At 38.9% G+C, this 72,089-nt stretch overlaps 3 protein-coding genes and 1 long non-coding RNA gene across 6 annotated transcripts in view; 2 read left to right on the forward strand and 2 right to left on the reverse strand.

The window, feature by feature from the left end:
• LOC142169826 (uncharacterized) overlaps positions 1–2 on the reverse strand; it is a 651-nt gene extending 649 nt beyond the window's left edge. The window contains exon 1 of the mRNA XM_075231747.1: positions 1–2. This exon is cut by the window's left edge and continues 649 nt beyond it. Within this exon, the coding sequence (XP_075087848.1) occupies positions 1–2 (2 nt within the window).
• A 21,569-nt stretch (positions 3–21,571) lies between these two features.
• On the forward strand, positions 21,572–31,679 carry LOC107782878 (uncharacterized). 3 transcript variants are annotated; one of them, XR_012699429.1, is made up of 15 exons: positions 21,572–22,120; positions 26,142–26,538; positions 26,626–26,803; positions 26,909–27,048; positions 27,125–28,322; positions 28,423–28,523; positions 28,636–28,780; positions 29,222–29,290; positions 29,396–29,441; positions 29,536–29,897; positions 30,124–30,203; positions 30,315–30,450; positions 30,672–31,082; positions 31,189–31,271; positions 31,424–31,679. XR_012699429.1 is itself a non-coding variant. In XM_016603819.2 (15 exons), the coding sequence occupies exons 1-15, from the start codon at positions 22,009–22,011 to the stop codon at positions 31,556–31,558; spliced, it is 3,381 nt and encodes a 1,126-aa protein (XP_016459305.1). In that variant the 5' UTR covers positions 21,572–22,008; the 3' UTR covers positions 31,559–31,679. The 3 variants fall into 3 exon arrangements, 1 of the variants encoding a protein (XP_016459305.1); XM_016603819.2 differs by having other exon boundaries at positions 30,884–31,082; XR_001647339.2 differs by lacking the exon at positions 30,672–31,082.
• A 921-nt stretch (positions 31,680–32,600) lies between these two features.
• Positions 32,601–34,999, reverse strand: LOC107782879 (uncharacterized). Its single transcript, XR_001647340.2, has 4 exons — positions 34,767–34,999; positions 34,490–34,545; positions 32,977–33,018; positions 32,601–32,892 (listed from the first exon to the last, which is right to left on the reverse strand). It is a non-coding gene; the product is annotated as an uncharacterized LOC107782879 (long non-coding RNA).
• Positions 35,000–50,551: 15,552 nt separating this feature from the next.
• LOC142169827 (uncharacterized) lies at positions 50,552–51,696 on the forward strand. Its single transcript, XM_075231748.1, has 3 exons — positions 50,552–50,727; positions 50,845–51,395; positions 51,512–51,696. Exons 1-3 carry the CDS (start codon positions 50,552–50,554, stop codon positions 51,694–51,696), a joined length of 912 nt encoding a protein of 303 aa, XP_075087849.1.
• The last annotated feature ends 20,393 nt before the right edge of the window (positions 51,697–72,089 follow it).

Consider the following 72,089-nt stretch of genomic DNA (forward strand, 5'->3'; position numbering starts at 1 on the left):
ATAGGAGACTCAAACTGTGGGTGCTTAGGGTAAGAGTTTGGGGTAACAAGAGCGTTGTCTAGCTGAAATTACGGGACTTGAAAAGTGATAGCTGAAGGCTCGAAGCATGGCCTGGGAACTGTTGGTTATGCCGTAATAGAGACTGGTGGTGCGGTGAATAATGTAGAAGGTACCCCTGAAAACGGTGCCTGGGGGCGAACCTCAGAAGGCATACCAATGAAATTGGCCGATATAGCGGGGGTACCCAAACGGGATGAATGGGTTTGTTACGGGGATGGGGACATTAGAGATTCCACTCGTCCTAGGAAGCAGTTCAGGAAATCCGGGGATTATACTGGGCGGTTCTTTGCCATTAGACCAAGCGTCCCACATTTCTAACATGCGAACGTGCAGCCTCATATTTTTCTCAGTGGCCGCGGACTTTGACTATGGAATAGCCGATACAGGACTATCCTCACGCTCAATAATTGGTAGATGACTTTCAGAGGCCATAGGAACACTGCCTTTAGATCTCGTGAAGTAAGGATGAGAAGCCAGATTACCACAAAACCAACCATCTAAACAAGACCTTTGATATTTGCACACACAACAACCTGGTTAGTTTGAGATATTTAACAGATAAGGAATCGCATATTGGGGATACAATGCACTTGAATAATTAAATGTTTCTAAATGTCTTTGCAACGGCTGTATGTTTTATCCCGGTTTTACTATCTCTTTTCTCAAATTTTGAATCCTTATTTCTTTTTCCTTCCCTTATTGCTGTTTTTGCTCTTTTATTTTTCACTCTTTTTTCTTTCTTGTTCACTCAATTTTCCTTCTTTTTCTCTCTTTTTCTTTATTTTTCACTCAGATTATCTATAGCTACGATCGAATCCGATGGAGATTGCCTACGTATCATGACGCTGCATGAATCAGATCATTACGTAGTTCAGGAAATAAATGCAGAATAAAAGAAAAGAAAATTTTGGTTTTTGGTTTTTTTTCAACATTTCATTAAATAAAATCTTTTTGGGTTTTTCTATTAAAAAGATTTTGGAAATACTGATAATTAAACATACATACTCAAAAAAAAAAAAACAGACCCGAAAAGGTAAAAAATACAAACTCAAAGCCAAAAATAATAAATAAAAAAAATCAGGAATACATAAGAGCCTCTAATACTACTCCGGGGCCCCGTGGTACATCAGTCGGTCTCGACGTGGGCCTGCGTGCAATCTCTTCTTGAAGGTACTCTAAATCATCCATCACATGAAGGACAAAAGTCATCACAGAAGTAAAGAACATAGACCTGGTCATATCTTCGCATTCATGGCATTTCATTACGACGTAATCAATGATTTCTTTAATCCTCATTCTAATGACGCCCTTTTCTTGGAGCAAGCGTCCAATTTGCTGACACCGGGCCTCCAATACTTGTGTGGCCGTATGGTTTTGGTCTTGCAATTGTTGTATGACTTCTTTCAATCGGAAAATCGATTTATAGCAATGCTCTCTTTCAGCTTTGAAATCCTTTGTCTGTTGGACCATTTTATTTTCGAGATTAGTCAGCTTTTCCCTTAAGATCGCGACCCCTCTATCATAATTTTGCTTTAAATGCTGAACACACCTTGCCCGTTCTTCTGCATTATTCGCCAATTTTGCCTGAGCTTTTGCCAATTCATCCTCGGCCTTTGTCAAATCAAACCCATAATCATGAACTTTCCGTCTCAGATTGCTTATGAGTCTTTCATTTTTTTCCGGGTTTTCAACAACTATTTTCATTTTCTGAATCTGAGCTCGGAGGGCTTCATTTTCTCGGGCCAACCTTTTCTTTTCTCCTTCATCCTCAGCAGCCTGCAAACTACTGTTAAATTTGAGGTTTTTGATTTGATCCTCTAGCTTGCTTATGGTGGTCCGGTATTCCTTTTCTTTAGCTAACCAAACCCACTGTTCTCGCGCTCCATCAGTGAATTGTTGGACATGGGGTCTTTTGGCAAGATGTTCTATCTCTTGATCGACTCGAACTCTCTTACCATACCAGGCTGTGTAGTTAGATTCTACTTCACCCGAGGAACAATCCCGTACTTGAGTCTGTGGCTCCAGAAACCTACATTGGTGCCAAATCTGGCGAACCTTTTCTTCTGGGAATGCGGCTTTTGGGCATAGTTCAATAACCTGTGGACTCAAATCTTCATCATAAGGGACTGTTTGGTATCTTCCTAATTGGCGTAGGACTCGATGCGGAGCATATGGCTGAATACTCCGAAGTCCCATCAATAAAAGAAAGCACACTCCGGCAGACATGTAAATAACCTCATTGACCGTGAGCCAACTGAAAGTCCACTCAATTCGGTTTGCGGTCAAAAAACCCAAATACGTGAACCAAGCCTCAGTACCCTCCGGTAACTCATGACCGTTTACCCAATTTTCGTATTCTTCAATACAATCGAGTCCGGTCAGACCGTAGTTCATGTACCTCGGGCGATGGCAAAGATGTTCCACCAGCCACATTTGCAAAAGCAAGTTGCAACCCTCAAAAAACTTTGTCCCAGCTCGACAGGAAGTTAGAGCTCGATAGATTTCTGCGAGAATCATCGGTATAAGAGTGCCGTTGGCCTTTTTCACCATAAAGTCGGCCATTCCTGCAAGTCCTAGCTCTATATATCTGTCACTCATTGGGCATATCAGAGTGCCTAAAAAGGCAACTATGAAGGCTAAACCTCTGCGTGCTTCCCATTTATTTTTATTTCCCTGATACATCAAACTATTGTCCGGAGCCTCAAATCCTCGGGGATCCCCATACCGGCTGTATAAGAAGTGGAATATGCAAAATTCTTTGGCCAAATTTCCATCTTTAACCTGCCGGCTAATGCTCAGAAGGTCCAAAAACTTATGAGGAGTTACAGGTCTTGGTGCTACTGGATATTGGTGCCTGAGATTCCCGTCAAGACCAACATAACCTACCATCTCTTCTAGCAAAGGGGTCAACTCAAAATCAGAGAAATGGAAAACATTGTACGTCGGGTCCCAAAACGGTATCAAAGCTTCAATTATATCAACCCTTGTTTTAATTTTCAGAAGCCCGGTGAGCCCACCTAAAGCCTTTGTCACATAAAGCTTGCTGACCTCCCCCAGGTCATTCCACCACATGTGGAGTCCTAGTGGAATCTCATCTACGACCCGAAAAGGTACATTCTCAACGGTGCTCATTCTGCACACAAATTGAGGACAAAAATCAAAATCGACACATTTTCCAAAAACACAAAGTGGTTAATTTTAAAAATCCAAATCAGTAAATTTCGTAATTTTTTTTTGTTGTAAATACAACCCTTTCAGCACTTGAGGAAAGTTTTTAGGGTTGTTTCTGCCAACTGAGGTTGGTTATAGGAGAAAAGACTGACTTGGGTTTATATTGTGGCTATTCTTGTGAAAACAGCTTTTCGGCGCTCCAGGAGAATATTTTAAGGCTATTTTGACAAGAACGACCCCGGGTGATGATCATGTTTCAAAAGGTTCTTATTTTGGTTAGTTTTGAAAAAATGTGGTCGGACCTGATAGGGGTTGCCTACGTATCTCACATCCAGTGAGAATCAAACCCACGTAGTTCGGTAGGTTTTGGAGCAAGAGGAAAACACGACTTATTTTGAAAATGACTTTTTTTTCCAGAGTTTCAGTATTTTTCAAATACCTGGATTTTCAAAACGGGTAAAATTCTTTTTTATTTTTTTATTTTTTTACCTCACTCTTTGTTTTTTCTTGGTTCCATTTTCCTATTCTAGAAGCCGGTCAACATGCAAGCCGAAACAAACATATGCACAAATAGCACGTAAAATGCATCAAGATAGTCTAATATATTGGGTACACCTGTCCTAGACGGACCCAACCCCTATGTTGAGTTCCCAAAGTCAAATGCACGTGATGCAAATAAACGTTCCTACTAGGGATCCGGCATGAGGCTATGTTATTCTAGGTTTAGATCCTAGGTGTGTTGTTCTAGACCTGGCTTACCCGAGCAGACAACTCGAGCCGGGGGGGGGGGGAGGGCAGCGTACCGGGAATACAGAAGCTTCACCGGCTTTGCAACTTGTTCGAACCTCGTTCTAAAATTAGGGTACGACTCTAACAGAAAAGAAGCCACGCGAAGCGCACGCTTCCCAAAAGATTTAGAAGACTCAGAGAGAAAAGGGTTTCGTAACAGTTTATATATAGTTCAAGCAATATCAAAGCTGTAAAAAGGGGCATTTAGCACATTAGGCTCAAACACGTAAAAATCAGATAATAAATAAAAGCCAAGTATAACAACTATTCTAAGCTTGAATTCTGAACCTTAAACCAGAGATTCTAGGTTCTTATTCCCCAGCAGAGTCGCCAGAGCTGTCACACCTCCTTTTTTCCCGAGGGAATAGGGGATAGGGGAGTTTTTCTAATTTAAGTGACATTATTCGAAATGGGATTATTTATTTATTTAGAGTCGCCACGTGGAATAATTTATGGTGTCCCAAGTCACCGATTTATTTTAGAATCCCAAATCGAGGAAATTTGACTCTTATTTTTGGTCCGCGAATACAGAAGACCGGGTAAGGAATTCTGTTTATCTGGGAGAAGGTGTGAGGCACTCCCGAGTTCCATGGTTTTAGCACGGTCGCTTAACAATTAATACTTGGCGTAATTATCTGATTTATTATATGTTTTAAACCCATTGTACATTTTTGTCTTTTACCGCTTTTAATATTTATGGAATTTATTTGAACAAGTCGCGATGTCACACACTTATCGTTTTGGTACACATTGCGAACCGCGCCACGTGAAACGCACCCGCAATTTACAACATGTTTTTTTTTATATTATTTGAAGTTATGATCAAGTCACGTGAAACGCGCACTTGAATTGGGGTTTACGTATCATGACTATACCACAGGAACCGTACCCATAGTCACGGTGATTTATTATTAATCGCGCCTAAATCAAGCTACGGTGTTCGGATATTATTCAATTACTAATTTTGACATTATTGTAAGGTCATGAGGTATGTATATTATTATGGAGGAAATGAAGTAAATTAATTATGGAAAAAGTTGGCTAGCTTGTGAATGTTTATTTGTTTTTGGTCATGTGCAACAATTAGCCCATAAATACGCTAGGGAAGTCCAATTAAAGTCTTACACCAATCATGGCCCAACCTAATCTCTTATAATTTTACTGCTAACAAATATTTGAAACTAGACTAAATTTATGGTAGGAATATATAGATACAGGCAGGACCAATTTAGTTACTAAGATAGGAGATCAAAATGAAACTAAAGCATGCTAAAATGGAAAGCCATTACTTCATTGAATAAACAAGAAAAGTAACGAATTAATACATATTCATCAATAAAATTAACCATATGAACTACTAAAAAGGACAATAAATTAATCTTAACAAATACTCAACATGAGAACAAATTAATCTTAGCACACTCAGATGCAAACTCGATCATATCATACTCAAAGTTAAATTAAAACAGAGTGACCCAAAACATTAATGAGAAAAATAAAATAGAAAGAGAAGTGAACCTTTGTATTGATGATTGTGGATTTAAATTACAACCAACTCAATGATCGGATAGCTCTCAACTGGACCCTTCGGACCACGAAAAACTCGAGCTGTAAATCTCAATTTGCAACCTCAATCGACCTTGCAAAACTAACGATTTAGTGGTTATTTTTGGAAGCTTTTTTTTTTGGGGGGGGGGAGGGGGAGAGGGAGGGGTTAATGATGACTCAAAAGTGGTCAAGGGCTGGTGGTTTTGGGGTGGTGAAGCTGCTGGATTTTTCAAAAGAAAGCGGAAGAAAGAATGACACGAATAGAAATTTCCTTATCCTAGAAGAAGAAAAATATTTTTTTCTCAATCCCTTCCTCCCTATTTTTTCCTTTCTCTCCCTCTCTTTTTCATCACATTTCTCTTCTAATTAAAAAGAATTTTCACTTCCCATTTTTCTTATTTTTAAAAAAAAAAAAAAATAATTTCCCATTTTTCTTTACTTTTATTTTTTAATTTCTCACTTTTTTTTTACTTTTAATATATTTAAAATCCCACTTTTTTACTTTTCTTTTTTTATTTTCCACTTATTTTACTTTTTTTTTTAATTTTCCACTTACTTTTACTTTTTAAAAAATAAATAAATTAGATACCCTTACTTTTATTTTTTAATTCCAACTTTATTTTACTTTTTATTTTTTAAATTTTCACATTCTTTTACTTTTATTTTTTAAATTTTTCACTTTCTTTTACTTTTTTTATTAAACAATTTCTACCTACTTTTACTTTTACTTTTTAATTTTATATTTCTAATTTTTTTATTTTTTTATTCCCATCCGAAATTTGTTTTTTTAAAAAATAATAATTAATTTTTATTTATTTTCGGTTTTTAATTCATTTTATTTAAAAATAAAGATAAAAATAATACTAATAGTAATAATTGACCTTTTAAATTATTAATAATTTTTTCTATAATATATATATATATATATATATATATATGTGTGTATTTTACCATATATATATATAAGTGTAACAAAGCTAAAAAATATATATTAAATTTCTGAAAATATTTACATAGTAGAAGGTGATAAAAATTCAAATATAGTCAAAAATTAGGTGCTCACAATGTTTCATGTTTTTCCAAACCAAACTTCACCCAAAATAGATGTCCAAACACATTTTCATCTTCAAACCAAACTTCACCCAAATCAGATTTTTCAGAATAAATTTGGGAATCTATGGCCAAACGCTAGCTTAATATGGAACTCGTTATATTTTTAAAATTATGGGTTCATATCCACTCGTTATTATAATTTTAGTAAATTTTTACACGTAAATTTATGCATCACGTCAAAAATTATGGGTTCAATTAAATCCGTCGAAGTTACGTTACATCCGCCCCTCGGTCTGAGGAAGGGCGGTATTGCTTCTACGGTTTAAAATCATGACCCATAAGTTATACGGAGATAACTTTACTGTTGCTCTAAACTAAAAATAAAGGACACAATTTGGACGCATCTAAATTTTTGTATAAAATCAAGCACTGACTTCTTAATTCTTATTATTTAAATTTTTAATATTTAGAAGCTGGATGGAGAAATACTATTAACTACAAATTTTATTGTACAAATATTTTGAAGAGAGTCTAAAAAGTCATATACCAATGTGACCTCAACGATGAACTATTTGAGTTGATTATACAAATCTTTTACATTTATTTTGCTCTACTTGGACTTATTTTCATTCAAGAAAAATTAGAAGTTCTCTTTAGATAGAAAATTATTTAATTATCTAAATTGCAATAATTTCATTATGTTAGAACGGAGTGAATACTAGTTTTTGTTAGTATGTAACATCACCAGTGCGACAAGGTTTCTGTTTGTAAATTGGATATTCTTTTGATATTCTATGATTATCCATAGCTTTTCACCATAACTTTAATAGACCCCAAAACTTTTTTCTCTTATCAACTAAAACCAACAGTTTTTTGGTATATGCTAATCCACTGTTAGCCTAAGTGAAGTTTGTTTTGATGATTGACAAAAGAACTCAAGCATGAACCAAGTCCATACATAGTGTACACAGACACGGGCAGATTCAAGCACAAGGCATGCACGTGAAGGAGATAAACTTAAGTGATTATATCTTATATCTCCTGAACGAAAATGTTGCATAAGTGATAAGGAGAAGGACTCCTTACTTGAAAAAAACTCTATCCTAGATAACAGAGGAGTTAGAAGTTGAAGATAACTAGAACTCTTCCACCATGGAAGAGTATAGCATTAGAACTCTAGTTATTTCCTATTTTACTAACTCTATATATTGCAGGATGTTCTCATTGTACAGGTACGCACAAACGCTGAAGTTAAATGTGAGTTGAGAGCAAAATAGCAAGGTATTTTGCAAGTGATTCTTGTCTAATTCAAGTGTGCGAACTTGAAGCTACACGAACCAGATAGAAGAACCAGTTCCAAGTGTCTGTCTTTTATTCTAGTTTCATTATAGTAGGACTTTTGAGTTGTACCTTTCAGCTTTATCTAGAAGCAATTGTACTAGGTACTCTAAGTATTGTATTCAAGTTAGAGTTAACTTGAAGTTGTCGCAACAGCTAGAGGCTGGTTGCCACAAACAGTTAGAGGTAATCCTTAGGTTTACAAAGAGTTTTGTAAATGTTGTTAGTGATTTAGTGAAGTGTTGGGAAAAATCCTACTGGGTAGTAGGTCGTGGTTTTTTCACCTTTTGAGCCAGGTATTTTTTACGTAAAAATACTTGTGTTCTTTACTTTCTGCATTTATTATTCCGCAACAGTAGTATAAAGAACACATAGAAGAACCAGGTTCTTTAATAATTTGTGCACGCGAAAAATTGAACACCACACAAATCAACCCCTCTTGTGTGGTATTAAAGTACAAAACACCAATTGGTATCAGAGTGGATTATCCTTGAAGAGGCTAACACCTTAGGAGAAGATCAAGATGAGTGCACCACCTGTAAACTAGGAAGGACAATCCACTACTATGCCATCACTCTTTAATGGCCAATACTACTCTTGGTGGAAGAACAGATGAGAGATCACATTCAAGGAGAGGACTATGAGCTATGGAACATTGTCATTGATGGTTCACTCGCTACATTGAATAAAAATGCTGAAAAAGTAGATGTGCCAAAGACAAGAGTGGATTGCACTGTTGAGGACTTGAAGAAGTGGGAGAAGAATGCTAAAGCCAAGAAATGGCTTATTTGTGGACTTGGTCCAGATGAGTACAGTAGAATCCAAGGCTGTGCCACTGCTAATCAAATTTGGGACACACTATACAGGTGGCTCATGAAGGAACTACTCAAGTGAAGAGATCTAGAGGAACTCTACTGTACTCTCAGTATGTGAACTTTGCTATGAAGGACGGAGAAACCATTCAAGAGATGTACACAAGGTTCACTACACTGACAAATAAACTAAAATCTCTTGGAAGGAATATTCCTGAAGAAGAGAGGGTTGAGAAAATACTTACTAGGGTCTTGCCAATCACTTGGGAAAGTAAGATCACTGCCATCCAAGAGTCAAAGAACATTGCTACTCTCCCACTAGATGAATTGATTGGAAATCTCACTGCCTATGAACTTAGGAGACAAACCATGAAGATGGATATACCTAAGAAGGAAAGATGCTTGACACTCAGAATCAGTGAAGGTTCTGATCTGGAAGATGATAAAATGGCTATGATCACCAAAGACTTCAAGAAGTACCTAAGGAGAGAAAAGGGTTCTTCAAGAAGTGGAATCTACAGCAAGGCAAAAACTCTAGAGAAGCAAACCAATGATGGCTGCTGCAAGTGTGGAAAGCATGATCATCACATCAAAAATTGTCCTTTGTGGGAAATTGAATGGAAGAAGGAAATATTTGAATGAAGGAACAAGTTCAACACAAGAAAAGCAATAACAAAGGATCAACCAAGGCTATGGTCGCTGCTTAGGGAGAAAGCTCAGATGAAATCTCAGATGATGATGATGAGGATGAACAAGCACTTATGGCCATAGGAGAATCTGATGAAGAAACTACAGTAAGTGTCTTTCATCTCAAAGACAAGATTAAATTTTTGTCTAAAGAAAGGTTATCTGAGTTACTACTAGAGCTAATTGATGAATCTGAGGATGTAAATAACGAAAAGAAACATCTGTCTAAAGAATGTGTGATTTTGAAGGCTAAGTGCAAAAACCTGGAACTTAGGGTTAGTGAAACTGTAAGTGAAAATACAGTGTTAAAGAACCGGGTTCATGCACTTGACTCGACTGTCCTAGAGCTTAGATCTGAAAACCTAAAATTGAAACTAGGAACATGCAAAAAGACAGTTGCTCACACACAACTCACTTTAGAAGAAAATGTAGGAAAAATAAAATATGAGTTGTACAAGAAAGATGAACAGGTAAGAATCCCAAAGGAGGATCTAAGCAAGGCAAGCATGAGCTAGACAGAACTTGTAAATGGAACATCCTCTGATGCACTTTCATGGCACAAGAACACCATAGCAGCAACAGAAGAAGACTTGGCTTTGGGAACCCTGCACCTAAGTGGGATCCCAAAAGCAAGTATCTTACACTTCCTGAGAACCAGATTTGCACATACTGTGGTAACTTTGGTCACTATAAAAGTGAATGCACTACAAAAGAAAAGGCATGTCAAAAGAACAAAGATTTTGTTCAAGGGAAAAATAGGCTGCCAAGTTGGGCTAAAAAGAATTTGATTCATCCTTTTGCCTATATAAAGGGACCCAAACTAGTTTGGGTTCCTAAGACTAACCCCTGATTTCCTTTTGCAGGTCCAAGTAAAGGGGAGCATCCAAATATGATACATGGATAGTGGCTGCTCAAAGCATATGACAGGAAGTGAGAATTAATTTCTTTCACTTGAAGACCTTAAAGGAGGTAATGTCTCCTTTGGAAATGGGAAGAAAGGTGAGATCATTAGGGTTGGAAAGGTAGGTAAGACTGATTCTCACTCTATTGAGAATGTCTACTTGATAGATAGACTGAAGTACAATCTAATAAGTGTATCACAATTATGTGATAAAGGTAACATGATAACATTCACCTCTACAAAATGCTTTGTGATTAATCTTACCACTGACAAGATAGTTTTGCAAGAAAAAAAAGTGAACAAAATATATGTTGTAAATCTGTCCACACTTTCAGATAATGAACTCTCTTGATTAAGTGTGTTGGATAATGATCCCCTTCTTTGGCACAAGAGACTTGGACATGCCAGTCTAGTTAACTCAACAACCAAAAACTTGGTGATAGGGCTGCCTAACATTAAGTTCAAGGAAGATAAAATTTATGAGGCTTGTGCAAGGGGGAAGGAGGTAAGATCCTATTTCAAAAGCAAGAAAATGGTAAGCACCACCAGGACGATAAAACTGGTCCATATGGATCTTTGTGGACCAATGAGAACATTGAGTAGATGTGGTAAGAGATATGCTATGATGCTTGTTTGATGATTACTCTAGGTTTACTTGGACATTGTTTTTAACATCTAAAGATGAAGCATTTGACATGTTCACTTCTTTTGTTAGAAAAACTCAGAAACAACTAGGTAATCAACTTGCATCAATTAGGTCTGATCATTATACTGAATTTGAGAATGCTAAGTTTGCTGAATTTTGTGATGAGCATTGCATAAATCATAATTTTTCTGCTCCCAGGACTCCACAATAAAATGGAGTAGTTGAAAGAAAGAATAGGACATTGGAAGAAATGGCTAGAACTATATTTCTTTTTAGTAAACTGCCTCATAGTTTCTGGGCAGAAGCTGTGAACACTGTATGCCACATCATAAATAGGTGCATGACTATGAGTTACTTAAAGGGAGAAAGCCAAATAAATCCCATCTTAGGACATTTGGATGCAAGTGCTTTGTGCACAATAATGGTAAAGACTCCCTAGGTAAGTTTGATCCCAGAAGTGATGAGGGAGTATTCTTGGGATATTCTTCACATAGTAAAGCTTATAAGACTTATAACAAAAGAACTATGTCTGTAGAAGAAAGTGTACATGTGATTTTTGACGAAACTAACATTCTTTTTGAGAGGTAGGAACATGATGATGAAGCAATTGGGATGGTAAGAAACCCAAATGAAACCACAGCCCAGACTGAAGCTGCACCAGATGAAGGAATAGGTGATGGAACATGTCCTTCCACCCAGATCAACCTGGCGGAGGGAATTGAACTAAGAGGAACTGATCCTCAAACCTCGAGGGAATGTGTCATTGAACTTGTTCCTCAGCAACAAAACATTGAAGGAATATCTAAGGGAAACCAGCTGGTTGTAAAACCTTACAAATATCATAGTTCTCATCCCATTGAGAACATAATTACTTATCCAACCTCTGGAATCAAAACCAGATCTTCTTTGAAGAATCTTTGTACTTTTGATACTTTTTTATCTCTTATTGAACCTAAAAATATTGCTGAGGCTTTGCAGGATGCAGACTGAGTGAATGTAATGAAAGATGAACTCAACCAATTTTAGAGAAGTCAAGTTTGGCATCTGGTACCAAGACCCAAGGACAAATCAATAATTGGTACAAAATGAGTCTTTAGAAACAAACTTGACAAAGATGGAACAGTTACAAGGAACAAGGCAAGATTGGTGGTTCAAGGATATAGTCAAGATGAGGGCATAAACTATGATGAGACTTTTGCTCCAGTTACAATATTGGAAGCAATTAGACTCCTTATAGCCTTTGCTGCCTACATGGAATTCACTCTCCATCAGATGGATGTCAAGAGTGCCTTCCCCAATAGTTATCTAAAGGAAGAAGTGTTTGTCAAGCAATCTCCAGGCTTTGAAAGCAAGGATTGTCCTGATCATGTGTACAAGCTTGACAAGGCACTTTATGGGTTCAAGCAGGCTCCGAGAGCATGGTATGAAAGACTATCAAAATTCTTACTTGAGCATGGCTACAAGAGAGCTAAAATTGACAATACTTTATTCTTGAAAGAAAAAGGTAAAGATCTCTTGGTAGTTCAGATATATGTTGATGATATAATCTTTGGAGCAACTACTGATAAGTTAAGTAAAAAATTTACTAAACTAATGGGGAGTGAATTTGAAATGAGTATGGTGGGTGAGCTTAATTTATTTTTGGGCTTACAAATTAAACAAAATTAAAATGGAACTATGATCCATCAGTAGAAGTATGTGAAAGAGTTGCTTAAAAGGTTTAAAATGGAAGATTCCAAAAAAATTGACACTCCTATAGCAACAGGCACAAAATTGGATGTAAATGAACCCGGTTCATCTATTGATTAGAAGTTGTATAGGGGAATGATTGGCTCCTTGTTATATCTCACTGCTAGCAGACTTGGCATTGTTTTCAGTGTAGGCCTTTGTGCTAGATTTCAGGCAAATCCAAAGGAGTATCACTTAACTGCTGTCAAGAGGATATTGAGAAAGCTAAAAGGCACCACTAACTTTTGTCTATGGTATCCAAAAGCAAGTAATTTTAACTTAGTGGGATATGTTGATGCTGATTATACAGGTTTTCTTGTGGATAGAAAAAATACCTCAGGTATGGAATATTTTCTTGGCTCATGTCTTGTGTCTTGGGCCACCAAAAGGCAAAATTCTGTGGCCTTATCTACTGCTGAAGTTGAGTATGTTGTTGTTGCCTCATGTTGTGCTCAATTGTTGTGGATCAAACAATAATTAATGGACTTTGGAATTGATGTAGGTTGTATCCCCATCTTTTGTGATAACACTAGTGCAATTAGTATGACCAAGAACTCGGTTCATCACAAAAGAACTAAGCACATAGATGTTAGGCACCATTTTTTGAGTGACAACTATGAAAAGGGTTTAATCACTATGGAATTATGCGCTACTGACAAGCAAATAGCTGATATCTTCACAAAAGCTCTAAGTAGATATCACTTTGAAAGGAACAAGTTAGAATTAGGGATGATTAAGATCACCTAAAAGGAACCAGTTCTAACTCAAAAATTGGTTAGAAAATTTGTGAATTTTATACAGAATTAGATTAAATTTTGCTCAGTATCATACTTTTACTAGTATACTCTTGTTCCATATGCTAAAATGTATCATTAATATCTAATGATATTATCTTTATTTTCTTGGAAAATTCAGACTACACAAGAGATCTCTCAGTGAAGAACCTGGTTCATAGAGATTACATGGTACGTACTCTCCACTCTGCATATTTTGAAATAATTATATTTGAATTATGATCAAAAGGAAAGTCCCATTTAATCCTAACCTTCCTTGAGCTTATCCGTTATAAAATGAACCAGTTTCACCCAAAGAGAGTCCCAAAATGCAATACGTGCTTAGATTCTAGGGAGAGTCCTCAACGTCTTTTCAAACTGACTCCTAGTTTGATTAGACTTCTAAGCTTCTGAAAAATATGTCGTTATCCAATTAAATTCTTCCTCTTTATATTGATTTGGCCTTAGCTGTTTCTTCACTTCTAAATTTCCAGCCGCCAAATAATTATCTCTATCTTCTCTCATCTAAACTCAAATATACCCATCTTCTCTCATCCTCTAACCATCAATGGCTAGCATTTCTGAAAATCCCTCATCACCACCCAAAGAATCCACACCCACACCTTCAACCACACCCTCAACCACACCTATCTCTAAGAAAGGAAGATTCAAAATGTTTGCTCGCAAAGTAGTCATTGGAGGAGAACAAATCAAGAAAATTAATGAGCAATTGAGGGCAAGTCAGGCAGAAGAACCCCAAAAATATAAAGATTCCTTCAAGTCTGCAATTGAGAGGGAAGAAACCATTTCATCTGCAATAGAGCAGGTAACATCTGGTCCAAAAATTACGTCTGAGACAATCTTTGAGGTTGTTGAAAATCTGAAAAATAAGTTTGTTTTGGTAGGAACTATGGTTGGAGTTGAAATAACTGATTCTGGAAAACTGGGTGGTAAAAATAAAAAGAAAAAAGAAAAAGAGAGTGTGGGTTCTCAAGGTGATATGAGGGGAATGCGAAAAGGAGTGGCTGAATCTTCACACACTCCTGTTGGTTTGACTGAAGAAACAGGAGCTATGGTAGTGCGGAGCGAGAAATTTGCTGGAGAGGAAGAAAGTTTGAGAGAAAAAAGGGGTAGTGGGTCTGGAAAAGCTGCTGAGGGGTTGGTTAGGTTGGGAAAGAATGTTCAAGAACCTGTTCCATCAGTACAGGAACCCCTCGAAGACCTACTGAAATACGTTTCTGATAGCTATAATCCAAAAAGGAAGAAGAGTTCGTTAAAATCCCTGAAACTTTAGGGCAAACAAGAAGAGAAAAACTGCATCTTCTATTGTAGAGAATCCTCCCTCAAGAGGAAGAGCTACAAGGAGTCAAAAGAAGCAGAGTGAGGCTGAACTTGAAAAGGCCTTGAAAGAAAGTAAAAGAGAAGTTGCTGCAAAGGGAAAGAAGAAAGTGAGTGAGCCTGTTGAGGTAGTTGAAATTGAGGAGATGGATCTAGTCCTTCATAATTAAGAGGAGGCAGAAGAAATGGAGGTTGTGACTCCAAAGGCAAAGAAAATAAAGACTTCCAAAAAAAAGTCTTCTTCGAAGACAAAGTCTATAGAGCCTTCTACCTTGGCAAAAAGAACCAGCCAGGTCTGCCATGAAGTCTAGAAAAGTGAAAATAGCGGAGGAAGAAGAGAGTGAAGAAGAAGAGGAATCTGATGAAGAGTAGGACAAGATGGTTAAGTTTGGAAAAAGAACCATCTTGAAGGGTAGACTCCTCAGGGACTTGGAGGAGGAAGGCATAATGATGCTGTTGGAAAAATTACAACTGCAGGATTGGAAGGACATGGTCCTTCATATGGATGGAAAGCTTTCCAGAACTAAGATTGTGGAGTTCATGGAAAATTATAAGATAAAAAATGGCAGAGTCACCAGTGTGGTAAAGGGGGTGACTGTGAGCTTTGATGACAAGGAATTTGGAGAAATTATAGGAGTACCTGCTGAAGCGTACAATGATTACAAAAAGTTAAAATGGCCAAGCCTAGGAAACCTCTACACCTCATTTGCCATTACAAGGAAGTTTGCTGATAATGAGGAAGAGCTTCAGCCCAAGGCTGTATACAAAAGTGATATAAAGTCACCCCACAAAGTGTTGTTTTAATTTGTTAACAAGGTTGTGCTGCCCAGGCAGGAAAGAAGGCACATTGCCACATTCATGGACCTGGTACTTATGGAATGCATGGATAGTGGGAGGCATATCAATTGGCCTGGGTTTATCATCCAACTTCTTGATAGGGTTCTAACTGGCACCAAAACTCATGCCATACCCTATGGTTTCATTCTCACGGCTGTATTTTCTCACTTCAAGGTACCCCTCAAGAAATGGGATGTTAGTACAAGCAACGATCATTTTGGAGCAAACACCTTGACTGTTTGTGACTATGAAGTCCATGTTGCTGCCAAAGAACCTGGTTCATCCAAGAAGGTGCCTGTGAACAACAAAGTAAGAGCCTTGGTGCAAGAGAGTGGGGCTAAGGATGCTGAGATTGAGAGGCTGAAAAAGAGGCTGGCTGAAGTAGAAAGTGAGAGGGATGCTCTCAGGGCTGAGCTTGCAAATGAGAAGGAGAAGAATGAAGGCATTCTTCATGATATGTTAAAGCTACTTCAGGCCAGAAACCAAGAACCTGGTCCTTCCCAGCCTTGAAACCTTTCTAGCCTAGTTAGACAAACCAGTGACCCAAATGGGATTTCTTTTTGTTCTTTTTGCTCATGATCCAGTATCTTTATTTTTCTTTATGCTTTGTGGATGAGTAGTATCAATGTTAATCAACTATTTTTGTGCTATAACTGTTTGTTGATGCTTCTTAGATAGTTAATATCATTAGATTGATTATGATTCTTGACTCCATGATTGCATTTGAAGTAGCCTCAGTGGCCATGAGTAATATCTATTAAAATCTGGTTATCTAACATAATTATGCAACTTTTCGATGATGCCAAAAGGGGAAAGATAGGTTGTGCTTTTTACTTTGGACTGTGATGTTTATGACCTAATGAACCTGGTCCTTGATGATTTGTGACTTTAAAATGGAAAGTGTTCTAACATTGTGTTGATGTTGAGCTGAGTTGAAACAGGGCTTATGCTTATGAAAAGCACAGAGTTTGTCATCATCAAAAAGGAGAAATTTGTTGGCCTAAGTGAAGAAGATACAAAGGAAATCAAGAATGAACCATGTCCATACATAGTATACACAGACACAGACAGATTCAAGCACAAGGCATGCACGTGAAGGAGATAAGCTTAAGTGATTATATCTGATATCTCCTGAACGAAAATGTTGCATAAGTGATAAGGAGAAGGACTCCTTACTCGAAGAGAACTCTATTCTAGATAAGGGAGGAGTTAGAAGTTGAAGATAACTAGAACTCTTCCACCACGGAAGAGTATAACATTAGAACTCTAGCTATTTCCTATTCTACTAATTCTATATATTGCAGAATTGTCACGAAAAAAAATCTCACCACAGGCGTCGTGATGGCACATTGTCTCTAAGACTAGATAAGCCGATTACAATTACAATTCATGCCATTTGTTTTTGAAATAGATAATCGAATACACGTGTCGAAACCAACAACGGAAATAATTCTAACAACCTCCCAAGACTGGTAATACTGAGTCACGAACTCTAACTGAATACATGCAATGATCTCAAGGATCGAATATACAATACTGTTCGAACAAGAGTTGAAAGTACAATAAAATGGAAAGACTCCCAGGGACTGCGACGACCAAGAAACTCTACCTTAAATCCTTGCGATCACACTCTAACCTCTGTCCGAACCCGATATCTCCAATACCTGGCTCTGCACAAAAATGTACAGAAGTGTAGTATGAGTACACCACAGTCGGTACCCAGTAAGTATCAAGACTAACCTCGGTGGAGTAGTGACGAGGTACAGTCAAGACACTCACTAGTCAAATAACCTGTGCAATATAGCTGAATACAATAGTACTGAAAAACAACTAGTAGTGATAGCAACAAAAATCAACCAGTGATATAAACAGCAAGGCAACAAGAACACCATAATTATTGCTCAAACAAATAATATACACAAGTACAACCAATTAATCAAGTCCTTCAAATATATATCTTTCACATATAACTCTTTCGAATAAATACCTTCCGAATATACTTCTTTCAAATAAATATCTTTCGAATATAAAATTCTTTCAAATCAATATCTTTCGAATATACTTCTTCCAAATAAATATCTTTCGAATATAAATTCTTTCAAATAAAAGTCACTCTGTGACACCTCATTTCATAATCATAAAATATGGGTCTCAGTCCACTATTATATTTTTATAACACGGGTCTCAGCCCACTTTCATGTTTTCGTAACACGGGTTCAACCCACTTTCATGTTTCTATGGCACCTCGTGCCCATATTTCTATCAAAACCGCACGGACAACTCACGTGTCAATAATAAAAATCATCATATTTTTTCCGGCACCTCGTGCCCATATTTCATATTTGTTGCGGTGTGCAACCCGATCCCATATAACATTAATCATACCTATTGCGGCGTGCAACCCGATCCCATGTAACATAATCCGCTCGGCACTAGCCACATGCTCACAATTTCAATATAGATCAGACTATCATCAAGTATTCAAGTTTACCGAAACAACAAGACAAGTTGCACAAGATATAAAAATAAACACAAGAAAAATCACAACATCACATGAAAATTACCAACACAATAACCCCACATCATCACATAAAAATTATCAACACAATAACCCCACATCATCACATATCATCCCTGACAATAGCCACCCTTGTCTCTCCTATAGCCACCCTTATCACTCCTATAATAGCCTCTCTTATCTCTCCGTCCTGACAATATCAATAGCTACCCTTATCGCTCCTATAGCCACCCTTATCGCTCATATAGCCAGCCTTATCGCTCCTATAGCCACCCTTATCGCTCCTATAATAGCCTCCCTTATCGCTCCGTTTAATAGTCTCCCTTATCACTCTGCCCAGACAATATTCCAACACACATAACAACAGTGAAATGTCATCCTTATGCCCACATAATGTCAACAATAGAATGCCACCCTTTTACGCCGTATAACAACAACCCAAATCACACAACAATTCACATAGAATATTATCACAACAGCACAATATCATCAACTCGTATTTACAAATTGCCCGTAGGCCACAACCATTCCAAAGGTACAACAAAGTCAAGTAATTTCACAACAGATAGTCCACAACTCAACACAATGTATATAAAATCTCAAAAACAACCATAAGGATAGGAAAATAACTCATCATATGACAACGCCTTCTTTAATCCAAATTTTAGATAAATATATAAACGCCTCAATTTAAACTTATTTAATTAATTATTTGCAGATAAAAAAATCCATAATATGATTATTTTCAAGAAATATCAAATCAACAAACATACGGAATTCACATAAAAATTCAAGTAGCAATCACACCAAATTATCATATAAAATACAACCTCAACAAACAAGGAATGAGGCATGATAAATCAAGGATTTACTAAGTTCTAATAATTTTTCAATTTAATACATAAGGGCGTCTACGAATTTCAATCGATATAATTTGCACATATAAACCAAGTACGTACTCGTCACCTCGCGTACATGGTTTTCAATTACACAATTTTCACATAAGACTCAATGCTTAAGGGGTAATTCCCTCGCTCAAGGTTAGGCAAGATACTTACCTCGACGAAACTAAGTCAATACTTTAAATGATCTTCGCGAGTAAAGCCACTTTCGGATGGCTCAAATTTGAAATTCGCCCCTTAATAATACTACGATGATCCAGCACACTAAACAAATTTCAATCTACAACAATGCAACACAATTTCACCAATATTAGTAAACAAATTTCCAGATTTTTGGTCATTTAGGCATTTTATCAAACACCTAGAGTACATAGCATTTTACTACCTCTAGTAATGGTGTTTCTTCATCCAACAATTCCTCCTTCCCACCAACAAGAGATACTAAACCATCCTTTGTCTACAAACAACCTTCTTTAGCACCATTAAAATCATCAATGAACTCACATCCACCCAATTATTGGTAATAATTCATTACAAAATCTCTATAACACCCAATAATCTAGTTTAAGTATTTATGGCTCCCAATCACCATCCAATAAGTGTTAATACTTATTTATTGCTCACATACTCATAATAAATCCATACATGTAAGTCTAAGGGTAAAGGATTACCTTTTTGAAAGAAATCTTGCAAAACCCTCCTTTGAGTTCTTGAAGAATTTTCTTGAAAATCTAAGTATTTTATGTGTAGATTTCATCAATACTAGTGTAGAAATGATGGAATTTCATACTAAGATAATGGGGATTGCTTACCTTGAAGAAGAGAGGAGTTGATGGTCTTGAGAGAGTGGAGAAGAGCTCCAAAATCCGTCCAAGTAAAATGGGGAAATTAACCCCGAATTGGCTTAAAAAGAGCTGAAGCTATGGCGCGTCTACTCTAGCGAAGTGTGCCTCACTTTGCTGTCCACTGCAGGTAAGGAAAGACAAGATCCGCGTCTGGTCTGGCGAAGCGAGCTTCGCTTCGCTGTCCGCCAAATTAAGTAGGTGGTATAACTTTAGTAATTTGATCATAACTTTTAGTAGGAATGTCCAAATGACGAACGACTTGATGCGTTGGAAACTAGACTCAAAGGGCTACACTCTAGGTACAAAATTCATGGAAAGTATCTTTACATTATGAGAGTTATACCCGTTCAAACGTAAGTGTTGTATAAATTAAGATACTTTTTCCACTTAATATTTTTCAACTTTCACCAATTAGTGCCGAAACCTTAGACCTATCCAAATGCAAATCCGGGCATACGCCTAAGTCCAAAATCACTATCCGACACTAACGGAACCATCAAAATTCTGATCCGAGGTCGAATACTAAAAAAAATCAAATTTGGTCAACTCTTTCAACTTAAGAATTCAAACATGGAATTTATTCTTCCGAACTAATCCCGAAACACCTGAAAATCAAAACCGACGATTCACTCAAGTCATAATACATCATATGAAGTTATTCAAGACTTCAAATAGTTGGAAGGAGCGTAAATGTTCAAAACGACAAGTCGGGTCGTTACAAGAATGTTCTCATTGTACAGGTACGCACAAATGCTGAAGTTAAATGTGAGTTGAGAGCAAAATAACAAGGCATTTTGCAAGCAATTCTTGTGTGATTCAAGTGTGCGAACCTGAAGCTACATGAACCAGATAGAAAAATCAGTTACAAGTGTTTGTCTTTTATTCTAGTTTTATTGTAGTAGGGCTTTTGAGTTGTACCTTTTAGCTTTATCTAGAAGCAATTGTACTAGATACCCTGAATGTTGTATTCAAGTTAGAGTTAACTTGAAGTTGTCGCAACAACTAGAGGTTGGTTGCCACAAAGGGTTAGAGGTAATACTTAGGTTTACAAAGAGCTTTGTAAATGTTATTTTTGGTTTAGTGATTTAGTGAAGTGTTGGGAAAAATCTTACTGGGTAGTAGGTTGTGATTTTTTTACCTTTTGAGCCAGGTATTTTTCACGTAAAAATACTTGTGTTCTTTACTTTTCACATTTATTATTCCGCAACAGTAGTATAAGAAATACATAGAAGAACCATGTTCTTCTATAATTTGTGCACACAAAAAATTAGACAACACACAAATTACTCGGATGTGGTATTGCAGTTCAAAACATCATGCACAAACTTTTAAAGCGATGAAGGTGCTTGCAAAAAGTTTACTTTGTACCAAAAACTGTGACTTATTTTATAAAAAACGAAAGCTTTTCTGATGCAGACGAAATGCTTTATATAATTCGATCTAAAGTAGCTGATTTTGTTTAACATTTTTGCAGGAGAGTTTTTTTCCAAAAAACGGAATCAAGTATTTTGCAAATACCGTTTTTAGCCAAACAACAAGAAAAGGTTTAAATAGTTTTCAATTTTAAAATTTTTTAAAATATTTAAACTGATTTTCTTTTCTTGTTTTTTTTCTTTTGGCAAAACATCTCCCTCATATTTTGGTACTGGTAGTTAAACTTTGATTACGACTACAATCTACCAGTGCTCCTCTGTTCAACATTTCGCACACAGAGCAAGTGAGAGGGGAGCTTCTAGTTGGATAAATCAGTTCCTCTCATACTCATACTTGAGATTTTCCAATTTATTTATTACATCAGTTCTGTTACCTTTTCCTCCAATTCATTTTCATATAATTAACAATTGCAATTCATCAAAGTTCCAGAAACTTCCACTAAGCATGATCTTCTCCACATGAGAATGCGTCCCAATATGTTGCTACTGAAGAGACAACCGTCGAATTCTTATAGCCGACTCCAACAATTGTTTGTGACTGAGACATAGTAGTAGTCGATGTGTATCTTGTAAATTAGGTCGATGATAATCGTGGTTGCGTGAAGGATTTGAATTGAAGGAGGTCCAAAATGAGCACGGAAAGGCAGGCGGCGGTGATGGTTCGGGACCTGGTAGAGGAAGCTAAGAAGCGAGTTGTTTTTTTGATCATATGCGCCATTGGACTGTCCTATCTCATGTCTCGTAAGTGTTCATTCCCCCCAGCTCCTTTTTTTACCTTTCAGTTTGATCAATTTTCACTGACGAATTGCTGTTACTATTTCGTTTGCCGTAGTTCGTAATTGCTGTCATTTTGTTGTATTGAGCCGAGGACAACCTCTCTACCTTCATAGCTAGGGGTAACTGCCTATTGTTGTTGTTGATCATAGGTTTTTATTTACATGTCTAAATCAGCTATAAATTGAAATTGTCAAATTAACAATTGCTATGTGAATACGTGCCTCTAGCTGTACGAAGTGTATGTTTTGAATAAGGGCTTACCCATTTATGAAATGTTACCTCACTGATGGGGTGACTGGGCATATTTCTACAAAGAGTCTGCTTTTACGCCTTGTGACCATACTAATAACTATTCATAGTTCAACGATTTAGGGTTTTGGAATGTGGTTCAATGGTAAAACCAAGAGGAGGAAGGGACCTTTCCGGTCGTCACTTCACCTGGTAGTTATGATGCTCATCTCGGGGCCTACCTAATACAGATGTCCCTGAAATAGGTAAATGGTTGATTGCAGGGGCGGGATGTAGAGTGTAACATATGGGTTCAACAGGACCCAGTAGCTTTGGCTCAAACTCTGTATATGTATTAAGAAATTCACTAAATATGTACAAATATTAAATTCCCAACTCAATTATTAGCACTTGAGGTTGCTGTCCTAAAATCCCAAACTCATAAAGTTCAAATCCTGATTCCACCTCTAGTTGATTGGAAAGCTTAGGCAGTAGTAGGACATTCCATACAGATCTTTCTGAACCATGGTCCTCTCAAATCCCATATTTTCTTGGGTAGGTAGGGTGAATTCTAAGGTTCTGTGTTTCGGTCATAAACATAGTTTGATCATGTTCATAATGATGGATGCGGAAGTATGTAATTGAAGGGTGGCTCATTCACCTCCTCTCCTCTTGAATTTACTCGATCTCGCTGGTCATTCCCTGTATTTTGAACTATGTTTCAAGTATTTGACCTTGCAAATTCATTGCTTCCCATTGAACTACTCTGGTAAAAAGAGAGAAACGCAAGTCATGCGGTAGCTTGAATCTGCTAGAAATTGAGCTAGCGAAACTCTAAAAGCCCAAGTATCAGAGGGGTGACTGCTGAAACTAACTATGAAATGACAATTTAGGGTCACTTTAATGGAGAACTTCCTTGTGGCCTTTATAAACAAGCTTACTCATTATGAAGAATGAATTACTAAAATTTAAATGTTGCAAACTTGGAAAACCAAAAAAGGAGGGGGGAACAAATAAAAGAACTGCGCCTCAAGTATATTGATCTGTATCGGCTCGATATTGTTGGACTTTGAATTTGCTACTTGGTGTGAATTGGGGGTGTTAAATGTTTCCTTCCAAGAGCACGTTGACAGGGGTGCACCAGTAAATGATCTGGTTTGATTCCTGACATGTGCACAAAGAAGGACTCGCAAAATGATTACCTTTTTCTTGATCACACGGGTTTATTCATCCAAAATATGATCTTCTTTCCACTTTTGTTTGCTGTGCCCTGATTGTTGATTAAGATGAAGATGATTTCTATCTAAATATCCTGCATGCTGAGAAAAGTATTAGGTATCCCATGCATGTTGAGTCGTCGACAGAAAGAAACTTAAGGGTTCTTTCTTCACTATAAGGGCTACTGTGCCAAAAATGAAGTAGTTGGAAAAAGGTCCAGATCCCACATGTCATTCCCTTTCTAATTTGATTAATTTAGAAGTCTAATCTGTTTACAATGCAAGAACATCTAAGCCTACCAGATAGCGATCAAATTTATTTCTCTATTTCTCTCTCCCCTCCTTTAGGACGCACCACTGCTGATCATTTTCGCGATCATTTGGATAATGTGTGGAATCACTGACGGAGGACATTAGTTTATGAAATTCATTTTTCGTGGAGAGAAATATTCTGTGTTTCTCTAACATGCATTTTTAATAGAAAGAAGTCATTGTTCCTTTTCTTTCTTGATTTGCGACAGAACATTTATAGATACTGTTGATGGTTATCTTAAGATCTAGTGCTTCTCCCGTCAAATATTTTGACCCTTTGGAGAAAACAGAGATTGAGAAGATAAAAGTTAATAAAATGTATGGAGTTTGGTAAATTGCTTAAAAGATGTTATACTATAAAATTGTGCAAATATATATTTAAATAATTTATTTACACAATAATGTGAGGTCTGGGATGCTAGATATTGCCATTTCAGAAAAGGAATCAAATAGCTTTGGATGGAAAATGAAGAAAATAGGTCTAATTGATTCTTATTTTTAACAGGCGGTTAGATACTTCTGATCCACATAGCTAAAACTTTTCTTAACTAGATCTATACACCATCAGATTCACAAAATGTAGCAAACTGTCAGAAGAACTGCAAACATAGTTGCCAACTAAGGATTCAACACTAGAATTCAGAATCTCAACCTGACAAATCAAGAGTAGGAAAACTGTTTAGTACATTCTGAACAAGCTTGTAAATAATAGCATAATCAAGTTTTACATGAACTGGTTTCCGAATTTTTAAAGCTCATACAAGAACCCAAAAACCTTTTGGATATCAGCAAAGCAACCAATCAAAGCTTTAAACTCCAGGGCAAGTAGTTCATTGCAAATTAAGAAACATAGCAAATAATCAGTTAAAAATGAGCTTGAGAAAAAAACATACTCATTTCACCTCACATTGTTTCAATATGCCATTTGAATATGACTCTTGAGAGAAGAAAGCACCCTTCACCTGAATAAGAGTTTGGAGATAGAGAGGACGAAAGTTCTGAATAATAGACCACAAAGCAATGAGAAATTGACTCGAGACTGTGATAAGTCCCATTTATACAGGGCTGGATGTCCTAGAGAAAATTCACAAAGTTAGGTGAATAAAGGAAGAGGAAAACAAAAAACTATCAAGAAAAAGTTCCTAAGGACTGGAAATTAATTATATGAGTAAGTATTCATGTGCCAATTTTGCATGACGCATAGGATTCACGATTCTCTTATAGTTTACTAGATTGGATACCATTTCTAGGTCCACATAACTCAACCAATAGATTGATGCAGGAAGGGTAGTGAAGCCAATCTGAATAAAGAATACACCCTATAATATTTATGAGTGCAAGACAGTAAAAGAAGTAAAAAATATTGCCTTAATCACATGGCATATTTCTTTGCAACTTCGCTGAATACTTAAAATATGAAGGGTCCAAGTTGAGAAGCTTCCATTTGGAGGAACTAGTACAGATAAAGTGCAGGTGAAAGTAGTCTCCTTTGATTTTTGACCGATGAATAACTACTTAATTAAGATTGTGAAACATGCATGACTGGTCAAGCGGTAAAGCCGTAAAGTCACCAGAGGCATGAAGATATGTTCTAATACTATGTGTATGCATTTTGCCCCGATTTAATTCTATATAAAATGTCTTTTATATTAGTATCTTTCTCTTGAAGTGAAATGCACGTTCAGTCTGGAAACAATTTCTTTCAATTTGCAGGAAGACTTTACCTAAGTCTACTGAAGGATTTGGATCCTTCTTCCTTGTGCTCAGAGAAACCATTTTTTAATATGGTTCGAGCATTTCGGTTGTTGTCATGGACATTCGTCTTGGGTATTGAGTATGATGAGTAATCTACTTTGTTGATGTAGTGGAACAATTGTTGATGCAATTTCTGCACTTAACTGCTTCAAATGTTTCCCAGTTATAAAGTTTCTTGTGTTGTGGCCACCCATGTAGGAGTTAAGTCTAAAAACCTACCGTTTTGTATTGCCGTCCTGACAAAGTTCTCTGTTTCTGTAATCATCTGCATGCATCTTGAGAGATATTCTCTTTTGTTTATTCTTATAACTGCAGTTTGACTAAGCCTGGGTGTTTGCAATCTGTTCAGTCTATTTCAAGTTAAAATTAAAGTTGGCCCTTCTTTAGAATTTACTATGACGGCATGCCTTATAGTCTGCCTTCTTCTCTCTATTTTCTCACCCTTGTCATGTTTCTATTGTTTTGCTTCGCAGTAACGAGCTCCTCAGTTTTTATCAACTTGCCTGCTGCTGCTCTCTTAATTGTTTTCCTTCGTTATCTGTCTCTTGATTTTGATGCGCGGATGAAAGCTGCTACATACAAAAGAAAGTCATCCGTATCAAACAACACTTCTCAGAGGAAACATATTGATGCTCCAAGAGCAGTTAATGAGAAGGCCAATTGGAGGAAGAAAGTAAATTCACCTGTTGTAGAAGAAGCAATAGATCACTTCACCAGACATATAGTTTCTGAGTGGGTCACAGATCTCTGGTACTCCCGCATAACTTCTGATAGACAGGGACCTGAGGAACTTGTGCAGATCATGAATGGTGTACTAGGGGAAATCTCATGTCGCATGAGAACTATTAATCTTATAGATCTTTTCACAAGGTTTAATATTTTAGTTCCTGGATGTTGCTGAAGATTTCCCTTTAGTTACTTATTATCTTAAGGAAGTCAGCAACTGAAAACATGCAGGGATATTATCAATCTAATTTGCACTCATTTGGAGCTGTTTCGTGCAAGCAAGATGAGGATTCAGAAGAAACGGCCAAGATCCTTGACAATTGAAGAGCTAGATGTGGAACTTAAACAGGTGTTGGCTGCAGACGACAAATTACATCCTGCTTTATTTTCTCCGGAGGCTGAGCACAAGGTAATTTCATTTTTTTAATCTCCTAACGACCGATAATCCATTGATATCAATCCCTTTTGGTTAGGATGGTTTTATTTATCTTATACTAATCTTATTCATCTGCAGGTTCTCCAGCATCTCATGGATGGTCTTATTTCATACACTTTTGAGACAGAGGAGGTGCAGTGCTCTTTATTCCGCTACATTGTCAGGGAGCTTCTTGCTTGTGTTGTAATACGACCAGTTTTAAATTTAGCTAATCCAAGGTAACTGCTTCCTAGATCTTGCTTGTTGTAGTCAAATTTTGTTTCTGTTCTTTATTTGTTCACAAACTTTTGTCAGGTTCATTAACGAGAGGATTGAGTCTCTAGTTGTTTCTCTAAAGAAGGCTGATAAAGGAACCACAGGAACAGAAACAGAACCACAGTCCACACCGGTTGGATCGGGTAAAATATCAGCAGATCATTTTTCTCAGGTTATAGATCCTTCTGCTAAGGGTGTAGAACTTGTACAATTGAAAAAAGACCAATCTAATAATACTGAGGAGCATGTCATGGACAGTGTGAATGTAACAGATTTGTCAAAGGACCCTTTACTTTCGATTGATCCTCGGTCTACTCAATCTTGGAGTTCTTTGCCATCAGAAATCGCTGCAGGTGACGGAAGAGGTATTCAAAGACACCACTCTGGAGGAGAGTGGGGTGAAATGCTAGATTTGCTTTCTCGTAGAAAGACCGAAGCCCTTGCTCCTGAAAATTTAGACAACATATGGGCAAAAGGCAGAAACTATAAACGGAAAGAAGAGGCCAATCTAGCATCTGATACACTCAAAAAGAGTTTATTGGTAAGTGCACCAAAACTTCTGGGACACTCAAAGGAAGCTAAAGAGAAAGTGAGTGAGAGAGAAAACAAGGTTGGAGCTAAGCATTATGTGAAGGACAATACTTCCTTGCAGGGTGATTTGAACAGACCAAGTTATCCTCCAGATTGCTTGTATCAAGAGGAAAATGAACATTACTCAGATGACCTTGAATCAGAGAGCAGTAGTTCTTACACTACTGAAGATGAAGAACCCAGCACTGTGACGGGTCTTGACTCTCCTGGCACTCAAGTGTGGGATGGGAAAAATATAAGGAATGTCAATCACATTCATCATCCACTTGAAAATAATGAAGGCCATAAGAGAAGAAAAGGAAAATTTAGTAAAGCACATATCCGTTCTAAACACTTAAATAGAGTACTGTCTGGGCGGAAAAGGTCTAAAGTAAGCATCCAAACAGGGCATGCGTGGCAAGAGATACAAAGAACCAGCTTCTTACTGGGGGATGGGCAAGATATATTAAATTCCAAAGAAAATGTGAAACCAGATGGCTTAAGTGATGACTCTGAGACAGAATTATTCAGTAGAATTTCTAGTGACACAACTTCATCTGCATCATCATCTGCCTTGTCGAGAAGCGTTTTGGAAAATCATAATATGGGTCCTCATTCTGCAAAAGGTTCTGTAATTGCTGATTCTTTTTTGAAATTAAGAAGTGAGGTATAGATTTGATTGCCATCCTTTTTCCCATGTTACTTGACTTTCTGGATAACTCGAAGGGTCTTGGATGTCTACTGAATTAGCCTTTTTTCGGTTGCAGGTCCTGAGTGCAAATATTGTAAGAAGTGGCTCCAAAACTTTTGCTGTTTATTCCATATCTGTTACAGATATGAACAATAATAGTTGGTCTATCAAAAGAAGGTAGAGTGATGTGAACTTTATGCTGTTAGGCATTGTGAAGATCGCTCTTTCGTATAGATTGTAATCTGAAGAGTCTCTAGCATCAAATTTAACTTTTGGCTGCTGGTTGCAGGTTTCGACATTTTGAGGAGCTACACTGGCGTCTTAAAGAGTTTCGGGAGTACAATCTTCATTTACCTCCTAAGCATTTCCTCTCTTCAAGTCTGGATGTTCTTGTCATTCGAGAACGGTGCAAATTCCTTGACATGTATTTGAAGGTGATACTTTAACAGATGGCATCTGAAAGTCCCTTTCTAAGCCAATCAATATTACGTTCTTCTCTAGATCAAAGTGCATCATGTTATACACATTTGCTATGATATCAAAATAAAGTTGAAATGTTATTCTCACTCTATTTTCCCCCTTTCATTATTGTTATACTTTTGCACTTTATCTTGATCTTAGTTCTTTAATAGTACTTGGACTTTTCATCTCTGCCAAGGAGTGTCTTTTGTTTCTGAAATCAATGAAATACCACCGGTTCTAGTACTATTTGGAAGTCATGGGTTGCCAAGAAAAGTTTAAGATTAATCAGGAAACTGGGTTTTGGTATATAATCCTCTAAAAGATCTTGTTCACATTAGTTTGCTATAGCTTTTATTTATTTTCTCTAATGTTGTCTTTATTTTTTATTTGGCTTCTCTTTCTGCTTTCCTCAGAAGCTTCTGCTGCTCCCAACTGTTTCCAATTCCATCGAAGTATGGGACTTCCTCAGTGTAGATTCCCAGGTTGAAAATATTTTCAGTTCACAGATTTCTTAGTCTTGATTGATTTTTGAACAAAGAGAGTTGATTTTACCTTCTTCTTTCTTTTTTCTTTTTTTGGTTATGCAGACATATAGCTTCTCAAACTCCTTGTCCATAATTGAAACATTACCAGGTGAGTAAATTGAGTTTGCATGATGAGGGGGAAACAGATGGGGCTTTGTCTTATGTGTTAGTCATAAATAGTTTATATGGATATTCGATTTCAGTTGACCTGGATGGCACTGTACGTCAAACGAGTAAAGAACCTCCACCTGGTATAAGCTCTCGAACCGATCTCTTATCCTCCAAGGGGGAGCGTTCTAATACTGAAAGCAAGAATCCAACTTTAAGGATGGAGCAAGATCATTCGGTACATGAATCAGGATTAAGGAAAAATTATGTCGCACTCTCTCCTCCAAAAAGACCTCTCAAAGAAACTTTTGAGGATTCAACTAGGGACCATAAGGTGCATACAAATAGAAAATCAACCCCAAACATGCAGACGTCATCAAAACCAGTTGAAACTAACTCACATGCATCACCTGAATCTCTCGTTGATGCTCTCATTGATCCCGCCTTTCCCAGTGAGGTAGTTACTAGCGACTTGTCTAATTTGCTAAGCATATATGTCCTTGCATTATTGAACTCTGAAGAATAGATTTCTTATGATTCGAATTGATTATGGAAAGATAAGAAAGTTATTTTATTTAAGGATACTCTTTATATTTGTTATATTTTCCTAGTAGTGAGTTGGAAGCAGTTTAGCCTGATAATTATCTAAATTTGCTCTAAACCTCATTTTTGTTTCACTGTAGTGGGTGCCACCAAATTTAAGCGTGCCTATATTAGATCTTGTTGACGTCATTTTTCAGCTCCAAGATGGTGGATGGATCAGGTATCATTTAGTCATTTACATATGCAACTAACAAATTAAGCTGTTGGACTTGATTATAAATGCACTTGTGTCATGGACTTCACTGGACCTGTTGACTTGTGTGTATTTTAGGAGGAAGGCGTTCTGGGTGGCTAAGCAGGTTTTACAATTGGGAATGGGTGATGCATTTGATGATTGGCTGATTGAGAAAATCCAGCGGCTGCGCAGGGGTTCAGTTGTTGCTGCAGGTATCAGACGTGTTGAACAGGTAATTTTCAAGTGTCATAACTTATTTGTTTATTTTTTCTGAAAGAGAGATGCTAATGACAATTCAATTTGCATGTGGACTAGTAATTATTGTAGCTCACTGGATAAGTACCATTACCTCTAGAATTCCTCCAACATTTCTTAGTTCGAGAAATTCTTTTGTCCTATTTTTATTCTTTTCTGATCGCGCTCTGTGTTCTTTATTCCCTTTTCTTGGAGTAGGGGTGGGGCATTTAGTATGCACAGCCATCAGTCATCCCTGAACTTTATTGCTGTATCTTGCACAAATGCCTTCAAACGAAAGAAGTGGTTCACGCTTCTTTAGAATCCTTTCAAAGCAGTTTTGGATGACTCTTGACGCCCAAGATTCTTTGAGACTAATATCCTACCAATGTCGGATTTAGTACTACCTATTTTAACTGTGCTCCATGTAGATTCTCTGGCCAGATGGTATATTCATTACAAAGCACCCGACTCGTCAACGTCCTGGACCCTCTCCATCCCCTAATTCTCCTCAAGGCCAACCTTCCACTTCATTAAGTTCACCTTCGCTAGAGGATTTACTGAAGCTGGATGAGATGCAACAGCAGGAAGCACAACGACGTGCAAAACTTGTTTATGAGCTAATGATTGGTGGGTTGTTTTAATTTACCATGTTCTGTTGGCTATACGCATTCCAACACTTGATCATAATCCATATCTCTACTCTGCAACTGTTTGACTCCTATATCATTTGCAGATAAGGCACCAGCTGCTATTGTAGGGCTTGTTGGTCACAAGGAATATGAACAATGTGCAAGGGATCTTTATTACTTCATCGAGGTGATTTTTCCCCCAGTGCATTTAGAACTACTTTTGAGATCATTTCTTTTTTCCTTTTGTGATTGATAGGCTTTTAAAGTCCCTTTTTTCATCTTTGTTTCTGTTTTTGCCCTCTTCTAGATAGTAACAACTAATTTATGTTTCTTGTACAGTCATCCGTGTGTATGAAGCAGTTAGTCCTTGATCTTCTTGAGTTACTACTGTTATCCGCATTCCCAGAGCTGACTTCTGTATTTAACGTATTGCACGAGGAGAAGGGCAAGTTTGGAGAACTCAAAATAGAATAGGTGGATCAACTTCCAAAATGTTGGTTATACAATGTTAAGGAAAACTGTAAACAAAGTTCTGATTTTTTTCTTTGTTTTTTATTGTAAAGGTTATGTTATGTATAAGATTCTTTTTTCTTCTTGAGCAGTCTCCTTGATGTGCATCTCAGAGACAGAAAATTATGATGGGTGTAGAATATTTCACTCATTATCCCGTTGCCAACAATGTTGGAATACTGTATTTGGAGAGAATCAATGAAGATAAGCTCAATTGAATCGTCATGCCAAAGCAGTGGCTCATTTTAAAAACATTGTTAAAAGTATTGAAATGAAATGAACACAAAGGAAGCAGAATGGATACAAAAAATTCACACTAGTGAAGTTAGATAGCTCGGAATAGAGGCATAACACATTGATTGACAAGATTCACTGTTTAAACTCTAACCCATAGAGAATGTGTTAACAGAAGTAATATCATTCTGTGTTGAGGTGGAGAATGACTTGGATTAACCCCTGAAGATACCCAGCTCAGCTCTCTATTTCCCAAGGAAGGCATCCCTCAGTTAATGCTTCAACCATAGCTTCATCTCGTCATCTTACAGTCTTTGTACACCCCGAGAAACTACTTATTCCTTTGATAGCTCTCAATCCATTTATGAATCTGACACCAAATCCTTATGCTGTGATTCCCTATGCGCATTTGACAAACTAAATGTAGATAGTTAAGTAGTTGACTTCCCTTATATTTTTCTTAGGAGTCCAAGACTGGGAGGGTTTTGGCCCTGTTGATCACAAATTCTCTAGCCAACCACACAATCCCTCCTGCATTATCAACCCATAATGATATATTGCAGACATCCCTAAAACACTACGATGCAAAAAACAAAGACTGATAGATGATTTAATCTAAAAACAGTGCACGAGACAATCTCAAATTTAAGACATGCAGAAACTTGTCAAATCCGCAGTAAAAATAATGGAATACCCAAGTTTCGTTCTTTCATCTTTTACTTTATTGGGGGTTATGAGGGAGGTCGGAATTATGTTAGAGTGAGTCAGCATGTCACACAAAGATTAACGACTATATGAATTATTGATAGGGAAAGGCACCACAATACAAGTCATTATATTGGAAAGGAACAAGTCCCCCATACTAATTCATTCAGTCACCATAGAGACATCCCAAAAGTTAAGTTAACCGTAAAAGCTTAGAACACCAAATCTAGCCATGGGCGAGAAAAGAAGATCCCAATACTAGGAGGAAGAATATAACATTCTCATTTCTTTCCGCTCTTTTTCAGGCCAGTACCACCAATGGAGCCTTTCGCAGCCTTTGCCTTGAGCTCCTTTAGTGCCTGCAAAATCACAAAATAAAGGGTTAATGGAATCAGAATGATAGGTGTATCCCACAGGCTGCAAGCACTGGAAGAATGAGTTACCTTTTCCTCTTCCTTCTTCTTTGCAAGGAAAGCCTTGTCATTCTGCAGATAAATCAAACACGTACAAGTTAGAGAGAGCAGCAAACATCACATGGAAGCTCATACACCAGAGACAAATACTTACTACAGTGGATACCAAATTCTGAGCATGAAACATGACCAATAATAACAAACGTTTCATTATTAGTCATCTGCTCGCACTTCTTCATAGCAGAGTTAGCAAATATTATCCTGACTAGTAGAGAATCTCTGAAGGTGACCATCTAAATATATATTCCTCAACACAGCCAAATAACTTGCATAACAATCTTCACTGGCTTCACTGACCTAGATATGTCAATGGAAAGCATATAGATATGGGTAGAACTATAGTGGACATTATCAACACTGGCTTGTGCCCATCAATCAACTACGACTCAACTTGAAACCAGTTGGGTCGACTATATGAATCTTTTAATTATTTCCACCAAACAAAAAGAAATCCTTTAATTACTCCGCTCACCCTACCCCACACCCACATCAACAAAAATAACGTTGTACCCTCTCTATACCACTTGCAGCCCTACTGAGAAAACAACAAAACTCAAATGAATTCCCCATAAATTTGCTTCTTTTTTCCTTTGTTTCTTCAATGTTCCCTTTCCTCCTTAAATCTCTTTTCCATTTTCAAAGTGCCTCCAGAAACAATTAAGAACCTCTTTATGCAGCTACAAAGTATACCCGCATTACCTGCAAAATAGCCGTGCGACTCTAACAGGCATGTTTTCTGCATATAGACTGGATGCCTAACCCAACCTCCGCCTTACTATCCGTAAGCCCGAGGCATAAGTAAAATTTTAAATTCTAAGACCGTAGCTTGCACACATATCTTGCTAAAATTGTCCAGCAGTATCTTAGTGCTGATTTTTGCCATCAATGAAATAATTCTGGTCGCTTATCCCCCCCAAAAGAACTACTAAACAACAACTAAGCCTTCCAAAAATGTTGGGGTCGGCAATAAGAATCCTCACTGACCATGTTACTTCAAATAAGCTCACCTCAGGCCAATACTATTTAAAAAAAAGTACTAAAAGTTCTTTATATTTTCTAGGGATGTATAAATCTTTGTAAGGCTAAAACAGCTCCTATATAGCAGCATAGGATGTGAAGTAAAAATGTTAACATGACTAAAACCTTATCCCCAAACAAAGAAAGAGAGAAAAAATTCAGCTGATACGCAAACAAGGGCATATCAGTCAGCTAAGTCTCAATCCGGAATAAGTTGGGGATCGGGCATACAATCCTTTGTTCCAATTCAAAGGATGCATCACTCATAAGTAGAGACTATATATCTACCCAAATTTGAGAGTTCAAATCACTATTACCTCTATTTGAATCAAAGTTTCTCAACACAAACTCAAGACATAAAATAAACAATATATTGGACAGACGGATTGTAATCAAAATACGAGATCTGCAAAATAAGTAAAAGGATGGACACAATAAAATAAAAACAAAATCTTTCCCTAATTACCTCGTCGTATTCCTTCTTTTCACTCTTTGGTGCCTTCAAAGGCTTTGCCTTTCCACCTGTTCCACAAAAAGAAAAAGCAGTTGTTAAATCAATTCAGTTCTTAGCCGTTCTTCTACCCTTTTTACAAAATCAATCAACCAAACACACCTCAACCCCAAATTAATTGGGCCAGATATATGTCAAAAATAATCAAAAATCAAATCTTTGAAAATCAATAATTATAGAAAAGGCGATTAAAAGTTAAAGAAGAGAAAAAAAGGGAGATTAAGGAGTGTACCTTGCTTAGAAGACATGGTTGATTTTCTAGGGTTAAGAGTTTGGATCTGATTATCGGTTAATTAGAGAATGGAAATACCTTCTCCCAACCCACACAGCTCTTTTGTAAAGTGGCGTTGGAATTTTTAGGACAGTCGCATAACTTTATAACATTGGTGGACAACCGTGGAATTATTGGGGTGGGAATAAAAGTTTTGGATTTACTGTTTTACCCTCTTTGGCTGAAGTGTCAATGGGAGTTTATGAGGGGGCTTTTAGGTATTTGAATAAAGGAATCAGCCTATTAGGAGTAGGGCTACCGCATCATTCCTTTAGCAACTTGCTTCTTTTCTTGTTCCTTTTTTTTTTCTTCGATATTTTTTTTTTTGTGAAATTCTCAAAAAACAAATAAAACAATTAAGTGAAAATAACATCTATAGAGTTGTATTTGGACATGAATATAATTTGGAGCTGTTTATGAATTTTTGTAAGTAATTCGAAGTGAAAATTTCGAAAAATAACTTTTTGAAGTTTTTGAAATTTTTTGAAATTCAACTTCAAGTGAAATTTAAAATTTTCATGGCCAAACTGTCATGACCCAAAATCACGTGACCGACACCCGATATACTATCCCACCTAGGTGAACCAACCCGTACAAGAATGCTCATCTATATGCATAATAGATACATGCGGAAGCCTTTTTGAAAATACAATCATGTTAAATGATTAAAACCATACATGAAAGAAAATATTTAGATCCATCATTTTTCAATAACTAAAAAAAATACTAAATTATAACAATATTCCTTTCATGCATGTCATATGAATAACTCTCAATTACAACTCCATAATAATAATAATTGTCTATGAAATCTCTAAGATACAAGGGTGAAATAAATACTTGAGACAAACCCCAACCAAAAGTAAGATCGACATGAAGGCTACCACGAAATAGAAGTGGTGCCTTACTATATGCCTCGTAAAGAGAGTCATCCTAGCCTCATCCGCCCATCACGTACCACATCTCATCTTGAAAACATGTAAAGTAAGCGAGACCCCGGAAAGGGCCCCTGGGGGCTGAGTACACCACCACGTTACTCAATAAGTGTCATAGACTCTCTCTAACTCAAGTTTCTGGGACAAGACTTTACAAAAATAACGTAACCAACATTTGATATAAAACGATAACAATTATATCAATTCATGTTCTTTATCATTTCAAATGAAAAGAATTAAAAAATATAAATCATGATACAAACTTTTAAAATAATTATATCGACCCATAATTCTAATAAGAATCATGCAAAATTATTTCAACTTCATTAAGTCATTGAAACCCCTTTCGGCTCTTTAGACCTAAACATAACAAATTTATTTTTGTACGTTTTCACCGGGAGTACTATACCATCACTGACACAAGAAGGTCAACTAGGTTATGTACCTAGCGGCAAGTATCATATACCCTACTTGTTCAGGTCGTCTCATCGCAGTACCGTACGAATCGACTCAACCATGTTATTAATAACACAAAATAGCACCCTCTCAAGGAGGATACTCTAACGTAGTCTATACCACAAAGTGGCCATCTACACCTACACTGACACATGTAGTTTCATGATGACGAACACGATATACCGAAGCCAATCTCTGTGAATACAAGTAACTGCCAAAATAATTGATACCCAAAAATAGATTCACAGCAAATAGCCTCAAAATATCTATTTTATCAAAGCATGATATTTATAGTCAATTCAAACTGTTTGAACTAAATAAAACAAAATCTTTTTTCATTTCATATTAAGCAATTAACAAAATGAGATTCCAATCCTTAAAGATTTGACAATTGATACTTCAAAATATAAAGATTTTAGAAGTACTTATTATATTTCTCATTTTATAAAATAAAGATAACAATAAAACTCAAATATTTAATCCCTTTATCATCAACATAAGTTCTTTAATAAAACTTATAACGTTAGTCTCAAGTGTCATTTTACTAACCAATATTTAAAACAACGTTTTTAGAAAATAACATAACACTTCATATGCAATACAATATTTTAGTACATGGAGATATCCGCAATCGCTTGTCCCCACAAGTACGGACACACATATATAAATAACTCATTTCTTAACCAAATCATGCTTTTAGAGAAAAGTCCCTCGAGAAAAGTAAGTTTAATCAACTTACCTCAATTCCAAACTCTAAATTGACTAAAATGCTCAAACGTTGCCAAACAAGCCAATATCTAAATAATGAACTCAAATACATCAACGACACATTAAGACAAAATAAACTATGTCAACTAAGTGTCCAACACTTAGGTCCTACTTCACAAGTCTAGTAAAAATTCATATTCTCATCGTCAATACTTAAGTTGTTAATTCTAATTCTCTCATTTGAGGCCAACAACAATATTCAACAGTGAATTGCTCACAAGCTTATAAAGAATAGTATTTAACTCATTTTCACCAAATCAACAATATTCATCGTCTTCTTCGCTTAGCTCAATAATGGTGAAGAATTATATATTTTAGGTCTTGTTCAATCCATGGAATACTTTAGTATTTCCAACTAAGTAACACACCAAAAAACTTAACAAAATTCACAATTTCACTATTCGTCATCTTCCTCTTTCAGGAACCCTAACTCACATTACCCATTTTCAAGACTCCTGTAATACTCCAAATAAATAGCATTTTCTAAACCACAATCACATCCGCATACTTAATCCATAATTATATGCAAGTATAGAGTAGTGAAATTATCTCTTATAGCTCAAACCCTAACTTGAACTCCTTTGAATGATTCTTGAAGATTGGAGGACTTCTTATGGATTTCGATCCATAATAATGTTAATATCAACATTCAATAGTATTAATCCATTATAATTATACCAAGAAACTCACCTTGGAGTATGGGGAATGCCATGGCCGAGGAACCCCAAAATCTTCAAAATCTTCTTTTTTCTCTCTCCCCGAAACTCCCTCTATTTATAGAACAGGGGTCTGCGTAGGCCATGCATTTTGGCCACGTAGCCTGCATGGGCCACGTAACCTGGCCACGCAGCTTGAGCCCTCTTTTCTCCTCTTCCTCCCTTCTTCTGGAATAGGCCACATAGCCTGCGTGTGCCACGCATCTTGGCCACGCAAGGCTTTAGTGATTTTTCTATCTTCTTTATTCAATTTTTCAAAGTTATTTCCTTAGACACTTAACTTCGGAACCTCCAACTCTCATGACTTTCATGTCCAAGTATTGTGATGATCCTGATACCCTTGTGTGGGCCCACCTATAGTTTGAGGTCTCGCTAATTATTCTCTTAAGCTCGAATTAGGCTTAATTTTGTTAGAAAAATTTCTAGGGCTTTATACAAACGGCGATACAAAAAAAAAGTAAAAAATTTGTCCAAAAAAGTAAATTTCTTATGGCCAAACGGGCCCTTACTCACCCGTTTTATATTTTGAATTTTTTTTTCAAACCTATTTGTAGGAATACATGGGTTATGTTACTATTGTTGCATGGCACACTTTGTTATCTTTTGAAATATTAGATGATGTTTGACATATTTCATTTTTATACAACTTCTAAAAATTCACATATATAAAACTATTACTATTCAATTTTGTGTCTTTTAATATGATATTTTGTCAATCAAACTTTCTTTTCAATCATTAATTTGATATTTTTCTTCTTTTATCACTACTTTGGACCTGTATAAGAAGATTGAGCATATAAGCACTAAATGTGTATGCATTTAGAGTTATCGGTTTGAATTAGACGTATGTATATCCAAAATCTAGAAGAATAAAGAACATGTATATTTAACATATATGTATCCACTATTTAACATGTATCTATTTATTAATAAAAATTATCCATTATTACTTTTTAAGGGTATAATAGAGAGGCTTGAGAAGGTGGATACTCATTCTGTAAAGACCTAACGAGAGGCTGAATTCATACTGTCGCGACCCCAATTCACCCTCCATAGGATGTCATGATGGCACCTAATCTCTAAGACTAGGTAAGCCTAACAATTTGTAGAATACCATAATATAAAACTAAAGTCCAATTCTCAACACATGAAATAAATATAAAACTGCAAATCAATAATTACAACTCCCAAAATCCGGGGGAAATGAGTCACAAGCTTCTAAGAGTAAATTCTAAGTATCTCTATACATCGGAGTCTAAAGAAAAATAAGGAAAACAATATAGTAATGATAGATGGGGACTCCGAGGTCTGCGGACGCTGGCAGATATACCTTGAAGTCTCCACGTGCGGTCCAACTCACTGGTATCTGGTATGGTGGGAAGAACCTGGATCTGCAAAAAAAGATGTGCAGAAGTATAGTATGAGTACACCATAACGGTACCCAGTAAGTGCCAAATCTAACCTCGGTAGAGTAGTGACGAGGTCAGGTTAGGGCCCTACTAGTTTAAAAGAAAAGTAACGCAGAAGATGTAATAATATTTTGAAATAACTGAGAATTTAAACAATAAGAAGTTTCAGAAAATATCAGCACAGTAAATAGAAGTAAACAACATGGGTACTTCAGAGGTACCGCTTCGTAGTCACAAATGTAAAGGTGCAAGGCGAGGGATCTCCCGAGTAAACCCCTCGTAGTCCCGATATAAATATGCAGTACATGGGGATCTCCCGAGTAAACGACTCGTAGTCCAAAAGTAAATATGCAGTACAGGGGGATCTCCCGAGTAAACGTCTCGTAGTCCCAAAGTAAATATGCAGTGCATGGGGATCTCCCAAGGAACTGCCTCGTAGTTCCAAAGTAAATATGCAGTGCAGGGGATCTCCCGAGGAATTGCCTCATAGTCCCAAAGTAAATATGCAGCAGGTAACTAAAGGAACAATGAGTTTATGGAAAGAAAATTCATATTTAAAGTTTTTACTTTAAATCAAGGGAAACATATAATTCAACTAAGCATGTTGCACAAATTGCAAGTAAGAGTTAAGGCACATAGATATGCGATGCTAGGTTAAACATGATCACTACATATGCTAAGGTAACTCAGTTAATGTATTTTAAAAGAAGACAACCCAGTTAATGTATTTTAAAAGATGATAAATATGCAAGAATCGAATTTTCGATAATCAGCCTGTGTACGCACTCGTCACCTCGCGTACACGGCGTTCACATATCACAAATTATTACAACAGTACCAAATCTTAAGGGGATTTCCCCCACACAATGTTGGACAAGTCACTTACCTTAATTCTCGCTCAATCAATCGGTAAGAATGCCTTTCCCTCGACTTTCCAACTTCGAATACCCCAAATTTAGCCAAAATCAATTACATATCATGAATACAACTACGAGAAACTAATTTAAATAATAAATCTATGACTTTAGCAAAGAATAAAAAATTTGGCCCAAAAAGTCGACCCGGGTCCACGTCTCGGAATCGGGTAAAAGTCACAAATTATGAACACCCATTCGACCACGAGTTCACTCATACCAAAATTACTAAAATCTGACACCAAGTCGCCACTCAAATCCTCAAATTAAACTCTCCAAATCTCTAGCCTCAACTCCCAAATTCCACCTTAAACACACACAATCTAGGTGAAAAAAATAATGGGAAAATAAGATTATTGATCAAAAATAGGTACAAGGGACTTACCAAATCCCGCTTCTGCGGGTGCGCATCTGCGCCTATACGTACGTTTCTGCGGACATGCCTCCCCAAGCACTCGTCCACTTCTACGATCGATCTTCTGCGACCACTGGCCATATCCCCTAGCTCTGCACTTACGTCCCATTGCTCGCTTCTGCGGGCTCGCACCTGCGGTCAACCTTGCGCAAGTGCGATTACACCAGAACCAGCCCAGCACCAGAAAATATTCTAAGTCCAAAAATAACCCGTTAACCATCTGAAACTCACCTGAGGCCCCTAGGACATCAACCAAACTTACCAACAAGTCCTAAAAGATCACACAGACTTAGTCGAGCCTTTAAATCACATCAAACAATGCTAAAAATACGAATTGCACATCAATTCAAGCCTAATAAACTTTAAAACTTCAAACTTTTACACCCGATGCTGAAACATATCAAATCAAGTCCGATTGACCTCAAATTTTGCACACAAGTCATAATCGACACTACGGACCTACTCCAACTTCAGGAATCAGAATCTGACCTCGATATCAAAAAGTCCACTCCCGGTCAAACTTTCCAAAATTCATCAAATTTTTAACTTTTGCCAATTGACGTTAAAATGACCTATGGACCTCCGATTCAACATCCGAACAAGCTCTTAAGACCAAATCACCCTACGGAGCTATAGGAACCGTCAAAACGCCATTCTAGAGTCCTCTTCACATAGTTCAAACTACGATCAATTCCTACGACTTAAACTTCCATTTCAGGGACTATGTATCCCATTTCACTCCGAAACCAAAGACAAATCCTCCCGGCAAGTCACAAAACCCAAAGATGAAATGAAAAGAGCAATAAATAAGGGTTCGGGGGTACTACTCTCAAAATGAACGGCCGGGTCGTTACATCTTCCCCCTCTTAAAACATACGTTCGTCCTCGAACGAGTATAGAGACATACCTGAAGTGGTGAAAAGACGAGGATAACAGCTGCGCATATCCTGTTCGTTCTCCCAAGTCGCCTCCTCGACCGGATGACCCCTCCACTGAACCTTCACAGAAGCAATGCTCTTCGACCTCAACTTTCGAACCTGCCTATCCAAAATAGACACTGGCTCCTCAACATAAGATAGATCCTTGTCCAACTGGACTGAGCTGAAGTCTAACACATGAGACGGATCGTCGTGATACTTCCAAAGCATGGAAACATGGAATACTGGATGAACTGCAGAGAGACTAGGTGGCAGTGCAACTCTGTAAGCCACTTCTCCAACCCTATATAGAATCTCAAAAGGCCCGATATACCTAGGGCTTAGCTTGACCTTCTTCCTGAACCTCATAACACACTTCATGGGCGAAACCCGGAGCAAGACCCGCTCCCCAACCATGAATGCAATGTCGTGAACCTTTCGATCCACATAACCTTTCTGCCTGAACTGGGCTGTACAAAGTCGATCCTGAATCAATTTAACTTTCTCCAAGGCATCCTGAACCAAGTCTGTACCTAATAGACTAGCCTCACCGGCTCGTACCAACCCACTGGAGACCGGCACCATCTACCATACAAAGCCTCATACGACGCCATCTAAATGCTCAACTGATAACTGTTGTTGTAGGCAAACTCCGCAAGTGGTAAGAACAATCCCAAGCTCCCCTAAAATCAACCACACACGCATGAAGCATATCCTCCAATATCTGAATAGTGCGCTCAGACTGTCCGTCCGTCTGAGGGTGAAATATTGTACTCAACTCTACACGAGTACCCAACTCACGCTATACGGATCTCCAGAATCGTGATGTAAACTACGTACCCCGGTCAGAGATGATAGATAACGGTACTCCATGAAGCCTGACAATCTCGCAGATGTAAACCTGAGCCAGCTGCTCCGAAGAGTAAGTAGTAACCACATGAATGAAATGAGCTGACTTGGTCAATCTATCCACAATCACCCAAACTGCATCGAACTTCCTCTGAGTCCGTGGGAGCCAAACAACAAAATCCATAGTGATCCGCTCCCATTTCCACTCTGGAATCTCTATCTTCTAAAGCAACCCACCCGGTCGCTGATGCTCATACTTCACCTGCTGATAATTTAGGCAACGAGCTACATATTCCACTATGTTCTTCTTCATCCGCCTCCACTAATAGTGCTGCCTCAAATCCTGATACATCTTCACGACACCTGGGTGAATGGAGTACCGCGAACTGTAAGCCTCCCAGAGGATGAACTCATACAAAACATCTACATTAGGCACACATAGCCTTCCCTGCATCCGTAATACACTGTCATCTCTTATAGTGACTTCCTTGGCATCACTGTGCTGAACAGTGTCCTTGAGGACAAACAGATAGGGGTCATCATACTGACACTCCCTGATACGATCATAGAGAGAAGACCGAGAAACCACACAAGCCAAAACTCTGCTCGGCTCGGAAACATCCAATTTGACAAACTGGCCAAGGCCTGAACTTCCAAGGCTAAAGGCCTCTCTGCTACTGGTAGATATGCTAAACTGCCCAAACTCTCCGCCTTGTGACTCAAGGCATCAACCACCACATTGGCCTTCCTGGGATGATAGAGAATGGTGATATCATAATTCTTAAGCAACTCCAACCATCTCCGCTGTCGCAAGTTAAGATCCTTTTGTTTAAACAGATGTTGTAGACTCCGGTGATCGGTGAAAACCTCACAAGGAACACCATACAAGTAGTGTCGCCAGATCTTCAAGACATGAACAATAGCTGCTAACTCAAGGTCGTGGACATGATAATTCTTCTCATGCACCTTCAACTGTCTGGACGCGTAGGCAATCACCCTATCGTCCTGCATCAATATCGCGCCGAGACCAACACACGACATATCACAATACACCATATAGGACCCCAATCCAGTAGGCAACACTAACATTGGGGTTGTAGTTAAAGCAGTCTGGAGTTTTTGAAAGCTTCCCTCACACTCCTCGGTCCACCTGAATGTAGCACCCTTCTAGGTCAATCTGGTCATAGGTGATGCAATAGACGAGAAACCCTCTACAAATCGACGGTAATACCTCGCCAAGCCAAGAAAACTCCAGATCTCCGTAGCTGAGGACGGTCTAGGCCAAATCTGCACTGCTTCAATTTTCTTCGGATCCACCTTGATCCCCTCACTCGATACTAAATGACCCAGAAATGCCACTGTCCTCAGGTGCTGCTCATGATCCTCCCAAGTCCGGGAGTACACCAGAATGTTGTCAATAAACATAATGACGTAGGAGTCAAGATAGGGCTGCATTACATTGTTCATCAAGTGCATGAATGTTTTTGGGGCGTTGGTCAGCCCAAAAGACATCACAAGGAACTCGTAATGACCATACCGAGTCCTAAAAGTAGTCTTTGGGATATCTGGCTCCCGAATCTTCAACTGATGATAACTTGAATGCAAGTCGATCTTAGAGAACACTCTGGCACCCTGAAGATGATCAGATAGGTCATCAATGCGTGGCAATGGATACGTGTTCTTCACTGTAACCTTGTTCAACTGGCGATAATCGATACACATTCGCATAGAACTATCCTTCTTCTTCATAAACAAGACAGGGGTACCCCAAGGCGACACACTGGGCCGAATGAAGCCCTTTTCAAGCAACTCTAATAGTTGTTCCTTTAACTCTTTCAACTCTACTAGGGCCATCCGATAAGGTGTAATAGAAATGGGCTGAGTGCCCGGTATTAAATCAATGCCAAAGTTAATATCTTTGTCGGGCGGCATGCCCGGAAGATCTGCCGGAAATACGTCTGCAAAATCCCTTACTACCAAAACTGACTCGACGGTAGGAGTATCAATACTAATATCTCTCACATAGGCCAGATACGCATCACACCCTTTATCAACCATTCGTTGAGCTTTAAGAAATGAAATAACCCTGCTAGGAACATGATCCAAGGTACCTCTTCACTCTAGTCATGGTAGACATGGCATAGCCAACGTTATCGTCTTAGAATGACAATCAAGGATAGCGTGATAGGGCGACAACCAATCCATGCCCAAAATAACATCGAAATCTACCATACTGAGCAATAATAAATCGTCTTTGGTCTTAAAACCACTAAGAACAATCAAACACGACCGATACACACGGTCAAAAACAATGGAATCACTCACGAGTGTAGATACATAAATAGGTGAACTCAGAGAATCACGGGATACACCCAAATACGAAGCAAAATAAGATGAAACATAAGAATAAGTGGAGCATTGATCAAATAAGACTGATGCATCTCTCTGATAGACCAGAACAATACCTGTGATAACAAAATCTGATGCAACTACCTCGGTCCTAGCAGGAAGGGCATAATATCTGGCCTGGCCTCCCCTTCTAGGGCGACCTCTACCTGTCCAACCTCCACCTCTAGCTGGTTGTGCAGGTGGGATGGTAGCTGGTGCTGCAATCATATCCTGAGGACCCAGTGGAGCGCGCGGTGCCTGAGATAACTGTGGAGGTGCACCCCTCCTGAATCCAGGGCAATCCCTTACCAAATGACGAGTGTCGCCATACTCAAAATAAGATCTCGGAGGACATGGCTGCTACGACTAGCTCGGGCCTGATCGACTGGACTGACTACTGGAAGCACCCCGTACAGGAGGCACACTAGACACTGGTGGTGCATAATAAGGATCCTAGGGCCTAGTAGTGGCCGGAGCACTGCTGGTAGCTGGAAGTGCTGAGTGAACATGGAGACCCATATAACCCCTACCATAATGAGTTAATACTGGGGAACGAGTACCACTGTAAGTGCCAGACTCTCGAGACCTCTTGGCCTCTCTCTCCTCTCTATCCCGAGTCAATATGCCCTCTAACCTCCTAGCAATCCCCACTACCTGCTGATATGCAATATCCATTTCCAACTCTTAGTCCATGCTCAATCTGATGCTGGAGTTGAGCCCCTCAATAAACCAACGAACCCACTCTCGAATAGTAGCAACCAAGGTTAGTGAATGCCTAGCCAAATCACTGAATCAGACCGTATACTCTGACACGGTCATAGAACCCTGGCGCAACTGCTCAAACACTGTGCGCCAAGCATCTCTGAGACTCTGGGGAACATACTCCCTCATGAACATATCTGAGAACTGAGTCCAAGTGAGTGAGGCTGCCTTAGCCGGACTATCCAACTCGTATGTGCGCCACCACTGATAGGCCGCTTCTCTAAGCTGGAATGTAGTGAAAGAAACCCTACTAGTATCTGCAACACCTATAGTATGGAGGATACGATGACACTCCTCTTGAAAACCCTAGGCATACCAACGCCAAGCCACTAAAAGAAGGTGGGTGGTACATCTTGTACCTCTCGAGCTTGAGCTGCTCTTCCTCAGATGCTGCTGCCCTAACCTCGGGCTGAACTGGAGCTACTAGTTGTATCGGTATGATCTCTAGATCCTGGTCTACCTGAAGACGCTGCTCTGGGATACCGACGGTAGGAGTATGTGCTCCTCCCCCGACCTGAGATGTGGCAGGAGCAAGAGGTATCAATCCTGCATGAGCCATGGTGCTGAACATGCTCAGAAACTAGGCTAGATTTTCCTGGAGACCTGGTGTAGTAACGGGCATCTCAGGTGTATGCTCTCCAAGCTACTGGTGGCTCCTCTGTAGTAGCTCGTGCGGGGGCTCTGGTTGCACCACGTAGACATCCTTGGCCTCTACCCCGCCCGCGGCCTCTCGCGGCTCTAGCATGGGGTGTGGGTGTCTGATCATCCGATCCAGCTGTACATGTCCTTACAATCTATGAGAGAATAGAAAGAGAGAATTTTAGAGTCCGAAGTCAAAATCTCGCACGATAAGGAATCAAAGAAAGTGAAACTTTTTCTAACAGTTCCATAGCCTCCCAAAGATAAATACAGACGTCTCCGTACTGATCCGCGAGATCTACCAAACCTGCTTGTGACTCATAACACCTATGAACCTAGAGCTCTGATACCAACTTTTCACAACCCCAATTCACCCTCCGTAGGATGTCGTGATGGCAACTAGTCTCTAATACTAGGTAAGCCGAACAATTTGCAGAATACCATAATATAAAATTGAAGTCCAATTCTCAACACATGAAATAAATATAAAACTGCAAATCAATAATTACAACTCCTAATACCCGGTGGAAATGAGTCACAACCTTCTAAGAGTAAATACTAAGTGTCTTTATACATCAAAGTCTAAAGAAAGATAAGGAAAACAACATAGTAAGGATAGAGAAGGACTCGGAGATCTGCAGATGCTGGCAGATATACCTTGAAGTCTCCACGTGCGGTCCAACTCAGTGGTATCTGGTATGGTGGAAAGAACCTGGATCTGCAAAAAAAGATGTTCAGAAGTGTAGTATGAGTACACCACAACGGTACCCAGTAAATGCCAAGCCTAACCCAGGTAGAGTAGTGACGAGGTCAGGTTAGGGCCCTACTGGTTTAAAAGAAAAGTAAGGCAGAAGATGTAATAATATTTTGAAATAACTGAGAATTTAAACAATAAGAAGTTTCAGAAAATATCAGCACAGTAAATAGAAGTAAACAACATGGGTACTTCTGAGGTACCGCCTCGTATTCACAAATGCAAAGATGCAAGGCGGGGGATCTCCCGAGTAAACGCCTCGTAGTCCCGATGTAAATATGCAGTACATGGGGATCTCCCGAGTAAACGCCTTGTAGTCCTAAAGTAAATATGCAGTACAAGGGGATCTCCCGAGGAACCTCCTCGTAGTCCCAAAGTAAATATGCAATATAAGGGATCTCCCGAGGAGCCGCCTCGTAGTCCCAAAGTAAATATGCAGTGCAGGGGGATCTCCCGAGGAACCACCTCGTAGTCCCAAAGTAAATATGTAGTGCAGGGGGAACTTCCGAGGAACCGCCTCGTAGTCCCAAAGTAAATATGCAGCAGGTAACCGAAGGAACAATGAATTTATGGTAAGAAAACTCACATTTAAAGTTTTTACTTTAAATAAAGGAAAACGAGTAATTCAACTAAGCATGTCGCACAAATTGTAAGTAAGAGTTAAGGCACGTAGGCATGCGATGCTAGGCTAAACATGATCACTACATATGCTAAGGCAACTCAGTTAATATATTTTAAAAGATGATAAATCTGCAAGAACCGAATTTTTCATAATCAGCCCATGTACACACTCGTCACCTTGCGTACACGGCGCTCACATATCACAAATTATTACAACAGTACCAAATCCTAAGGTGATTTCCCCCCACACAAGGTTAGACAAGTCACTTACCTCAAATATCGCTCAACCAATCGGTAAGAATGCCTTTCCCTCGACTTTCCAACTCTGAATGGACCAAATCTAGCCAAAAGCAATTACATATCATGAATAATACTACGAGAAACTAATTGAAATAATAAATCTACAACTTTAGCAAAGATTCAAAATTTCAGCCCAGAAAGTCAACCCGGGCCCACATCTCGGAATCGGGTAAAATTCACAAATTACGAACACCCATTCGACCACGAGTTCACTCATACCAAAATTACTAAAATCTGACATCAAGTCGCCACTCAAATCCTCAAATTAAACTCTCCAAATCCCTAGCCTCAACTCCCAAGTTCCACCTTAAACACACACAATCTAGGTGGAAAAACAATAGGGAAACAAGATTATTAATCAAAAATAAGCACAAGGTACTTACCTCAAGAAATCCCTCGATAATGCTCTCAAGAAATCGCCAAACCCGATCTCAAAATGTTTAAAATGAGGAAAAATCACGAACCATTGCATTCAAGTGTTTTGTCCAGCATTTCCGCTTCTGCGGGCACTTAGCCGCATCTGCGGCCTCGCAGAAGCGACAACATACTCCCATATGTGGTTTTCTCGCTCCTGCGGTCGACTCTTTCGCACCAGCGGCACTTACGCTTCTGCAGGTGCGCATCTACCCATATACGTCTGCTTCTGCGGACATGCCTCCCAAAGCACTCGTCCGCTTCTGCGATCGATTTTTCGCAGAAGTGACTCCGCTTCTGCGGCCCTCACACTGCGCCTGCGAACACTGGCTATTTCCCCTACCCCGCACCTGTGTCCCGTTGCTCGCTTATGCAGGCTCGCACCTGCGGTTAACCTTGCGCAGGTGCGATTACACCAGAACCAACCCAGCACCAGGAAATCTTCTAAGTCCAAAAATGACCCGTTAACCATCTGAAACTCACTCGAGGGCCCTGGGACATCAACCAAACTTACCAACAAGTTCTAAAACATCATACGGACTTAGGCGATCCTTTAAATCACATCAAACAACGCTAAAAACACTAATTGTACATCGATTCAAGCCTAATGAACTTTAAAACTTTAAATTTTTACACCCGACACCGAAACCTATCAAATCAAGTCCGATTGACCTTAAATTTTACACACAAGTTATAATTGACATTACGAACCTACTCCAACTTCCGGAATCTGAACCCGATATCAAAAAGTCCACTCCTGGTCAAACTTTTTAAAATTCATCAAATTTCCAACTTTCACCAATTCAAAACTACGGAGCTATAAAAACCTTCAAAACTCTATTCCAGAGTCGTCTTCACACAATTCAAACTACGGTCAATTCCTTTGACTTAAAATTCTATTTTAGGGACTATATGTCGCGCATTTCACTCCGAAACCAAAGACAAATCCTCCAGGAAAGTCACAAAACACAAAGATGAAATGGAGGGAGCATTAAATAGGGGTTCGTGACTACTACTCTCAAAACGACCGCCCAGGTCGTTACACATACACACACCAAATAAACAAAAGTCCTACAAACAATAGAGTGTAGCAAGGAACTTTGGCTTTATCTCTCGTCACCTCACTCAATCCTATAGTGAACACTCGAGTCGAGGCGCTGCAAGCGAGCAAAGAAGTACTTCTTATAACCAAAAAACCACCATGAATCAGCAAAGGCTTATTCTGGACCATGCATATAATACATCCACTATCATTACATGTTAGATTCTATCTTTATTGGTAGGTAGTTAATACTTAAATTTATTTTACATGTGTGTATTATTTTTACTCATTCTCTTTTTTCATCCAATATCACTCTGATGACATAATTTTAAAATAGAAAATTTGAATTGTTCCTAATGCATTTCAGCATTTGATATTTATGACGTTGTATCTTCAACCTATGCCTGACATCCTAAATGCCCAACTCAAAGAAGAAATGTCCGAGAACTGCAAACAACACTTGCTGAAAATAAATTCAAGCCCAATCCAAAAATCTTTTAGGGATTTTTCCGTTCCTATACACTATTTGAAACTTTATTACCAGAAATATCCCAGTTTTGGTATTTACCCGACCTAAACACGTTTTAGCTACAAAAAATATATATTTGTTTAAACTAGACTCATTTCTGCTGTAATCTTCCTTATTTAGATGCGAGATTTTGGCATCGCTTATATTTCAGTTAGAGATTTTACTGATGAAATCATCGCACCATAATCAAGGCAACATATTTGTAGAATCCTTCTATTATGCAAATTGTTTGTCTTTATCATCGCACCATAATCAAGGCAACATATCTATAGTATCCTTATATTTTCTAGTTTTCTCTGGTTTCCTCTGGTTTTCCATAAACAAAGGTTTTGAAGAAAATAATTGCAAAGTATTAGCTACAATTGAATTGAATTTCATGACATAATGTCAAAATTAGCGATTATGCTTAAGCTCAATGGTCGGTGGGATAGCGTTGGGAGATACAACGCGAAAATCATCGAAATCAAATACATTGTCAATGAATGTTGTCCTCCAATGGAAATTCGAAACGATATAGGAGTTCGAGTGTATATGGAGATGAAAAAGGAAAAACAAAAACTTAGGAATATATCCTCTGTGTATAACAGTGCGTGATTTCAATTTGGAATGAAGTATGTCGAATGCGAGCACAATTGCAGGTTTGCTCTGTTTTTCCAGTGCTGGTATTTTTTCAATTTCAAGTGTTCTATAATTTTACTATAAATTATCTACAATAATACTACATAACAAATGAAGTTCAAATGTTATGTCTCTACAAGTATTCTGTCAAATACTAAACACATGAATATACAGAGGTCTGAATTACTATACTTTTAATTGAGTGCATGTTGTTCTGATTATCATAATACTAACGTGGTACAATTGTCAAGCAATTGTAACACAATTGGAGAAGTATCAGGAACGGTGAAGTTGACTGACATGCAAACATCTCCGACAATTGTGGAATATGAAAATATCATCATAACAGAACATATGCCAAATGTAATTGAAGTAGGCCAAGTTTACCAAGACAAGCAAATAATTGTCAGTGCATTGAAGCACTATTCTGTCATGACTAAGTTTCAATTTAGGGTGAAAAGGTCTAGTGCACGAAGGTAGGAACATTTTATTTGTCAAATTCATATTGTGTATAAGTTGTAGTTTTTTGTATATAAATTATTTAAAATAAGTTGTTGTGCATAAACATTTTTTGAATTGTTTTTATTCTGTAGCTACTGCCTCGTATGTGTTGGGGACAATTGTACGTGGCACTTCAAGTCCACCAACATAAATGAATCAACATTGTTCAAGGTTCGAAAATTCAACAGCCTGCACACATGCTCTTTGATGGACAACATATATATACAACGCAAACCTACTTTCATGATAGTTGGCAGCATGGTGATGCCAAAATATGCGGATCCTAAGACAATATACATACCAAAAGACATACAAACTGACATGTTGTCGGATCATGGTGTGAACTTAACATACATGCAAACTTGGAAAGTAAAGGAAAAGGCTTTGGAATTTTTGAGAGGTCATCCTGCTGATTCCTATAGTTGCTTGCCGAGTTATTTGTATATTCTAGAGAAGATTTATCCGGGTTCGGTAGTGAAATTGCAGAAGATTGAAGATGACTGTTTCTTGTATGCATTTGTTGCACTTAGTATGTCTATCAAGGGTTGGGAGCATTGTAGGCCAGTTGTAGTAGTCGATGGCACCTTCTTGAAGTCGGCATATAGGGGAATAATGCTAACAACTAGTACAATGGATGCAACAGGTAATGTAGATTAGTTATAAAAAAATTTATTATAAAGTTATTTTTGACACTCTATTTTTTATATTTTCAAGTTTTATTACTGAAATTGAATTTTTTTTTTGCTATATATGTAATAGGTAGCATATTACCACTAGCATACGCCGTTGTTGATTTAGAAAATGACACATCATGGAAGTGGTTTTTTGTGCAATTCAAACATGCATATGATGAAAAACCAAATATGTGTGTTGTTTCGGATCAGAATGAGAGTATATTGAAGGTAACATCTACTGTTTATACCGGCATGCCACATTATGCTTGAATGTGGCATATTTGGTCAAATATAAAGTCAAAGTTCAAGAAAGGTCATCTAAAGTTAAGCAAATTGTACTTTGCCACAACACGATCATACACGCTTGATGAATTTAATGAAAGAATGTCAAATATTGAAGAGATCTACACACATATTAAAGCATACCTATACGATATTGGCTATCACAGATAGTCTCGGGTACATGATACGGTGAACAGAACATGGACGATGACATATAACATTGCAGAGTCCTTGAATGCAGTAACCAAAGATGCAAGAGAGCTGCCCGTAGTAGAACTATTATAGTACATGAGGACTCTTCTTGAACGTTGTACTAATAAAAAGTTATTTAATGCAAAGGGTACGTTCACATACCTTGGGAAACAATACAATAAAGAGTTGGAGAACAACAAGACATTATCGCAGAAGATGAGAGTAAGTTATGGCCAATAACATCAGATCATTGATTTTATCAAACTAAATATATACTGATAATTATAGAAATGTTGTTATATAATTGTAGTTATTTTATTTTATATCTGTTGCTGACAACTTGTTGTGTGTTTGTAATGAAATTGTAGTGAGGTGCTTAAACAGATTACATCCATACTGTGATAGATGGTGTGAAACGCTTCATTGTTTTCCTTCAAAACAAGAAATGTATTTGTGGACAATTCCAACTTGATGAACTTCCTTGTCCACATGCTTTGGCGGCTTTGAGATACAGGAACGAGTCTTATGAAAACTATTGTTCTCCTTATTACACGAGGGAGAGCCTTCTGTAGACTTATGAAATACTAGTAGACCCCCTGCCTGATGAAAGCAAATGGAATGTGCCATAACATATAGCTGAAGAAGTTGTAATGCCACCTATTGGGAAAAGGCAATTAGGGAGACCTCAAAAACAAAGATACAAACCATATGATGAAGTAAATGCAAAGAAGTACAAGGTTTCACATGGCAACTGCGGACTAGAAGGTCATAACAAAAGATCTTGTAGGAATGCTCTCAAAAGGAAATAAAAATTAATATAGTGTAACGATCCGACCGGTCATTTTGAGCCCTAGCATGTCGTTCGACGTTTTGAGGCCTTGATTAGCTTCACTTCATATTTTATGACTTGTACGCGGAGTCGGAATAGAATTTTGGGAAGTTCAAAGTTGATTCGGATGGAAAATTCTAATTTAGGAAGCTTCAAGTCGTGGGAACTGACCGTAGGTTGAATTGTGTGAAGACAACTCCAGAATGGAGTTTAAATGATTCCAATAGCTCCATAGGGTGATTTTGGTCTCAGGAGCGTGTCCGGATATTGATTTGGAGGTCCGTAGGTCATTTCGGCGTTAATTGGCAAAAGTTGGAAATTGGATGATTTTGGGAAGTTTGACCGGGAGTGGACTTTTTGGTATCGGGGTCGGATTCTGATTCTGGAAGATGGAGTAGGTCCGTAATATCAATTATGACTTGTGTGTAAAATTTGAGGTCAATCAGAATTGATTCGATAGGTTTCGGTGTCGAATGTAGAAGTTTGAAGCTTTAAAGTTCATTAGGTTTGAATCGATGCACAATTCGTATTTTTAGCATTGTTTGATATGATTTAAAGGCTCGACTAAGTTCGTATGATGTTTTAGGACTGATTGGTATATTTGGTCGAGGTACCGGAGGCCTCGGGTGGATTCCGGATGGTTAACGGATCAAATTTTGGACTAAGGGAATGCTGGGATTTTCTAGTTGCCGGTGCGATCGCTCTGGTGGATTCCGGATGGTTAACGGTTTCATTATATTGTCTCCTATAATGAATGTTTTCTAAACATATTTCAACTCTTAATGCAATTGGGCTGTAGTTGTTTTGTTCAAATACTGGGTTTATTTATTACTTTTTAGCCTTTCCTAACAACACTGCTAAAATTAAATAGATTATGTATTTTTGTATAGTAGTTGTAGACATTGTTGTAGTTATGCTGTAAAGAAATTATATAGTACCAATATCGAGATTAAGTACTAACAACTTTCAACCAAAAGAATGCCACAAATATTTTCTATTCTAAGTAGTAAAATTTTGGACAAAATAACAAAACAAAAGGTAAAACAACTGTAGCACGAATCTGCTACAAATAAATTGTAGCTTACTTATTCTTAATAAACAATTTTCATTTAACTTTACAACAATCCAGCTACAACTAAACACTTTAACTACAATTTTTCTATTGAAAAGGGCAACTAATTCTTTTTGTTCCGGACTCGTATTCTCTCCTTCACAGCTGGTGCACCTTTTCTTCTTGCTAATCTGCCAGTCACCTCACTTTCACTAATTGCACCAAGCTCTTGCTTTTTTCTAGCATAATCCCAACGGAGCTCTCCATAGCGTCTACGGTGTTGATCAATATCAGAAAGGTCTTCCTTTGAAATCGATAACTCTTCAATGCTAACATATTCTGCAAATGCCGCCACGTATACACCACAGTCACTGCAAAAATAATAGGGGAAAATATTTAGCATTCAATGTAAAATACAATTGGTTAAATAGAAGGAAAAGCAGCACATAGAGTTGTAACAACCCAATTCTATTATAGGTCGTGAGCGCGCCCAGCGCCGCCGCTAGGCAAGCCAACAATGAACTAACCACGGGATTTCTCTTTTTAATAAATTTCCAAGTAACTAAACTTTACTTAATTTAAAATATTTAAGAAATACATATTTAAAATAAATAAAATAAAAGCAACTGAGTGCAATCATAACCATAGAATGAACCAAAACTATAAGTCTACTAGTGTGTGCCAAGACCTAGTGTCACAAGAGTATGGGCTACTAGTAAAATATACAAAAGGTTACTACTCTACTATCTGAAATGAAATAGACAGAACGATAATAAAAGAAAGACTCTGGCTGCTGCAGAACGGCTCGGAAGGCAGCTCACCGTGTAGTCTCGTAACAGGGATCAAGCGTGCGCGCCGGACTGATACCCAGATGCACCAGCCTCAGATCTTGCACATTAAGTGCAAAAGTATAGCGTGAGTACATAAACAACATGTACCCAGTAAGTATCTAGTCTAACCTCGAAGAAGTTATGACGAGGGGTCGACTTTGACACTTAATATGGGCTAACAATAATATGAAAAATTTATAATTTAAGCATGGATTACATGAAAAATACTGAAAACTCAATAACAGGAAATAGTAAACAACCCTTTCACAAATATTAAGTCCCGAATTTATTTTCATCATTTAATAAGTTACATCTCGAGTCTATGTTAGCAACATCAATTATAAATAGTCCCAAAGATTTATTATGCGCAATTTATGCCGAGGTCGTACGACCCAATCCAACATAAAATATTTAAACTGTGCAGTGCCGAGGGTCGAACGGCACGAACCATAGATGCATATATCTTCTACCGAGGCTTCGACCCACTCCAAAAAAGAAAATACTTTAAAGAAATACAAATTCTCAATAACAGTCAAGTGTCCCATTCACAACTTGAAGTGACTGAAATTTAACCTTTTAAAATTCTTTTATCAAATTTCAATATGACTTAAGCAATTAAGTTATCACGTGGGGGCAAACATTATAGGTATAGCATGATATGGGTCCTAGACTACCCGGACAATAGCATAACTAGTAGCTACGTACGGACTCTCGTCACCTCGTGCGTACGTAGCCCCCAGAAATAGAAGCACATATTAAATCAATTTACCTATGGGGTTAATTCCCTCTTACAAGATTAGAAAAGAGACTTGCCTTGTCTCAAAGCCTACTTTCCAGTCCAAGATTGTGCTCAAACCCTCAATTCGGTGCCAAACGACTTGAAACTAGTCAAATATTATATAAAATGATCAATACATGTTCAAAAGTTCACATCCTAACTATCAAAGTGATTTCCCAAACCTATTTGAAGAATCCCTAAAATTTACCCCCGGACCCACGTGCCCGGATTCCAGAAAGTTTTGAAGTTGTTACCCATAACCTCGTGAACTCAAATATATGATTTTTACTAAATTCCATAACCAAATTTCATGGTTAAATCCCGTTTTTATCAAAAACCTAGGTTTTCACCTAAACCCATGATTTCCACTAATTTACATGTTATAATCTACCCATAAGCTATGTATTTAACTCACATTTGGTAGGAATTACTCACCTCAATTAGTTGATGAAAATCCCTTTTTAACCAGCTCCAAAATCGCCCCCAAGAAGTGTAAGAAATGAGCAAAAATGCCTAAATCCCGTATTAAATAAAGTGGTCTGCCTTCAACGACATTCGCACCTGCGGTGCCACTGCCGCACATGCGATTCCGCTTCTGCGGACAAAATCGCGCAGGTGCGGACCAAGTCCAGGCTTCCCCTCTCACTTTTGCGCCCAGGCGATCGCACCTGCGGATACGCACCATCGACAAAAAGAGTGCACCTGCGACACTGCCCGCTCATGCAATGCCTGCCTTCGCACCTATGCCTTCACAGGTGCGGTCCTTCTTCCGCTTCTGCGATGGCGGGACAGCCCATGCTGGGATTTGCGGTCATGGGCTCGTACCTGCGGCTGGCCAAGCGGAGGTGCGATTACACTAGCAGATGGGAGCTTCAGCTGTTGCTCCCAAGTCCCAACTTGGTCCGAGCCTCGCCGATTAACATCTGGGACCCCTGAGGCCCCGCCCGAACATACAAACAAGTTTGGAATCATAAAACCGACCCGCTCAAAATCTCAGAACCCCCAAAACAACATCAAGACTAAGAATCACATCCCAAACGAATTGAATCAGAAATATGAACTTTAAGTTCTTCAATCTACTCCCAATGCGCCGAAACGTACCTAAACTACTTGGAATGACACCAAATTTTGTGTGCAAGTCTTAAATCACCATACAGAACTATTCACGGTCTCGGAATCCCATTTGGACCTCGATATCACCAAAACCTACTCCAAACAAAATTTGAAGAACTTCAAAACTTTCAAAGAACCAACTTTCACTATTAGGCGCCGAAATGCTCCCGGGTCATCCAAAATCTGATACGGACATACACCCAAGTCCGAAATCATCATACGAATCTATTGGAACCGTCAAATCCTAATTCCGAGGCCGTCTACTCAAAATGTTGACCGAAGTCAAACTTAGCCTTTTTAGCCAACCTTAAGGAACCAAGTGTTCCGATTTCAACCCGAACCCTTCCAAATCCCAAACTAACCATCCCCGCAAGTCATAAAACAGTAAAAGCTCGTACGAGGAGTCTTATTTAGGGGAACGTGGTTCTAAAAAGCAAAATGATCGGTCGGGTCATTACATTCTCCACCTCTTAAACAAATGTTCGTCCTCGAACGGGGCTAGAATCATACTTGGAGTTCTGAATAAGTGTGGATATCTTCTCCGCATGTCCTCCTCGGACTCCCAAGTCGACTCCTCGACTGGTTGGAACCTCCACTGAACCTTTACCGCGTAATCCTCTTGTACCTCAACTGGCGAACCTACCTATCAACAATGGCAACCGGCTTCTCCTCATAACCCTTGCTCTCATCTAACTGAATCGTGTTGAAGTATAACACATGTGACAAGTCTGCATGGTACCTCCGGAGCATAGACACGTGAAAAATCAGATGAACTCCCGATAGACTGGGAGGCAAAGCAAGCTCATAAGCAACCTCCCCAACTCGTCTCAACACCTCAAATGGGCCTATAAACCTTGGGCTCAATTAGCCCTTCTTCCCGAATCTCATAATCCCCTTCATCGACGAGACTTTAAAGAGAACCTTCTCGCCCACTATAATTTCTAGACTGTGTGGTGCAAAGTCACTCCTGAATCAACTTTACCTTTTCCAAGACATCCTTCACCAAATTAGTACCATATAACTTAGCCTCGCCGGGCTCAAACCGCCCGATGGGAGAACGACATCGTCGACCATATAAAGCCTCAAATGGATCCATCTCGATGCTGGACTGATAACTATTATTGTAAGAAAACTCGTCCAAGGGCAAGAATCGATCCCACTACCCTCCAAAGTCAATCACACATGCTCTGAGCATGTCCTCCAAGATCTGAATTGTCCGCTCCGACTGCCCGTCGGTCTGTGGATGAAATGTTGTGCTGAGCTCTATATGGGTCCCCAACTCACTCTGTACTGCTCTCCAAAAATGAGAAGTGAATTGAGGGCCTCTATCTGATATGATGGAAACATGCATACCATGCAACTTAACTATCTCTTGAATATAAATCTGGGCCAACCTCTCTAAAGTATACGTAGTCACAACTAGAATGAAGTGTACCCACTTGGTCAACCTGTCGACAATGACCCAAACTGCATCAAATTTCCACAAAGTCCACGGCAACCCAACTATGAAGTCCATAGTGATGCACTCCCACTTCCACTCAGGTATAGTCATCTGCTGGAATAGGCCACATGGCCTATGGTGCTCATACTTAACTTGCTGGCAATTTAGGCATCTAGCTACATACTCAACTATGTCTTTCTTCATCCGCCGCCGCCAATAATGCTGCCTCAGGTCGCGATACATCTTCGTAGCACCTGGATGAATGGAATATCGAGAACTGTGCGCCTCCTCTAGAATCCTCTCCCTCAAACCGTCAACATTAGGAACACATAAACAGCCCTGGAGTCGCAGAACACCATCTTCGCCGATAGAAACCTCCTTGGCACCACCCTGTAGTATCGTTTCTCTAAGGACCAACAAGTGCGGATCATCAAGTTATCGAGCCTTGATCTGCTCCAACAGTGAAGACTGGGCAACGACGCATGTAAGAACTCGGCTGGACTCTGAAATGTCCAACCTTACAAGTTTGTTAGCCAATGACTGAATGTCCAAAGCTAGTGGCCTCTCCTTTGCTGAAATGAATGCCAAGCTACCTATACTCTCTGCCTTTCTGCTCAAGGCATCCGCGACCACATTTGCCTTGCCCGGATGATAAAGAATGGTGATGTCATAATCCTTCAGTAACTCAAACCATCTGCATTGCCTCAAATAGAGATCCCTTTGCTTGAACAAATGCTGCAAGCTGCGGTGATCAGTGTAAACCTCACATGACACCCCAAAAAGGTAATGCCTCAAGATCTTAAGAGCATGAACAATCTCGGCCAACTCCAAATTGTTCACATGATAATTCTTCTCATGGGGCTTCAGCTGACGTGAAGCATATGCAATAACTCGCCCCTCCTGCATCAATACACAACCCAAACCAACGTGTGAAGCATCGCAATACACAGTATACATCCCCGAGCCGGAAGGTAACACTATAACTGGTGTTGTAGTCAAAGCTGTCTTGAGCTTCTGGAAGCTCGCCTCACAATCATCGGACCAACGGAACGGAGCATCCTTCTGGGTCAATCTAGTCAAAGGTGCTGCAATAGATGAGAAGCCCTCCAGAAACCAGCGATAATAGCCTACAAACCCCAAGAAGCTCCTGATCTCAGTCGCCGTATTAGGACGATGCCAACTCTGAACTACCTCAATCTTCTTGGGATCCACCTTAATACCCTCGCCTGATAAAACATTCCCCAACAATGCTACAGAATCTAGCCAAAACTCACACTTGGAGAACTTAACATATAGCTTCTGTTCCCGCAAGGTCTGAAGCACCACTCTCAAATGCTGCTCGTGCTCCTCCATGCTATGCGAGTGGATTAAAATATGATCAATGAAGACAATGACAAACGAATCAATGTAAGGCATGAACACCATGTTCATCAAATCCATAAACGTCGCTGGGGCATTAGTCAAGCCGAAGGACATCACTTAAAACTCATAATGACCATATCTAGTACAGAAAGCAATCTTCGGAACATCTGAGTCCTGAATCTTCAACTAATGGTACCCCGATCTCAAGTCGATCTTAGAGAACACCCTAGCACCTTGTAACCGGTCAAATAGATCATCAATACCCGGAAACGGGTACTTGTTCTTAATGGTGACTTTGTTCAACTGGCGGTAATCAATGCACATCCGCATAGTCACATCTTTCTTCTTCACAAATGACACTGGTGCACCCCAAGGTGATACACTCAGCCTAACGAACCCCTTTGCTAGCAACTCCTCAAGCTGTCCTTCAACTCCTTCAACTCTTTCGGAGCCATTCGGTACAATGGGATAGATATAGGCTGGGTACCTGGAGCCAATTCAATGCAGAAATTGATATCACGATCTTGTGGCATGCTTGGAAGATCAGAAGGAAGCACATCAGAGAACTCCCAGACTACTGTTACTGAATCAATCACCAGAGTCCCTGCGGTAGTATCCTGAACATAGGCTAGATAAGCCAAATAACCCTTCTCAACCATGTGTCGAGCCTTCATAAAAAAGATGATCCGACTAGGTGTGCCGACATATGAACCATTCCACTCCAATCTAGGGAACTCTGGCATCGCCAAGGTAACAGTCTTGGCATGGCAATAAAGGATGGTATGATATGGAGTTAACCAGTCCATGCCCAGAATAACCTCAAAGACGGTCATATCAATCAATAGAAGATCTTCTCTAGTCTGATAACCACAGAATGTGGCCACACATGACCGATAGATTCGATCCACAACAATGGAATCGCCCACATGAGTGGACACATAAACAAGAGTGCCCAAGGACTCCCAAGGAACATCCAGGAAATGAGCAAACAGAGATGACACATAAGATTAGGTAGACCATGGATCAAATAATACCGAAGCATCCCTACCACAGACAGAAATAGTACATGTGATCATGGCATATGAGGCCACTACATCTGGTCTGGCTGGAAAAGCATAGAACCTAGCTGGAGCGTCGATTGGCTGGCCTCCGCCCGTCTGAACAGTAACTGGCTAACCTCCCCCTGCTTGGACTCCACCTCTAGAACGACCCTTACTCGCCTGCCCTTCGCCTCTAGGCGGCCGGACAGCTGGTGCTGTAATCATGGGCTGATGACCCTACTGTACTGCCTTGCCCCGAAGCCTGGGACAGAACCTCTGTACATGATTGGGATCCCCGCACTCGAAACAACCTCTCGGTGGAGTGATCTGTTATCCCGAAGTCTGACCCTGATGGCCTGAATACCCACTGGAAGAACCCTGAATGGCTGGTGGGCGGTAAGAACCCTCCGGCATGGCACTGAAATAGGGTCGCACTGGAGCACCCTGAGGAGGAGGCGGTGCTGGATATATGGGCATGCTGGGCTGACCCCTCATGAAGTGACCTCTGTCCCCAGCCGGGGCACCTCTAAACTCCCTAGAATAACGGACTGTCTTATCCCGCTGCATCTTCTCTCTACCCCTCTGATGGTAACCCTTAATCCTGCAAGCTATTTCTACCACTAGCAGATAAGAAGTCCCCATCTCAACCTCCCGAGCCATGGTAGCCTGAATACCTGAGTGCAATCCCGCAACAAACCTCCGCACTCGCTCCGCCTCAGTAGGAAGTATCATAAGTACATGGCGAGACAACTCAGAGAATCTCGCCTCATAATTGGTCACTAACATCTGACCCTGCTGGAACTGCTCAAACTAAAACCGCAACTCTTCCCTCTGGGAGGGTAGAATATACTTGTCCAAGAATAGGCATGTAAACTGGTCCCAAGTCATAGGAGGAGAACCTGCTGGTTTGCCGATAAGATGAGACTTCCACCACCTACGGGCCCTGCCCTCCAACTGGAAAGTAGTGAAATCCACTCCATGGGACTCTAATATACTCATGTTGTGCAGTCTATCCCTGCACCTATCAATGAAGTCCTGGGGGTCCTCATGTCACTCACCTCCGAAGACATGAGGGTGAATCCTGGTCCATCTATACAATAGCTTATGCGGCTCACCGATCGCAGCTAGTCTAGGCTCAGGTGCAGCTGCTGAAACTGGCTGGGCTCTACCTACAGGTAGTGCACTCAGGGTCTGATATACGACAACTGTATGTCTCGGAGCCTGGGCAGTAGGGGTCTGTGCTCCCCCTCCCACCTGAGATGTGGCTGGGTCTGCTGGAAATAAACCAGCATGGGTTATAGTATCCATGAACCGTAGCATACGACCCATGACCTCCTGAAAGCCCGGTGCTGACATGAAATCTACCAGGACTGGCTCTGCTGCGGGCACCTCACCCTGCTCCTCAACAATGGGATCCTCTACAGGATCCGTTGGTGGTATGGCTGGGGTAACTCTAGGACCTCCTCGCCCCTACCTCGGGCTGGTGCCCTCCCCCGGCCTCTGCCTCGGCCTTTAGCAACAGGGGGAGCAGCTCCTCCCGAGTCTGGAACATCCGATTTGCTCGTTCTCACCATCTGTGAGAGAATAATAGAAAGAAACTTAGTACACTATCAACTGCATGATAGGATATGAAGAAAGAGTAGTTTCCTAACACCTATAGCCTCTCGAAGATAAGTACGGGCATCTCCGCACCGATCCGCAAGAATCTATTAGGCCTTCCCATAACTTGTGAGACCTACGTGAACCTAGGGCTCTAATACGATGTTGTCACGACCCAATTCTATTATAGGTCGTGAGGGCACCTAGCGCCGCTAGGCAAGCCTACAGTGAACTAACCACGAGATTTCTCTTTTTAATAAATTTTTAAGTAATTAAACTTTCCTTAATTTAAAAAATTTAAGAAATACAGATTTAAAATAAATAAAACGGAAGCAACTGAGTGGAATCATAACCATATAATGAATCAAAACAACAAGTCTACGAGTGTGTGCCAAGATATGGTGTCACAAGAGTATGGGCTACTAGTAGAATATACAAAAGGTTAATACTCTACTGTCTGAAATGAAATAGACAGAACGATAACAAAAGAAAGATTCGGCTGCTACATAACAGCTCGGAAGGTAGCTCACCGTGTAGTCTCGTAACAGGGATCAAGCGTGTGTGCCGGACTGATACCCAGATGCACCAGCCTCAGATCCTGTACTAGGGGTGGCATGTGGGCCGGGCTCAGTCCTAAGTGGGCTTCGCGGGACCGGTCCTAAGTGGGCCGGTCCTAGGCGGGTCGGTCCTAAGTGGTCCCGGGCTTCGCGGGCTTCTTGTTGGAACCGGTCCGGGACTGGGACCACGAACTAACGGTTCCGTGTTAAATTATTTTTATACAAGTTAGAGAAAAAAATGGTAATAAAAATATCTAAGGCAATTCCTAGTAAACTATATTATAGAATTGTCACCTAAATTTTTTAATTCAAATTTAAAGACAAAAATATTATAAAGAGATATTCAAAGCAATGCGTTATAATATATATACTATATATACATCTTAAGATATATAAGATACATAGTATATTCGATATACTCGATATACATATATATATATATAAGCTTATATATATATACTATACTATACTATATATACATCTTAAGATATATAAGCTATATTCGATTTAATATATATACATCTTAAGATATATATATATATATATTTCTCCACAAGTGTAATAATCTCTCCCTCTCTCTCTCTCTCTCTCTCTCTCTCTCTCTCTCTCTCTCTCTCTATATATATATATATATATATATATATACTATACTATATATACATCTTACTATATTAAGATGTATATATAGTATATCGTAAGATGTATACTATCGAATATGGCTTATATACTATGTATATAGTAAGATGTATATATATATATATATATATATATATCTTAAGCCATATTCGATAGTATATAAATATATATATCGAATATAGCTTATATATATACTATAATACTATATGTATAGCTTAAGATATATAAAAAGATAAAAATATTATAAAGAGATATTCAAAGCAATGCGTTATATTTTTATTATAGCATTAAAAAATCATGGCAATATCTTTCTTAGTCTTCCTCCCCCTATGGAATGAGCACAACAAGGTGCTAATACCACCATTGAGAAGAAAAATAAACTAATCAAGATGTGCCAAAATATAAGTTACATATTAATTTACATGGTATCTCTTACAAATTTCATAAATCCTTCAAGGTCCGGAGGAATTTCCGTTGGTGGTGGCGGAAATGAAGCTTGGTCATCACCGCTTCCAGGCGAAGCATCATCCTCCGCAAGTTCAGCTAGCATTTCTTCGTAAGTTTCGTCTACCTCTGGTTGTGATTCAGCAAGTCCAAAATTTCTTCTTTCCGAACGGATCCAATCTCTGAAAAGTACTGATTTTTCCAAGCTCTCCCTCATAGACGCTCTATAATCACCGAGTTAAAGTCTTGCTTGATTGAAAGCGGTCTCTGATGCCACTGTTGAAGCTTGAATAGTTAAAATGTCTCGGGCCATCCTTGAAAGAATCGGAAAGTGTTTTTCTTGTCCTTCCACCATTCCAAAATATTAAAGGAGCCGTCGGGATTCACTTCCTCAATTCCCTATGACAAATAAGCTTCAAGCTCATTTAGTTGTGAAAAATCACTAGTACTAGAACCTTGAGAACCCCTGAACCCTGCCCAAGCACTAAGTGCTCTTACTCCCGCAGTTCTTTTAGATGATTGAGAACTAGAAGAAGAAGGAGTTGGAACATTTGGTCTAGCATGATCTAATGCAACTTGATAAGCATTATAAATAGTTTGAACATTTATTTTAATTGAGGCTATTGCGTCCGCAAGTTTAGACAACTCCTCATCTTCAAGTGCTAAACCATTATAAACAGTTTCATACCAAAATTGAGGACCTCCTAATTTCATAGTAGGATTTAACAATGCAGCAACACCATAAATATGGGGAATAGGGGAAAAATATATTTTAAATTTTTTTCTCATGGAATCAATAGCAAATTGATAAATTTCCCCACCCTCTGAAAAATGATCAAACAAATTTGCAAGTTCTGCAATATAAACTAAACAGTTAGAAATAGTAGGATAATATTGCCCAAAAAATTCAGTTGTAGCAATATAAAATTTTTCTAAAAAATCTACAAATATTTTAACATTAGCCCAATCCGCATTTGTAAGATGCTCATCATCATCACTTACATGAGCATTAAACATTGAGTTTATGGGGTTTCTATATTCATATGCAACAACTAAACTTTCATACATGTAATTCCTTCTAGTTGGACAAGGTTTAGGAACCTTTCTTTCTCTTAGGCCAAATTCATCGCATCTTTTAAAATATTCTCTAAGTCTACTTCTACGGTTTGAATAAAAAAGCCAATTAAGAGCCATTTTAACCTTTTCAATTTCAACATTTAAAATCCGCATACCATCACCCACAATTAAATGGTAAATATGACAAATACATCTAACATGAAAAATATTACTAAATGCAGGACTTAGTGTAGTGGTAAGCAAGGCTACATTATTTGTGTTACTAGTAGCATTATCCATTGAAACTGACATTATTTTATCACTAATACAAAAATATCTACAAATATCCGTAATCGTGCTAGAAATAAACTGCCTTGTGTGACATGAATTAATTATTCTATAAGCAATAATGCGCTTTTGCATTATCCAATCCTCATCAATCCAATGACTGGTAACCGTAAGGTAATCACAGTCATTACCACTTCTACCAATATCAGTTGTAATAGCAACACGACAATTTATATGAGTAAATAAATAGCGCAAATATTGTTCATATTCATGTTTATATTTATAAATATCACTCTTTACGGTTGTGCGAGGAAAACCTTTATAAGTAGGATTATAAACTTTTCTAATATAATGCACAAAGTGAGGGTCAGAAGGAAAACTATAGGGTAAGCACATAACAGTAACCATTTTTGCCAATTCTTCCCGATCTTTTTTTGGATCATAATATAAAATACCACCGGTAACAGTGTTAATTTCCGGTTGAAATTGATTTGACTCGGTACTAAAGTCAGCCTGACTAGGTGCACTTGTCCCCTGGGCCAAAGCTTTCATACGAAAATATCTAGCTTTATCTTGAGGGTGTAGCAATACGTGTCTAGTCAAACTTTTCGTCCCTCCCCGACTTCCAACATATTTAAAAACTAACTCTTTGCCACAAGTTTTACACTTAGCCCTATTTTTTTTATCTTAGTTGAGTAAAAAATGGTCAAACAAGAGATGTTTCTGCCCGTTTAGAAGGTTGTCTAGAAAAAGTAGGGGCAGTAACATGAGGGTCAGACAGGGGATCATTTGGATTATTATTAGTTTGGTTAACCTCAGGAGCAAGACTAGTGGGTGTATCGTTATCCGGTTGCGTTTTATAAAAATCTATTTCTTCATCATCATTTTCATCAATAGTTGGATTACCATAAAGAGCATTCATATATTCATGGTTTAATTATTCATCGGGTGCGATATTATGGCAAAATTGACTATCGGTAAATTGTAATAAACTATTATCGCTATCAAGAATAGGAGGTGTAGGACGGGTAATAGGTTTGGGCCGGGGAGCCGGGGGAAGTGGAGGAGGAACAGATTGTCCATTAGATTTACCACTCTTGGATTTTCCCTTATTTTTACTAAATATTTTTTTAAGGAATAAGCCATCTTAATTAATCAAGCAAAGTAAATAAAACAAACAAAACTATAATATTAAATGGAACGAGTTTACCAAATTGACGAACAACTTGTTGAAAAATAATTATCGTTGAAGACTTGAAGACTTCAATTCACCAACTTCACAATTTTGCACAAATTGTAATAATTAAGTAAGTAATTATAGAAGAATATTAGAGAGAGATTGAGAGAGATTGATGATTTTGTGAGAAAAATGAAAGAATGAGGGGGTATTTATAGTTGAAAATAGGAAAAAAGTGTAATTATAAAAAGTTTGGGGTTAAAACAAAATTTGGGGGGTTAAATGGCAGACCAAACGGCTAGTTTTTAAATGGCCAAACGGTCAAATTTGTTTTTTTTTTTAAATTATCCGTTGGGCCCGGATAGGACCGTTTAGGACCGTTTAGGACCGCTTGAACCGGCCCACTTCTCAGCCGGTCCCGGTCCTAACCGGCCCACATGCCACCCTTATCCTGTATATTAAGTTCAGAAGTGTAGCGTGAGTACATAAACAACATGTACCCAGTAAATATCCAGGCTAACCTCGAAGAAGTAGTGGCGAGGGGTCGACTTTGACACTTACTATGGGCTAAGAATAATATGAAAAATTTATAATTTAAGCATGGATTACATGAAAAATACTGAAAACTCAATAACAGGAAATAGTAAACAACCCTTTCACAAATATTAAGTCCCGAATTTCTTTTCATCATTTAATAATTTACATCTCGAGTCAATGTTGGCAACATCAATTATAAATACTCCCAAAGATTTATCATGCGCAATTTATGCCGAGGTCGTACGGCCCGATCCAATATAAAAATATTTAAACTGTGCACTGTCAAGGGTCGAACGACACGAACCATAAATGCATCTATATGCTACTGAGGTGTTCGACCCACTCCACAAAAGAAAATACTTTAAAGAAACACAAATTCTCAATAACAGTCAAGTGTCCCATTCACAACTTCAAGAGAGTCAAATTTAACCTTTTAAAATTCTTTTATCAAATTTCAATATGACTTAAGCAATTAAGTTATCACGTGGGGGCAAACATTATAGGTATAGCATGATATGGGTCCTAGACTACCCGGACAATAGCATAACTAGTAGCTACGTACGGACTCTCGTCACCTCGTGCGTACGTAGCCCCCACAAGTAGGAGCACATATTAATCAATTCACCTATAGGGTTATTTCCCTCTTACAAGGTTAGAAAGAGACTTACCTCGTCTCAAAGTTGTAAGGCCCCGAAAAAGTTTTCCTAAAAACCGGGATTTCTGTGATGCCGAAATAGGCGTAGAGGTTAATAGTAGTAACTTTTTTTTTTTTTTGCAGAATAGCCATTTCTGCGGCCGCATAATCACTCTGCGGGCCGATGAATGGCCGCAGAGTGAAGCAGCCTTTTTGGCCAATTTTGAGGTAAATTTTGCGGCCAATTATGCGACCGCATAACCGTTTCGCGGGCCGCACTTTGGCCGCATAATCGTCCTTGGACTTTCACGATGGGAGGTTCTGAGGCGCATTATACAACCGCAGAACAGGTCTGTGGGCCACATAACGGCCGTGGAGTGAAGCAGGCTAGCCCAGTTCCCAGGGCCACTTTTCGCGGTCTTTTCGCGGATCGCATAACCATTATGCAGTCGCATATTCGACTGCAAAACCTGTTCCGGAGCTTCATTTTTGGGGTTTTTAAACCCGATACTTATTCGTTAATCCTAGAGTGAGAGAGAGAGTTCTTAGAGTGAGGGAGAAACCTTCAACCTATTATCCATCAATTCTTGATCAACCATTGAGGATTAACAAAGGAAGTCTTCACCCTAAAGGTAAGAATCTATGTCCTAGCTCTCAATTTCGAAATTTTACAAAAATGGATTAAATAAAGAGACAAATATTGGGTGTGGGGGTTGTTGTCTTGCATGCATCTATCCTTGAAGTATATGGGAAGGTTGTGAGCTAAAAATGGTAGAGAATGGGTTGGGAAATAGTGGAATCTTCCACAAAAGGGCCTTAAAATATTGATGCACACTAGTGTTTGATAATATGCTCAAATGAGCTAAAACCATGATAATCTTCTTAATTTTAGTCCAACTTGTTATATTTCTAAAATAGATCGAAGTTGCTAAGAATTTCGGATTGTGGTAAAGTTTAAGGAAGCTCAATTGAGGTATGTTGGCTAAAACCCCTTCTTCTTAGAATCGAATTCCCCCTGGTGTTCATGTAATTAGTGTAAGTCCTTGACCATTATTGAGTGGGCTATTCCTAACATGTTTGTGTTGAAGTATGTATGTTTAATGTTTATTCTAAATGCTTCATCATGTCATCTTGTCATTTGAGGATGTGTTCAAAATGTGGAATATGTGTTAGAAATGTTAAGACTTCATGTCAAAATCGAAATAAAGATTGTTATGCCAAATTGTATGAAAAGCCTCTATGTGCCTAAGATTTTCCCAAATTGCTCATATGTAAATTTAATGTCTTGAATGGGAATCCCTATTATTGTTGATAATGATAATGATATTTGAATGTGGAAAAGGGAACTGGAACTATGAAATATGGCCAAGTGCCAAGAATGACTTTGTAATCGTGATCACTAGTGCTAATGAATTGAAAAGATATGAAAGAAGTATGATGTGAATTGATTGACTGAAAAAAGGTAACGTCTTGGGTGAGACGGCCTAGCCGATCGGGCCGTGATCGGACGCCATGCCGCACACATGGTGGTGACTGTGCTGAAAAATGATAATTGAAATTGTGGTTATGGTTGATGTCTTAAATGGGACGACCTAGCCGATCGGGTCGAGATCGGACTCCGTGTAAGAATAAGGTGGAATTATGAATTGTGAAATATCGGCACTAAAGATCACCTAACCTAATAACATGGAAATTGACTTGAAAACTTATATGATCCTCATTTGATATTTTAGTATTATTTGAAGCCCTTATTGAACTCATGACTGTTTTCCCCTTGTATTATTATTCATTCTATTGAGATGGTGTTAAGCTTTACATACTAGTACTATTCGACAGTACTGACATCCCTTTTGCTGGGGGCGCTGTATCTTTAAATAGATGCAGGTGGTTCCATAACAAGCAGTGTTGATCAACGATAGTAGTCCACCTTCCTCCTAGCAGTCTTGGTGAGCCCCACCTCATTCCGGGGTCATGTATCTTTTGTACATTTTGTTATTACATTTCGAGGTATAGCCGGGGCCTTGTTGTCGGCACTATCATAACTCTCTTTTGTATCTCTTAGAGGCTCCGCAGACACTATGTGGTTTGTACATGGGTGCTAGAAAAGTCAAACAGATTATGTTGTGTTTTTGATTTCTTGTTCCACTTTAGACTATAAAGAGGTATGTATTTTGAGATATTAAAGATGAAGAAACTAATAGAAAGGTTTTGGTATTGTATGTATATGATATCCATACTGTCTAATTAATGAAATCATGCCTCCTCTTGATCATGGGTGAGTTGGGTAGAAAGTGTCTAACAGGCTTGCTCGACCGGGTTCACTCGGTTGAGCGCCGGTCGCGCTCCCTGAGTTTGGGGCATGACAAAAGCCTACTTCCCGATTCAAGATTGTGCTAAAATCCTCAATTCGGTGCCAAACGAATCGAAACTAGTCAATTATTTTATAAAATGATCAATACATGTTCAAAAGTTCATATCCTAACTATCAAAGTGATTTCCCAAGCCTATTTGAAGAATCCCTAAAATTCACCCCCCGGGCCCACGTGCCCGGATTCCGAAAAATGTTTGAAGAAAGTTGTTACCCATAACCTAGTGAACTTAAATATATGATTTTTACAAAATTCCATAACCAAATTTCGTGGTTAAATCCCATTTTTATCAAAAACCTAGGTTTTCACCTAAACCCATGATTTCCACTAATTTACATGTTATAATCTACCCATAAGCTATGTATTTAACTCACATTTGGTAGGAATTACTCACCTCAATTAGTTGATGAAAATCCCTCTCTAACCAGCTCCAAAATCGCCCCCAACAGCAAAAATGCCTAAATCCCGTATTTAATAAAGTGGTCTGTCCTCAGCGATATTTGCACCTGCGGTTCCACTGCCGCACTTGCGATTCCACTTGTGCGGACGAAATCGCGCAGGTGCGGACCAAGGCCAGGCTTTCCCCTCTCACTTTTGCGCCCAGGCGATTGCACCTGCAGACACGCACCAACGACAAAAAGAGCGCACCTACGACACTGCCCGCTCCTGCGATGTCTGCCTTCGCAAGTGCAGTCCTTATTCTGCTTCTGCGATGGCGGGGTAGCCCATGCTGGGACGCTTCTGCGGTCAGGGGCTCACACCTGCGAGCTCGCACCTGCGGCTGGCCAAGCGCAGGTGCGATTACACCAGCAGCTGGGAGCTTTAGCTGTTGCTCCCAAGTCCCAACTTGGTCCGAGCCTCGCCGATTAACACCTGGGACCCCACCTGAACATACAAACAAGTTTGGAATCATAAAACGGACCCGCTCGAACTCTTGGAATGCCCAAAACAACATCAAAACTAAGAATCACATCCCAAATTGAATCAGAAATATGAACTTTAAGTTCTTCAATCTACTCCCAATGCACCGTAATGTACCTAAACTACTCGGAATGACACTAAATTTTGCGTGCAAGTCTTAAATCACCATAAGGAACTACTCCTGGTCTCGGAATCCCATTTAGACCTCGATATCACCAAAACCTACTCCAAACCAAATTTGAAGAACTTCAAAACCTTCAAAGAACCAACTTCCACTATTAGGCGCCGAAATGCTCTCGGGTCATCCAAAACCCGATACGGACATACGCCCAAGTCCGAAATCATCATACGAATCTATTAGAACCTTCAAATCTCAATTCCGATGTTGTTTAGTCAAAACATTGACCAAAGTCAAACTTATCCTTTTTAGCCAACCTTAAGGAACCAAGTGTTCCGATTTCAATTCGAACCCTTCTAAATCCCGAACTAACCATCCCCGCAAGTCATAAAATAGTAGAAACACGTACAGGGAGTTTTATGTAGGGGAACGTGTGTGATACCCCAAAAGGTTATCTTATGTTTTAGAACTCGAATCTGCGCTCTTAAGCCTTAAAAATCTCATTTTTACCCTCCTCGATTTGCCTGCGCAGTCCGGGCAAGTTTTCAGAAAGCTTTTATGTTGAAAACTAATAAAAATAAGAATTTTTGCCTTAAAGGTTTATTTTAGTTGGTAAACGGGCCCGGATTCGTGCTTTGACAGTTCCGGTAGGTTCGTATTGAATTATGAGACCTGGTCATATGCCCGGAATCGAATTCGAAGGTCCCTATTTTGAGTTATGATTTTTTGATGAAAATTAAAAGTTTGGAAATTATTTATTTTTAAGAATTGATTGATATTTGGCATTGTTAGTACCGGGTCCGTATTTTGGTTTCGGAACCCGGTATAGGTTCATTATGATATTTAAGACATGTCTGTGAAATTTGGTGAGAAACATAGCTGATTTGACGTGATTCGGACGTCCAGTTGAGAAAATAGAAATTTTAAAGTGTTCCTGGGAATTACATTTGATTTGGTGCTAAATTCGTAGTTCTAGGTGTTATTTTGACGATTTGATTGTGCGAGTAAGTTCGTATGATATTTTTTGACTTGTGTGTATGTTTGGTTTGGAGCCCCGAGGGCTCGGGTGAGTTTCGGATAGGCCACGAGATATTTTGGACTTGGAAAAAATCTGATTTTCTGCAGATTCTGGTGTCTGGCATATCCTTCTTCGCATTCGTGAAGGTCCTCTCGCGAACGCGAAGAGTAAACTGATGAGGCAGGGAAGGCTTGATCGCGAACGCGAAGAGATGGCGGTGTTACCCTTCGCGAACGCGTAGTGTTAGGCATTGGGGAGGGGGAGTCAGTCGTTCCTTCATCGTGAATGCGAGCAATGCCTCACGAACGCGAAGGCCAGGGGGGAGTAACCATCGCGAACGCGAAGGCTTGGCAGCCAGTACCCTTCGCGAACGTGACAGTGGCCTCGCGAA

Source organism: Nicotiana tabacum, chromosome 15 (assembly GCF_000715075.1).
Source record: "Nicotiana tabacum cultivar K326 chromosome 15, ASM71507v2, whole genome shotgun sequence".
NCBI classification, from domain to species: domain Eukaryota; kingdom Viridiplantae; phylum Streptophyta; class Magnoliopsida; order Solanales; family Solanaceae; genus Nicotiana; species Nicotiana tabacum.

Bases quoted from the DNA above. Each gene is read 5' to 3' on its own strand.
- LOC107782878 (XM_016603819.2), top strand. From the start codon at position 22,009: ATGAGCACGGAAAGGCAGGCGGCGGTGATGGTTCGGGACCTGGTAGAG. The intron at 28,323-28,422 runs GTATAGATTTGA...TTTCGGTTGCAG, and splicing joins TTTTGAAATTAAGAAGTGAG to GTCCTGAGTGCAAATATTGT. The intron at 29,291-29,395 runs GTTGAAAATATT...TTGGTTATGCAG, and splicing joins TCCTCAGTGTAGATTCCCAG to ACATATAGCTTCTCAAACTC.
- LOC142169827 (XM_075231748.1), top strand. From the start codon at position 50,552: ATGCAAACATCTCCGACAATTGTGGAATATGAAAATATCATCATAACA. The intron at 50,728-50,844 runs GTAGGAACATTT...TTTATTCTGTAG, and splicing joins AAAAGGTCTAGTGCACGAAG to CTACTGCCTCGTATGTGTTG. The intron at 51,396-51,511 runs GTAATGTAGATT...TATATGTAATAG, and splicing joins TAGTACAATGGATGCAACAG to GTAGCATATTACCACTAGCA.